This window comes from Salvia splendens, chromosome 13 (assembly GCF_004379255.2).
Source record: "Salvia splendens isolate huo1 chromosome 13, SspV2, whole genome shotgun sequence".
NCBI classification, from domain to species: Eukaryota; Viridiplantae; Streptophyta; class Magnoliopsida; order Lamiales; family Lamiaceae; genus Salvia; species Salvia splendens.
In genome coordinates, this window is record NC_056044.1 from 33,319,801 (window position 1) to 33,390,001 (window position 70,201).

General features: G+C 39.4%; 8 protein-coding genes and 2 long non-coding RNA genes across 13 annotated transcripts in view; 6 read left to right on the forward strand and 4 right to left on the reverse strand.

The window, feature by feature from the left end:
* The window catches only part of LOC121761705, a 2,056-nt gene extending 415 nt beyond the window's left edge, over positions 1-1,641 (forward strand). The window contains exons 2-3 of the long non-coding RNA XR_006042079.1: positions 913-976; positions 1,456-1,641. This is a non-coding gene — a long non-coding RNA (uncharacterized LOC121761705). The remainder of the gene's footprint in view (positions 1-912; positions 977-1,455) is intronic.
* Positions 1,642-7,944: 6,303 nt separating this feature from the next.
* LOC121761704 lies at positions 7,945-10,000 on the forward strand. Its single transcript, XR_006042078.1, has 3 exons — positions 7,945-8,125; positions 9,272-9,335; positions 9,815-10,000. It is a non-coding gene; the product is annotated as an uncharacterized LOC121761704 (long non-coding RNA).
* Positions 10,001-10,286: 286 nt separating this feature from the next.
* Positions 10,287-15,212, forward strand: LOC121760927 (receptor like protein 23-like). The gene is made up of 3 exons (XM_042156518.1): positions 10,287-10,996; positions 13,381-13,562; positions 13,987-15,212. Exons 1-3 carry the CDS (start codon positions 10,287-10,289, stop codon positions 15,210-15,212), a joined length of 2,118 nt encoding a protein of 705 aa, XP_042012452.1.
* Positions 15,213-15,240: 28 nt separating this feature from the next.
* LOC121760334 (receptor-like protein 52) lies at positions 15,241-19,211 on the reverse strand. Of its 2 annotated transcripts, none has more exons than XM_042156016.1 (7): positions 18,562-19,211; positions 18,107-18,178; positions 17,888-18,031; positions 17,669-17,812; positions 17,453-17,581; positions 17,184-17,324; positions 15,241-16,654 (listed from the first exon to the last, which is right to left on the reverse strand). In XM_042156016.1, exons 1-7 carry the CDS (start codon positions 19,190-19,192, stop codon positions 15,450-15,452), a joined length of 2,466 nt encoding a protein of 821 aa, XP_042011950.1. In that variant the 5' UTR covers positions 19,193-19,211; the 3' UTR covers positions 15,241-15,449. The 2 variants fall into 2 exon arrangements, with proteins under 2 accessions (XP_042011950.1, XP_042011949.1); XM_042156015.1 differs by having other exon boundaries at positions 17,453-17,596.
* Positions 19,212-19,821: 610 nt separating this feature from the next.
* LOC121760333 (LRR receptor-like serine/threonine-protein kinase FLS2) lies at positions 19,822-23,716 on the reverse strand. Its single transcript, XM_042156014.1, has 7 exons — positions 23,071-23,716; positions 22,833-22,976; positions 22,502-22,717; positions 21,941-22,084; positions 21,693-21,839; positions 21,473-21,616; positions 19,822-21,229 (listed from the first exon to the last, which is right to left on the reverse strand). The coding sequence occupies exons 1-7, from the start codon at positions 23,699-23,701 to the stop codon at positions 20,025-20,027; spliced, it is 2,631 nt and encodes an 876-aa protein (XP_042011948.1). The 5' UTR covers positions 23,702-23,716; the 3' UTR covers positions 19,822-20,024.
* Positions 23,717-30,058: 6,342 nt separating this feature from the next.
* LOC121760928 (putative receptor like protein 25) lies at positions 30,059-30,886 on the forward strand. The gene has a single exon (XM_042156519.1). It carries the CDS (start codon positions 30,059-30,061, stop codon positions 30,884-30,886), a length of 828 nt encoding a protein of 275 aa, XP_042012453.1.
* A 572-nt stretch (positions 30,887-31,458) lies between these two features.
* Positions 31,459-34,935, forward strand: LOC121760337 (receptor-like protein Cf-9 homolog). 3 transcript variants are annotated; one of them, XM_042156020.1, is made up of 3 exons: positions 31,459-31,618; positions 32,836-32,921; positions 33,532-34,935. In XM_042156020.1, exon 3 carries the CDS (start codon positions 33,840-33,842, stop codon positions 34,758-34,760), a length of 921 nt encoding a protein of 306 aa, XP_042011954.1. In that variant the 5' UTR covers positions 31,459-31,618; positions 32,836-32,921; positions 33,532-33,839; the 3' UTR covers positions 34,761-34,935. The 3 variants fall into 3 exon arrangements, with proteins under 3 accessions (XP_042011954.1, XP_042011955.1, XP_042011953.1); XM_042156021.1 differs by having other exon boundaries at positions 31,459-31,611; XM_042156019.1 differs by having other exon boundaries at positions 31,459-32,921.
* Positions 34,936-36,729: 1,794 nt separating this feature from the next.
* Positions 36,730-39,928, forward strand: LOC121760335 (receptor-like protein 12). Its single transcript, XM_042156017.1, has 3 exons — positions 36,730-37,391; positions 37,690-37,833; positions 38,493-39,928. Exons 1-3 carry the CDS (start codon positions 36,761-36,763, stop codon positions 39,770-39,772), a joined length of 2,055 nt encoding a protein of 684 aa, XP_042011951.1. The 5' UTR covers positions 36,730-36,760; the 3' UTR covers positions 39,773-39,928.
* A 397-nt stretch (positions 39,929-40,325) lies between these two features.
* Positions 40,326-42,969, reverse strand: LOC121760930 (receptor-like protein Cf-9 homolog). Its single transcript, XM_042156520.1, has 5 exons — positions 42,930-42,969; positions 42,783-42,854; positions 42,502-42,645; positions 40,727-41,436; positions 40,326-40,607 (listed from the first exon to the last, which is right to left on the reverse strand). Exons 1-5 carry the CDS (start codon positions 42,967-42,969, stop codon positions 40,326-40,328), a joined length of 1,248 nt encoding a protein of 415 aa, XP_042012454.1.
* A 2,121-nt stretch (positions 42,970-45,090) lies between these two features.
* LOC121760153 (receptor-like protein 52) lies at positions 45,091-48,877 on the reverse strand. The gene is made up of 6 exons (XM_042155773.1): positions 48,118-48,877; positions 47,743-47,958; positions 47,183-47,326; positions 46,949-47,095; positions 46,729-46,872; positions 45,091-46,485 (listed from the first exon to the last, which is right to left on the reverse strand). Exons 1-6 carry the CDS (start codon positions 48,773-48,775, stop codon positions 45,284-45,286), a joined length of 2,511 nt encoding a protein of 836 aa, XP_042011707.1. The 5' UTR covers positions 48,776-48,877; the 3' UTR covers positions 45,091-45,283.
* Positions 48,878-70,201: the final 21,324 nt, after the last annotated feature.

Here is a 70,201-nt window from a genome sequence, read left to right on the forward strand (position 1 = left end):
TTTGGATGTCGTATGAATTTATTATGATTTTTGCAAGTAAACTGCGCAGTTTCGCGAGTTGTATGTTTTTGGGAGATGTTTTCATGTGCAATTGGCGTGATTCTGAGTGCTATGTTTTTGTGATGAATGTGGGTGTGTTTGACCAAGAGATGGCTCGGGAAAATCAGTGTTTGGTTCGAGGGTTTTGCGTGGGTTGGCCGAGAGTTTTAGGGGCCGGCCTAGGGCAGTGTTGTGGGGGGGTTTTGAAGGGATGATCCCAGGTGTCTGGGTGTGTTTTGGGACGGAGAATGTGTGGTGTGAATGTTGTATAGGGTTTGAGAATCGGAAGTTGGAGGAAAGTGAGTGTGCACGGGACGAGCCAGGCGGCCGAGGTGCCGAGCCAGCGGCCGAGGTGCCGAGCAGGCGGCCGAGGTGCCGAGCAGGCGGCCGAGATGCCGAGCCAGCGGCCGAGGGGCCGAGCAGGCGGCCGAGGTGCCGAGCCAGCGGCCGAGGTGCCGAGCAGGCGGCCGAGGTGCCGAGCAGGCGGCCGAGGTACCGAGCCAGCGGCCGAGGTGCCGAACAGGTGGCCGAGGTGCCGAGCCAGCGGCCGAGACACCGAGCCATGTCGAGACGCCGATCCTTTTTCCGAGTTTTTCCGAACCTTTTCCGAGCCAAGTGAGCCGTTTGCACAGTAAGGGTATGCCAGGACTTGGAGTGCTGTGTTCGTGTGTCGTGTGCGCGTGTTGGGTACGTCGTTTGCGTGCGGGGTGTGTTTCGAACGTGTGACTTTGTGTGTTTGTTTTGTAACATGTTGTTAAGTGTATGTACGTGTAACGTGCTAGATGTTGAAGTCGTCCACGTAGGAATCATGCATTGTCGTTTAAAGTCTCGTCTCTTCTGACTCTAATCATGATACAATTTATCTTTCAAAAGGGTGATCGTTTACGAGGAAAGTGTGGTTGAAGAAGGGAATTATTTTAAAAGCTAAGCAATCGAGGTGGGCTTTTCTACCCTACTTTTACGTGGGTTGTTTTTAATACGGACTCTGTTCCGGAATTGTTTATGGAGGTGAACTGTTTGTCTTGCCAAATGTTTTGATTTGAAACCTATCTGAAGTGGTTTACCACATATGTTTAATCGAATTCGGGTCTGTTGGGCTGCGAACCCTCAGGCTAGTGTACACGAGACTGGGTGCCATCTGAGAGCAAGTTGGCCGGTCTAGATGACCTGGGGTGTGGCCACGCCCCTTGTCACCGTTTGGATCAGATAGTGTATGATTGAGGGAATAAGGGTGGCAATATCGGAAAATGACTGCGCAGTCGAATTTATGAAATATATTTTGGTGTACTTGGGTTATTTTCATTACACTCAAAACCCCAATGTTACACTGTTATGGCATGACAAACTATGATTTTGGCGTGTGTCCACTGAGTGCAATAAGTACTCAGCCCTGCATGTTGTTTTCTTAATGTGCAGGTTGAGCGGCGATGGGGAGGACGGATGTTGAGCAGTTAAAGTCAAAATGCGTTTCACTTTGTTTTGGATAATGTCGTGTCGTCATACCCGGCATTATCTGTCTCTTGATCTTTTTCCGCTGCTTGTAATCCGAAACAATGTTTTCATTTAAACTCTGGTTACTTAAACTTTTGAAATGTCGCTACAGTACCTTGTTTTAAAATGAATTTCCTTTTATTAAATGTCGTTGGGTCAAATATTCTTGTTTTTCCCCTTTCTTCCCCGCTTCTTTACTCCTCCCCTAGTCGCGGTCCACCGTACTTCCTATCCTTAGGAAATGCGGGCGTGACAGAGTGGTATCAGAGCCTAGGTTTTCTCTTTCTGCTCTGGACCCAAAAAATTCTTTTTCTGACTGGAGTAAGTTTTCAAAAGTGTCATTGGCTCAACATCCGACTCATCGCACTCAACCTGAAATGAGGTAATGAAAATTTCGAAATTTTGGAAAGTATATGGAAGTGGAGGAAATTGTGATTTTGGTGTTGAAAATGATTTTTATGTAAAGTTTAAGTAAATGTTGAGACATGTGGAAGGGTACAAAGTGATGGGGAAAAGTTGGAAATTATTTGAGTTATGAACTGTTATGGTGTTATGAACTGTTGATGTATGATGAACTTATATGAAAGCATGTGGCTGATGTGTGATGATATGATGACGTGAATGTTGATGTGAGCTTTTATGTGAGTATGTGTTGGCCTTTTGAATGTTTGAACTTAGACGTGATAGAATTTCACTAGTGCTTCTTAGACCTATGATAGATAAGAGCTTTTGGCCTTTGAACACCAGCGGGTTTGGGTTAGAACAGCGATACGTGCATACACACTCTCTCTCTCTTCTTCGGTTATGTACTCTGTTTTTATACGCGAGGCGGTTGTTTCTGTTTTTCTATAGATGGCGCGTATGTTCCGAACCCCGCGACGGAGTGATCGCGATAGACTTAGGGCACAGTGGGTGCTCAGAGATTATAGAGTGTACCGGAAGAAGGATCACGTACCGTTGATCGAGTTCGTGGCACACTTCGACACCCTCTGGAGGGCAGCTCAGGAGTTCGGAGTGACAGAGCATGACGGCATTGAGAAGCTAATAGATTTGCTTCCCGATAGCTGGAAGGAGTGGGCCGAAAGAACGGCGAGGAGGTACACGTGGCATGAGCCCGCTACCGATGACATGGTGGGTGACATGGCTGGCTTTCGGAAAGCCGTGTATTGTGCACTGGTGGACTCTCGAGAGGAGCAGCCCCCACAGGAGGTGGAAGAGAGGGTCGTGTATCAGGACAATTATGTGAGCATGTACGAGGGTGAACAAGGGTATGAAGATGATTATGAGGAGGCTCTGCCAGGGAACTCCGAGGAGGACGACGACGAAGACCCGGAGGAAGGGCCTATGGATGAGGATGATAGAGTCGTAGTCTAGAATTAGAATAGTTCGTTGTCTTTTCAGTTTTGCTTTCAGTACGATCTACTCTTGGGAACAATGTTGGCCTTCTTTCTTTTAATGAGAATTTGATTTTGATTTATATCCTATGTGTTGCATCTTATACTACATGAAGATTTTGTGAGGAAAAATTTTGAGAAAGTGGTAATTTTTGGATGAGAATGGTAGTAACACTTTTTGGATATTGAATCAGAATGCCGCCAAGACGTGCACGCCAACCACGACAAGGACCCAACGTGGAGGCACCACCACCTCCACCACCACCACCTCCACCACCACCACCTCCACCCCCGCCTCAACAAGAAAGATTCATAGTTACGTTCTCAAGGCAGAATCCCCCAAAATTTGACGGACAAGGAGACCCATCCAAAGCGGAAGAGTGGATACGCGGCCTCGAGCGTATCTTCAGGGTCATGGAGTGCACAGATAGGGAGCGCATTGCTGGCGCTACCTTTCAACTGTCAGGTGCTGCCGATTACTGGTGGGAGACTCGGCAGAGAACTATGAATCCTGCACGCCTAGAAGCGCTAACATGGGAGGAGTTTAAAGTGGAAATCGACAACAAGTATGTCCCAAAGACGTACAGACGGGCCAAGGTGGTAGAATTCCACACGCTAAGCCAAGGTCGAATGACTGTAACCGAGTATGACCGAGCCCTCGCGCAGATGGCACGATATGCGCCCGAGTTGATGGACACCGATGAGAAATGGGCGGTGAAGTTCCGGGCCGGGCTCAGAGATGAGATAAAGGCCGCGTTGGCCTGTCGAGGAGAACTCTCCTACTCGGAGATCTTGACTTGTGCACTGGACGTGGAAGATGCACTCCCTAAACCAAGAGTTGTGGCGACAACAAACGCGACACCTCTACAAGCTCAGTCAGGTCATCAAGAGAAGAGGAGGTGGGATGGTGATCAAACTCAGTATGGTGGCAAGAGGCCACAACACATGAGGAACCCACCCTACAATGGCGGGAGACAGAATACTTTCCAACCGAGGGCAAACTTTCCGCCGAGGAACCCTCAATGTGGAAGGTGCTTCAAGTACCACGCCGGGGAGTGTCGAGACCCTAGGTGCTTCAACTGTGGTGGAAGTGGCCATTACTTCCGAAGCTGCCCAAATAAGAACATGGGAACGGGAACGAGACAGAACCAGCTAGGTTTCCGTCCACAATCCCAGGCACTACCTGCACCTCCACCGCAACAACGCCGCCAAGGATTACCATCGCAAGCAAGGGCCTACGCCTTGAAGGGGAAACAGCCGGCAAACGGGAAAGAAACCTTTGAGCAAGGAAACTTGGCAGGTATGGGCACACTTCTCAATATGCCTATAGTTGTCTTGTTTGATACGGGTGCGTCGCATTCCTTTATATCAACGTCTTGTGTGGATACTTTGGAATTACCTACTGTTAAGACCGAACCCACTATGAGTGTGACCTCACCGGTAGGCGGGACTATAGATATATCCCGATCTTGTGCATGTGTGAACTTTGGAATAGGTGAACTCAGTTTAGTGGCTTATAATTTGCAAGTAATGACGATGGGTAGCGTAGACATAATCTTGGGTATGGATTGGTTAGCGGAGAACCACGTTACCCTTCATTGTAGAGAAAGGGAAATCTCGTTTGAAACCCCCGGAAAAGAGCCGATGAAGTTTCACGGAGTCCCAATGAGCCGACGCAAGTCCATTATCTCTGCGCTGCAAGCCACTACAATGATGAGGAAGGGATGTCCAGCGTACCTTGTTTATTTGAATGGGGAGGAGAAGAAAGACAGGAAGATAGAAGATGTGGCGATAGTGAGTGAATATCCCGATGTCTTCCCCGATGCATTGCCGGGACCCCCACCCGACAGGCAGGTAGAATTCACGATCGATCTGGAGCCCGGATCGGCACCAATATCCAAGGCACCTTATAGAATGGCGCCAAAAGAGTTGGAGGAGCTTAAGGTGCAACTGCAAGAGCTACTGGAATTGGGATTTATTAGACCTAGCGTGTCGCCATGGGGAGCACCAGTGTTGTTTGTAAAGAAGAAGGATGGAACGATGAGGATGTGCATCGACTATCGGGAGCTAAACAAACTAACGCTAAAGAACAAGTATCCACTACCAAGGATAGACGACTTGTTTGACCAACTTCGAGGGGCAGGAGTCTTCTCTAAGATGGATTTGAGGTCTGGGTACCATCAGTTGAGGGTTCGGCGAGAAGATGTACCCAAGACGGCGTTCCGAACAAGATATGGTCATTATGAGTTCGTTGTAATGCCTTTTGGACTGACGAACGCCCCGGCAGTGTTCATGGACCTTATGAACCGCGTGTTCCATCCATTTCTGGATCGGTTTGTCCTGGTTTTCATCGATGACGTGCTCGTTTACTCAAAGAACGAAGAGGAGCACAAAGAGCACTTGAGAACCGTCTTAGCAACTCTAAGGGACGAGAAACTATATGCCAAGTTCAGTAAATGCGAGTTTTGGCTCAAGGAAGTGAACTTTCTTGGACATGTAGTAACCTCAGATGGAATTCGTGTAGACCCGGCCAAGGTGGAAGCAGTGCAGGAATGGAAGCCACCTTCTACACAAAATGAAATCCGAAGCTTTTTAGGACTGGCGGGCTATTATCGAAGATTCATCGAGGGATTCTCGAAGATAGCAAGGCCAATGACGCAACAACTGAGAAAGGGAGTCAAGATGATTTGGACGCCAGAATGTGAGGCGAGCTTTCAGTTGTTGAAGGAGAAATTGACCACCGCACCAATCCTAGCTGTGCCGGAGCCAGAGACTGACTATGCGGTATATACAGATGCGTCGAAGGTGGGACTGGGATGTGTGCTTATGCAGAAGGGGAAAGTGATTGCATATGCATCGAGACAATTGAAGCCCCATGAACTGAATTATCCGACGCATGACTTGGAACTGGCAGCTGTGGTGCATGCTTTGAAGATCTGGAGACACCATCTCTATGGAGTCCGTTGTGAGATATACACGGACCATAAGAGTCTAAAGTACTTCTTTGAGCAAAAGGAGCTGAATATGCGCCAACGTAGGTGGCTCGAGTTGGTGAAGGACTACGATTGTGGTATAAATTACCATCCGGGAAAAGCAAACGTAGTGGCCGATGCTCTTAGTAGGAAGTCTCAATCTCAGCTGGCCACCTTTCTTACTATCGAGGAGAGTATAATCCAAGAGTTCAGTAAGATGCGCTTGGAAGTGGTGAGAATGCCCGAGACTGTGGAAGGGATAGTAGCCACGTTGGTGATGGAACCCGACTTAAGAGCCAGAATTGTGGAAGCTCAATGGCGAGATACGCTACTAGAAAGGATTCGCTCAGAAGTGAGGACGGGTGAACCCGGAAGTTTCCGTGAGGCAGCGGATAACGGTCTCACCTACAAGGGAAGGTTGTGTGTGCCCAAGGATGAAGGCTTGAGGATGGAAATCATGAGAGAAGCACATGAAACCCCATACGCTGCTCATCCAGGGACCACCAAAATGTATCAAGACTTGAAAAGACAGTTTTGGTGGAACGGTATGAAAAAGCATGTTGCAGCTTTTGTGGAGAGATGCCTAGCGTGTCAACAAGTAAAGGCGCTACACCAACGGCCCTATGGGAAATTGCAACCCCTCGAGATTCCGGAATGGAAGTGGGAACATATTGCAATGGACTTTGTGATAGGACTGCCAAAATCCCAGCGAGGGAACACGGTGATTTGGGAGATTATACGCTTGCATGGAGTTCCAGCGACAATCACATCTGATCGTGATGCTAAATTCACTTCTAGATTTTGGACAAGCCTGCAACGCGAGTTGGGGACTAAGTTGAATTTCAGTACAGCTTTCCACCCTCAAACCGACGGGCAGTCGGAGAGAACGATACAAGCCTTGGAGGACATGCTACGAGCCGTGGTGCTTGATCGAGGCTGGGGTTGGGAAGAAGTGTTGCCATTGGTTGAATTCGCGTACAACAATAGTTACCAGGCGACTATCAAGATGGCCCCATATGAGGCCTTGTATGGAAAGAAGTGTAGATCGCCACTTTATTGGGATGAAGTGGGTGAGAGAAGAATTCTCGGACCAGACTCTGTAGAAGAGATGATAGAGATTGTCCGACAAATCCGTGGGAGGATCAAGGAGGCACAAGATCGACAGAAATCTTATGCGGATGTTCGAAGGACCGAGTTACAGTTCGAGGTCGGGGAAAAGGTCTTTCTGAAAGTTTCCCCTTCTAAGGGAATAACTCGTTTTGGAGTGAAGGGAAAGCTGAGACCCCGATTTATTGGTCCATACGAGATTTTGGATAGAGTCGGCGTGGTAGCATACAGGTTGGCTCTACCACCAAGCTTTGGAAATGTGCACAACGTCTTCCATGTGTCACAATTGAGGAAGTACGTGTTTGACCCCACACACATAGTTCACCAAGAAGAGATGATGGTCCTAAATCCCGATCTAAGCTATGAGGAGAAGCCCGAGGCCATTTTGGATCGAAGAGTGCAAGAATTGAGGAATAAGTCAATTGCTTCGGTGAAAGTACGGTGGAGGAATCATGGAACCGAAGAGGCAACATGGGAATCAGAAGATAAGATGAGAGAGAAGTTTCCAGAGCTGTTTGAGTAATCTAACAAATTTCGAGACGAAATTTTGTTAAGGTGGGAGGAATGTAATACCCGAAATTTGTGGAATTTTATTCTTTTAATTAAGGATGAAATTTTTATGTTTTTGTGTTTAAAATATGGTGTGGAAAATATTATTTGTGTTTATTTGATTGTTGTGGATGTGGTATTTTCTACCTAGGCAAATTAAAATGGAATTAAGTAATTAAGCTATGAATAAAAACTCCTAATTAACAAATTAAATCCCTCCCTCCCCAATTCTCTCTTCTTTTTCGAAAAAAAAACCTCCCCCATCACCCCATGATTCTCTCAACCGCCCCCACTCCCTCATAACCGATTTCCCTCCCCCTCTTTTCCATTCGTTCTCTCTTCTCGGTCTCTCTCTCTCTCTCTCTCTCTCTCTCTCTCTCTCTCTCGCTCTCTAGCTCTCATCTCTCTCGAAGTGTGCTCTCACGGTAAGCTCTCGCCCCTCTCTCTCTCGGTTTACCTTTCCCCATTCATCCCCTTCTCATCATCATCTTGGCTTCTTCAAGGTGTTACGCTCGTACGTTGTAAATCGGTGTAGGGAAAGCTTCGAATTTACGTTTGAACTATCCAAGAAAGGTAACCAAACCCTAACCCTTGTTTAATTCGAAAACTCATGCATATAGGACGTTTTGGATGGTTTAGATGCTGAATAGGGTTTGTGGCTTTGTGATATGGTTGAGCATGTTTTTGGTAGTAACTGGCAGTGGGTTCCGACCCCTTTTTATCTAAGCAAACGATCTCCGTTGGGTACGAATTTTGAACTGTATAAAGGTTAATGTGGCTTCTGTGTGGTGTGTAATTTTCAGCCTCTTTGGATGTCGTATGAATTTATTATGATTTTTGCAAGTAAACTGCGCAGTTTCGCGAGTTGTATGTTTTTGGGAGATGTTTTCATGTGCAATTGGCGTGATTCTGAGTGCTATGTTTTTGTGATGAATGTGGGTGTGTTTGACCAAGAGATGGCTCGGGAAAATCAGTGTTTGGTTCGAGGGTTTTGCGTGGGTTGGCCGAGAGTTTTAGGGGCCGGCCTAGGGCAGTGTTGTGGGGGGGTTTTGAAGGGATGATCCCAGGTGTCTGGGTGTGTTTTGGGACGGAGAATGTGTGGTGTGAATGTTGTATAGGGTTTGAGAATCGGAAGTTGGAGGAAAGTGAGTGTGCACGGGACGAGCCAGGCGGCCGAGGTGCCGAGCCAGCGGCCGAGGTGCCGAGCAGGCGGCCGAGGTGCCGAGCAGGCGGCCGAGATGCCGAGCCAGCGGCCGAGGGGCCGAGCAGGCGGCCGAGGTGCCGAGCCAGCGGCCGAGGTGCCGAGCAGGCGGCCGAGGTGCCGAGCAGGCGGCCGAGGTGCCGAGCCAGCGGCCGAGGTGCCGAACAGGTGGCCGAGGTGCCGAGCCAGCGGCCGAGACACCGAGCCATGTCGAGACGCCGATCCTTTTTCCGAGTTTTTCCGAACCTTTTCCGAGCCAAGTGAGCCGTTTGCACAGTAAGGGTATGCCAGGACTTGGAGTGCTGTGTTCGTGTGTCGTGTGCGCGTGTTGGGTACGTCGTTTGCGTGCGGGGTGTGTTTCGAACGTGTGACTTTGTGTGTTTGTTTTGTAACATGTTGTTAAGTGTATGTACGTGTAACGTGCTAGATGTTGAAGTCGTCCACGTAGGAATCATGCATTGTCGTTTAAAGTCTCGTCTCTTCTGACTCTAATCATGATACAATTTATCTTTCAAAAGGGTGATCGTTTACGAGGAAAGTGTGGTTGAAGAAGGGAATTATTTTAAAAGCTAAGCAATCGAGGTGGGCTTTTCTACCCTACTTTTACGTGGGTTGTTTTTAATACGGACTCTGTTCCGGAATTGTTTATGGAGGTGAACTGTTTGTCTTGCCAAATGTTTTGATTTGAAACCTATCTGAAGTGGTTTACCACATATGTTTAATCGAATTCGGGTCTGTTGGGCTGCGAACCCTCAGGCTAGTGTACACGAGACTGGGTGCCATCTGAGAGCAAGTTGGCCGGTCTAGATGACCTGGGGTGTGGCCACGCCCCTTGTCACCGTTTGGATCAGATAGTGTATGATTGAGGGAATAAGGGTGGCAATATCGGAAAATGACTGCGCAGTCGAATTTATGAAATATATTTTGGTGTACTTGGGTTATTTTCATTACACTCAAAACCCCAATGTTACACTGTTATGGCATGACAAACTATGATTTTGGCGTGTGTCCACTGAGTGCAATAAGTACTCAGCCCTGCATGTTGTTTTCTTAATGTGCAGGTTGAGCGGCGATGGGGAGGACGGATGTTGAGCAGTTAAAGTCAAAATGCGTTTCACTTTGTTTTGGATAATGTCGTGTCGTCATACCCGGCATTATCTGTCTCTTGATCTTTTTCCGCTGCTTGTAATCCGAAACAATGTTTTCATTTAAACTCTGGTTACTTAAACTTTTGAAATGTCGCTACAGTACCTTGTTTTAAAATGAATTTCCTTTTATTAAATGTCGTTGGGTCAAATATTCTTGTTTTTCCCCTTTCTTCCCCGCTTCTTTACTCCTCCCCTAGTCGCGGTCCACCGTACTTCCTATCCTTAGGAAATGCGGGCGTGACAACCCCAAACCTTAGTCAACTGTCAGGGTCTGCAAGGCATTGACATTGGTAATAATGAAATACGAGGCGCGTTTCCCTTTTGGACGGAAACGCTCCCTCAACTTCGCATACTCGTCTTGAGGTCAAATAGGTTGGATGGTACAATGTTGGTGGCTTCAAACATTGAGCACCCATTTCCAAAGTTGCAAGTATTGGATGTATCAAACAATGCATTTGTTGGCTCGCTACCAGATAGATATTTCAAGAACTTTCGATCTATGATAAATGCCAAGGAAAGCCAGACCGATTATGGAATGTTTTTAGGATTTCTAGAGATGACAATCACAGTGAAAGGATTGGATCAGTTAATGAGGCGACCGCTGGACACCTTTACAATTATCGACTTATCCTCCAACAGGTTCTCTGGGCGCATTCCACCTTCAATAGGCAACCTTAAGTCTCTTAGATACTTGAATCTGTCCGACAATACCATCGGAGGACATATACCATCATCTCTTGGAGGTATGAGTATCCTCGAGTCGTTGGACTTGTCTTCAAACAAACTGGATGGGCAAATTTCAGGGGAACTGGTAAGGTTGACGTTTCTTGCAAAGTTAAACCTTTCGATGAATAATCTTGAGGGACAAATACCACAGTCTGCTCAACTTTCCACCTTAGGGAATGAATCATATGCGGGAAATGCAGGCCTGTGTGGATTTCCATTGACGAGAAAATGTGAGAGGAGCGATGGAAAACCATCACCGCAAGTGGAAGCAGATAGGGAGATTGAGTGGGATTATGTGTTTGCTGCGGCTGGATATGTTTTGAGCTTAGTAATCTTTTCCTTGCTGCTTTTACTTTGCAAGAGTTTCAGGTATAAATACTATGAGAAAGTTGACGATGTTTTCGAGAAGATCTTTGAGTGTTGCCAGCGCCGGAAGAAAAGAGATAGACGATGAAGAGCTGAGAGGAATCAGGCTAGAAGACAGTAGAGAGGATGAGGCAATTTAGCTTGTTAGGAGACAAAAACAAAGAAGAATGTGTTACTACTAGTTTTATTATTGATGATTATAAGGTTAGCCTGTATTAATGCTATTATTCTGCAATTTAAGCATAAAAATAGAATTATTATTATTAGTGCTAGTATTTGTAATTACAATCACTATTACCATATAAAATATTTTTCTAAAGTATCACATCCAAAACTAATTATCAATAGCAGTACCAAACATATACAATTGCACAAACAATACTATCATATGCAAGAGAATGTAAACACGTCTAAAGCACTTTACTCTCAACCAAAAATAAATTTCACTAGCCATCTTGGCCTTTCATAGCCAATAAAAACTCCAATTATTAACCCACATCCATACCCAACACAACTGGTTGCCAACCAAAAATCCGAAACCGACCCGAACACAATAATTTCGGTTCTCGATTTTCAAATAGTCGATAATTGTTTACCCACCCTTGGTTGCAGGTGTTAACCTTTAAATAAGGGATGGGGTAAAAATTGGTGTGGGCCCATGAATAGTTAAGAGATGAGACTGATAAGGGACAACCGATATGGCTGCCCTAAGAACGAGTAACGTTTGAAAGACTTGAAGTCATATGTGTTGAAATTAAGATAAAATGTTAGCAGTTTTAATTTTGAATATGTTAAATTCTAATCTTATGTCTCAGACTTTGGAGCAAAGTATGAAGAATCTTAGTACAGTCTTTAGTAATAATTAGGCAGTACTAAGATAGGCGGCATTTTAGAAGTCAAGAGAGGCGGCATGTAAATGTCAAGTGTTTGACAAAATAGTTATGTTTATTAAATTTATGGGCCATACTAAAATGCAAATAGCATTAATTCAAAAAATGCAAACAACGCTAATTTATGGGCCATACTAAAATGCAAATAGCATTAATTCAAAAAATGCAAACAACGTAAATTTATGGGCCATACTAAAATGCAAACAGTGTTAGTTCTAGAAAACGTGGTTAAGTTGAAAATTATAAAATTTACATGACTTAATTTTTTTATGGGAATTATGACATGATACAGTGGCTTAAATTAACTACATAAGCCTTTGTGTTCTATTTCTTCCCTTTCTATTAATTGTATAACATATAGATTGCATTTTTTATATATATAAACGCCATCCTGGCAAAGTCATAATACCAAAATCTGAAATGGGATATGCTCCACTTATCCATACGTACCAAAAGCCTTTAGGAATTAGGAATACTACTTTGTCAATATTTGTTGTCATTTTTTTTTCAAAGTTTATAAACCTTAGATATTTTAAAAATCTATGCTCAACTACTAAAGTTTTCTTCTCCATTTTCCTTAAATTAAAAAAAATAAAGAAAAGATCAAGTTTTCTTTATTAAAAGTAATAAGAAAAAAGTACTCCCTCTGAAGTGATATATATTTCTTTTTAGGCCGTTCCACTATAAGTGAGACATTTATTTTTTTGGCAAAAAAACATGTGCCCGAAACAAATGTCTGCCATGGGACGGAGGGAGTAGTAATTTATCCCAAATAGCTCATAGTTGGCCTCACTTGAATGTTTTCCCTATAACGAATCCAAGTTGAAATCTCCTTGTGTAAATAATCAATATTTGTGATTAATATCAACTACTGTCTAAATTGTCAACATTCAATATCGTTGATGTATTCAGCATGTAATGTAGTAGTCTAAATTTTTGACTTCCTATGATAATTTGTACCATAATGAAAAATCATCATTATATATAGTGGTAGCTCTCATGTTGTCCACCCACCAACACATTACTACTTTTAGTATCAAGTAGTATAATGGTTAGATATTCCCAACTCTACCTCCTTATTACTTCACTCTTACTTCTTCAATTGTTGATTGATTATGTCTCAGCCAAAACAGATATCAACATTGATCGTTCTTCACTTACTGTCTTCAAATCTCGAATCTTTTTAGATTCCCATAATGTATTGACCAAAAATTGGAGCAGTGAGAGCAGTATTTGTAGTTGGGTCGGAGTTACTTGTGATTCTCGCAATCACAGGGTGACTCATTTGAATATATCATCCATGGGTCTTGTCGGAACCATTCCACCAGAAATCGGAAATCTTTCCTTTCTCGTCTCTTTAGATGTGAGCGAGAACCTTTTTTATGGTCCAATTCCCACATCTATTTTTAACATGTCAAATTTAGTAGTTTTGAGTTTGAGGAATAATAGTTTGTCTAGTAGTCTACCTCTTGATATGTGTATGCACAATCAATATAGACTAAAAAGAATTCGTATTTCTTACAACCACTTGTATGGGGAGATACCATCGAGTTTGGAGCGATGTTCGAATCTTGAGTATTTTTCTGTGCATAGCAACAACTTCAGTGGACATGTGCCAACACAAATTGGAAACTTTCCATTGCTTCAACAATTATTCTTGAGTGCCAACAATTTCAGTGGTAAGATCTTAATAATTTCCCTACCTTGTTGACTTTGGTTGGTCTTTTGGGCTTTGGAAAGTTTGAAATATATACCATTTAGGATTGACATTGTTCCTTTTTAATTTATTTAATAATTTTCTAAATTTAGGATATAATCCATTCGGCATTTTTTTAAAAACTGGATCTACTAATCTAATGGTTAAAAATTGGTATGTTGCCATTAGCTATTTTCTAGTTATTAATTGATTATGATTTATGACCCATTATATATATGGACTATCGTCAATTGGTTGGACTGTCTACGGCCGAGATTTAATTAAAGTAAAAATGGCTATTATTTGCATATTTTTTTTATATTGCAACGTTCGTTTCCTTTACTGCTGGAAACTGAAACTCGACACGAATAAAAATAATAAATTTAATTTTAAAATTTATTTCACAGGTTCTATTCCGCTATCCATTTGCCACTTGAGATCCCTCGACGTCCTCTTTTTTTCAAAAAATAATTTGGAAGGAACAATTCCAGATTGTCTGGGAAACTTGAGCAGATCTTTGTCTATCCTCAATTTGAATGAAAATAAACTTACCGGCGTTATCCCATCAACATTCACAAAGGGTTGCAATCTTCAGACAATCAATCTAAATGGAAACAAACTGAAAGGAACCCTACCCCAGACCCTAGCCAATTGCCAGGGTCTGTTTGGCATCGATGTTGGTGATAATGAAATACGCGGTGCATTTCCCTTTTGGATGGAAAAACTCCCTCACCTTCGCATCCTTGTCTTGAGGTCAAATAAGTTCAATGGTACGATGCTCGTGGATTCAAATTCAAACAATGAGCAGCCGTTTCCACATTTGCAAGTCTTGGATGTATCAAACAATGCCTTTGTCGGTTCCCTACCTGATAGATATATAAATAAGTTTCTAGGTATGATAGATGTAGAGGAAAACCAAACGGATGATGAAGAAAATTTGTTTATAACATTAATAGATGTGAGGCTCACATTGAAAGGATTGGATCAGTCATTGAGGCGACTGCTAAATACCCTCACAAGCCTTGACTTTTCCTCCAATAGATTCTCTGGGAACATTCCACTTTCTTTAGGAAATCTTAACTCTCTTAGATACTTGAATCTGTCTTACAATACCCTCACAGGACATATACCGTCATCTCTAGGACGTATGAGTATTCTTGAGTCGTTGGACTTGTCTTCTAACAAATTGGATGGAGAAATTCCAGATGAATTGTCAAGGTTGACATTTCTTGGAAAGTTAAACCTTTCGATGAATAATCTCGAGGGGCAAATACCAGAGTCTACTCAACTTTCCACGTTTGGGAATGAATCATATGAGGGAAATACAGGATTGTGTGGATTTCCATTGACGAAAGAATGTGAGGGGGGCGATGGAAAACCATCACCGCCGTTTGTGGAAGTGGAATCGGATAGGGAGATTAAGTGGGATTATGTGTTTGCTGCGGCTGGATATATTATGAGCTTAGGAATCTTTTCCTGGCTGATTTTATTTTGCCCAAGTTTCAGGTATAAATACTTTGAGAAAGTTGACGATGTTTTCGAGAAGATCTTCGAGTGTTATCAGCGCCGTAAGAAAAGAGAGAGACGAAGAAGAGCTTTGAGGAATCAAGCTAAAAGACAGCAGAGAGGATAAGGCTATTTAGGTTGTTAGCAGACAAAAATAAAGAAGAATGTGCAATTTAAGCATAATAATAGAATTATTGTTGTTAGTACTAGTATTTGTAATTACAATCACTATTACCAAATACAATATTTTTCTAAAGTATCTCATCCAAAACTAATTATCAATAGCAGTACCAAACACATATAATTGCACAAACAAAACTATCATATGCAAGAGAATGTAAACACATGTAAAGCATTTACTCTCTCAACCAAAAATAAATTTCACTAACCATCTTGGCCTTTCATAGCAAATAATTTCATAGCCCATAAAAACTCCAATTATGAACCCACATCCATACCCCAACACAACTGGTTGCCACCCAAATCCATTCACAAAACCAGACCCCTCATCGTCTTCTTGCGGCAACGATGGTTTTCCATCGCTCCTCTCACATTTTCTTGTCAATGGAAACCCGCACAATCCTGCATTTCCCACATATGATTCATTCCCAAATGTGGAAAGTTGATTAGATTGTGGTATTTTTCCATCGAGATTATTCATCGAAAGGTTTAACTTCGCAAGAAATGTCAACCTTGCCAATGCACCAGGAATTTCTCCATCCAGTTTGTTTGAAGACAAGTCCAACGACTCGAGCAAACTCATATCTCCCAGAGATGGCTGTATATGTCCTGTCAAGGCATTGTGAGACAAATTCAAGTATCTGAGAGATTTAAGATTCCCAATAGAAGGTGGAATGCTCCCAGAGAATCTATTGGAGGATAAATCGATAATTGTAAATGTTGTTAGCAGTCGCTCCAATAACTGATCCAATCCTTTCAACGTGAGAATCAACGATATGGATTCTACAAACAAATTGTCTTCATCAACAGTATAGTTTTCCTTTGCATCTATCATACCACGAAAGTTCTTGAAATATCTATCAGGTAGAGAGCCAACAAACGCGTTCTCTGATACATCCAAGACTTGCAACTTTGGAAACGGATTCTCATTGTTTGAAGCTTCCAACATCTCACCATCGAACTTGTTTAACCTCAAGATGAGGATGCGAAGTAGAGGGAGTGTTTCCATCCAAAAGGGAAACACATCTCGTATTTCATTATCACCAATGTTGATGGCCTGGAGATCCTGGCAGTTGACTAGTGTTCGAGGTAGTGTTCCTTCGAATTTGTTTCCATCCAGATTGATTGACTGAAGACTGCAACCCTTTGTGAATGTTGATGGGATGAGGCCACTGAGTTTATTTTCATTCAAATGGAGGATTACTAGAGATGTGCTCAAGTTTCCCATACAATCTGGAATTGATCCTTCCAAATTATTGTCTGATAAATAAAGTACTTGAAGGGATCTCAAGTTGCAAATGGATGATGGAATCTCTCCACTTAAGTTGTTGGAACCTAGTGCCAAATCAACCAAACCTGATTGATGCCAAAAGGTGGATGGAATAGGACCTGAAAGTTTTTTTTTAGTGTGTCAAGTTCAAATTCATTAAAACAACGGATGATCTAGCGTTGTCATAAAATAATGCATTATAATACTCTCCCCGTCTCCCAACAAGGTGATCCCTTTCTTGGAAGGATTGAGATTTTATATTGTGTTGTTTTGTATGATTGATTTATTTTGATGTGATTGATTTCTTTTTACCGTTGTTACGAGAAATGATAATAAATAGTTAAAGTAAATAGAAAGTATAGTAAAAGAGAGGATAGCGTAGAAGATGACTTCATTTACATTATTCTCTCTCTTACTTTACTTTCTCTCCACTTTAACTATTTATTAACAATTTTTCAAAATACATGCTGAAAAGCAGTCAATCATTTAAGCTGGGACGAAGGAAGTATTATCATGAAAGATAAGTATTATCAGTAAAGATGCATAAGTGAACATGAATTATACATCAAGTTTATTTTTCGCCCGCCCCATTTTGTTTCGACTAAATTTCTTATGTTAATGCAAGAGCAAAATGAGAGAAAGTCATACCGCTTAAACTGTTGTACTCAAGCGATATCTCTTGAATGGTTGTGTTACCAATTTCTCTCGGTATTGATCCACCAAGTAAGTTCATATCAATGTACAATTTCAGTACATTATTGAGAAGAAATATTTCTTTCGGAATATCACCTGTTAGATCATTAATTATCCAGACATATATGTAGTTATTGATCAAGTTATTACTATAGCATTTATAGTAAGTACAAAAAAGAGATAATATTCACAAGTACCCTATTTCTAAGATAATAAGATCTTACCACTTAACATGTTGTAACTAAGATCCAACGATTGAAGCATTGTCAAGTTCCCGATTTCTCTTGGCACGTAGCCACTAAAGTTGTTCAATCTTCCGTCCAAAGTTTGTAAATTAGTTAGAGCACCCATCTCTTTTGGAATATTGCCTGTGAGTAAATTGCATTAAATCAATCAAGCCAAAAAAAATGTTAGGGAATGTAGAGCATGTAAGATCTTACCGCTTAACTTGTTCGTACTAAGGTACAACCATTGAAGCATTGTCAAGTTCCCAATTTCTCTCGGCATGTGGCCACTAAAGTCGTTGGAACTCATATCTAAAGCTTGTAAATTAGTAAGAGCACCGATCTCTTTTGGAATATTGCCTGCGTTAAAATTGCATCGAATCAATCAAGGCAAAAAAAATGTAAGGAATGTAAGAGCATGAAATAAGATCTTACCACTTAACTTGTTGGTACCAAGGCCCAACAATTGAAGCATTGCCAAGTTTCCAATTTCTTTTGGTAGGTTGCCACTTAAGTTGTTCACACTTATGTCCAAAGATTGTAATCTAATGAGAGCACCAATCTCTTTTGGAATATTACCTATGAGTAAATTACATCAAATTAATATACCCAAAACAAATGTAGGGAATTTAAGAGCATGTCATAAGATCTTACCACTTATCTTGTTGTTAGTAAAGTCCAACTGTTGAAGCATTACCAAGTTTCCAATTTCTCTTGGAATATTACCTGTGGGTAAATTGCATTAAACCAACATCCAGTTACACGTGAGTTCTATAGTACATTTCTTATCTACTCATATTAAGAGTTGCTCCCTCAGTCTGGCAATATGTGTCTCATTTTCATTTGGCACGAGTTATAAGAAATATAGAATATGTATATATAAGTAAGTCAGTGGAATATGGATTTCACCATTATATATAATACTGTATTAATTTTGTGAGTGAAATGAGTTAGAAAATGTGATTCTCCCTTACTAGGCATGGTAAAAAGTAAATGGGTCATGTCATAACGTACATATGGAAATTGAAAATTAAATAGAACATGGCCTTATAATGAACATTTGTGCACCAATCAAACCCAAAAGAGTAGGGAAATAATTAAGATCTTACCACTTAAATTGTTGGCACCCAAGTATAATTCTTGAAGCAATGTCAAGTTTCCAATTTGTGTTGGCACATGTCCACTAAAACTGTTGTTGTACAAAGAAAGATACTCAAGCTTTGAACACTGCCCCAAACTCGATGGTATATCCCCGTACAACTCGTTGTAAGAAATACGAAGTCTCTTAAGCCTATGGAGATTGTGTTTGCACATATCAACCGGTAAACTACTAGACAAACTATTATTCCTCAAATCCAAGACTTCTAAAGTTGACATGTTGAAAATAGATGTGGGAATAGGACCATGAAAAGAGTTCTCGCTCACATCTAAAGAAACGAGAAAAGAAAGATTTCCGATTTCTTGTGGAATGGTTCCGACAAGACCCATAGACGATATATTCAACTGAGTCACCCTGTTATAGCGAGAATCACAAGTAACTCCAATCCAACTACAAGCACTGCTTTCACTACTCCAATTTTTGGTCAATATATTATGGGGATCTAAAGATATTCGAGATTTGAAGGCAAAAAGAGAAGAGCGATCAGTGTTGATATCTAAGTTGGCTGAGCTATAATGAATCGGCCATTGAAGAAGTAAGAGAGATGTTATAAGGAGGTAGAGATGGGAAGATCTATCCATTAGACTTGATTTTAGAAGGTGTAATGTGTGGTAGTAGACAAGATGTGAACTACCACCACTCTATATAAATGCTGAATACATAGTTTTTGAATTTCTTTCCCAACTAATTAATGAGGATAAAGAAAAGTCAAGTCCATCAAAAAAATCTTATAATACCATAAACAAAATTATTTATTAAAATTATCCATAGTGCTTACTATTGAAACAAGATGATGATTGATCACCTGCCTAGATAGGCTCAGAATTTAATGGTGAAAACTGCATTAATTTCTATAGCACAAAGTAGGTGTGGAAATTGTTTGTAGAAAAAATTAGATGGCCATGTCTTACTAGTGTGGCAAGGCTCAGTTATGTCTGTTTTTAAATACAGCGAAGACTTGGTCTTTTCTTATTTAATTTTATTTAAGGATAAAAGAGAAGAAAACTCTAGCAGATATTTAGCTGGGCTTTTTGAAAATTTAATTAAGAGTTTATAAACTTTTGAAAAAAAAATTTAACAAAATGAATTTTCAAACAATTTATAAGTGACAATAATCAATTTAGAAATAATTCCATTATATTATATTATAATAGTGTATATTACGCTGTTACATGAAAAATATCAACTTTTACAACAAATACTCAAACTATTAATATTGTACCAAAAAAGTTATCATTAATAGAATTATAGTATATACACAATATAAGCATAGGGATATTAACAATAAGAACATTGTTCTTATTTACAATTACAACCAACACATACACATGCACTAACATCACCTAATCACATGCTCGTTAAATACAAGAGAATGAAAAAACATCTAAATTAAGCACCTCACTCCCTCTATTATTAAAGGACTTTCACCAACCATTTTGGCTTTTCATAGTGAATAATTCCATAGCCCATAAGCACTCCAACAATGAACCCACATCCATACCCCAACACAACTGGTTGCCACCCAAATCCATTCACAAAACCAGACTCATCGTCATCTTCTTGCGGCAACGATGGTTTTCCATCGCTCTGATCACATTTTTTCGTCAATGGAAATCCACACAATCCTGCATTTCCCACATATGTTTCGTTGCCAAATGTGGAAAGTTGAGTAGATTGTGGTATTTGTCCCTTGAGATTATTCATCGAAAGGTTTAACTTCGCAAGAAATGTCAGCTTTGCCAATTCACCCGGAATTTGTCCCTCCAATTTGTTCGAAGACAAGTCCAACGACTCAAGCAAACTCATACCTCCAAGAGACGGCGGTATATGCCCATCAATTATATTGTGAGACAAATTCAAGTATCTAAGAGAGTTAAGATTCCCTACCGAAGGTGGAATACTCCCAGAGAATCTGTTGGAGGATAAGTCGATAGTTGTGAAGGTTGTCAACAATCGCTGCAATAACTGATCCAATCCTTTTATTGTGAGTGTCATCTCTAAAAAATATAGAAACAAATTTGCTCCATCGTCGGTCTGGTTTTCCTTCGCATCTATCATACCTTGAAAGCTCTTGAAATATCTATCGGGTAGAGATCCAACAAACGCATTCTCTGATACATCCAAGACTTGCAACTTGGGAAACGGCTTCTCAGTGTTCGAGTTTGTGGCCACCAACATCGTTCCACTGAAGTTATTTGACCTCAAGAGAAGGATGCGAAGGTGAGGGAGTCTTTCCATCCAGAAGGGAAACGTGCCTCGCATTTCGTTATCACTAATGTCGATGCCCCGCAGATCCTGGCAGTTGATTAGGGTTTGGGGAAGTGTTCCTTCCAATTTGTTTCCCTTCAGATTGATTGACTGAAGACTACAACCCTTTGCGAATGTTGACGGGATGAGGCCATTAAGTTTATTCGCATTCAAATGGAAGATTACCAAGGATGAGCCCAAGTTTCCCAGACAATCTGGAAGTGCACCTTCCAAATTATTGTCTGAGAAATAGAGAATTCTGAGGGATCTCAAGTTGCAAATGGATGGTGGAAACTCTCCACTTAAGTTGTTGGAACGTAGTGCAAAATTAACCAAACCTGATTGATTCACAAAGGTGGATGGTATTGGACCTGAAAGGGTGAAAATGTAAAATACATGTTCAATATTGTAATATAATGAAGCTATTTTATAGTATAGGCATTATGACATATACTAGTAAAGAGAAAACTGTGTGTGTTTAAGTTGACCTAGTGGTAGAGTGGTTCATGTTCGAAGCGAACGTCTCACATTTGAGTCATGTGATCTATAAATTTCTTTTTATTTGCCAATAAGAAAAGAAAAAATTGCACACAAAATGAGATAGAAAATCATACCACTTAAGTTATTGAAGTGAAGCCACAAATCTTGAATGCTTGTGTTGTTGCCAATTTCTCTCGGCAATGATCCACTAAGTTGATTGCTTCCGATGTTCAATTGCAATAAATTATTGAGAAGGAAAATTTCTTTTGGAATTTCACCTGTGAGATTAGAACTCATCCACTTATAAGTTTGATGCTATAGAAAATAAAATGCATAATAAAGAAAATATCATACCACTCAATTTATTATCGTTAAGCAATAAGTAGGAAAGGGATGTCAAGTTTCCAATTTCCTTTGGCAATGATCCATTGATATGATAATTGTACTCCAACTGCAGCTCCCATAAATTAACAAGACGACCAATCTCTTTTGGTATAGGACCTGCAACAATTTTACTTCTTGAAAGTTCAGTGAATTTTGAACGAGTTTTAGAAGCGATAAATACAAACGATAAAGGAAGAGAGGAAGGATTGGAACCGTACCACTTAAAGCATTGTTGTGAAGGTATATACCAAACATGGCTGTCAAGTTCCCAATTTCTCTTGGCACTGAACCACTAATTATGTTGCAACACATGCTCAATCGCTCGAAATTAGCTAGTCGACCGATCTCTTTTGGAATTTCACCTGTTATGTTATCATGAATGCATTCACTTAGCTTCATTTAATCCTCAACAAGGATATATTCTATAAGTAGGGTATATAATTTGCATTCCAAGTTTATCTAATTAACTAACTCTATTAAGAAAATCTTGTGGACCGGGTCGATCCATCCCACGATATGGGCTTATCTAGGATCGGTCCATCGGTGAAATCTACCAATCTAGCCCAAGATCATCAGTTGTAGCAAACTCAGACCTTTTTCTTAACCCATGGGCCCTAAATTGTTAGAAATCGGCCCAAATAAGATACAACTAAGGCCCAATCCAACGTACCCTGCTTCACACATGGGCTTGGTCTTTGATTGGGCTGGGATGACCCACTTGACAAGTATATCAACTATTAAAACATAAAAATAAAATAAAAAGTATGTGGAATTTGTACCAATTAGATTATTTCCTTCAAGGCCTATTCTGCGAAGGGATGTCATGTTTCCAATATCTCTTGATAGCGATCCATTCAAATCATTCGATGCAAAGTCAAAATACTCCAAGGAAGTCATGCTGTAAATAGTTGCAGGTATAGGGCCTGAAAACTCATTCAAACTCATTCCCAAACCTTGTAAGTTTGTAAGATAACCAATCTCTTTTGGAATATTACCTGCATTATACGACTATAAATATAATTTGAAAAAGAAAAAAAAATTAGGAGTAGAATATAAATAGACTAGCTAAATGTTTAATTAGTAAACTAAGAATTTAAGATAAAATCTTACCGCTCAACTTGTTGGTACTAAGGTCCAACAATTGAAGCAATGTCAAGTTGGCAATTTCCCTTGGCACGTGTCCGATAAAGTTGTTGATGCTCAGATCCAAACCTTCTAAATTAGTAAGACCACCGATCTCTTTTGGAATATTACCTGCGAGTAAATTACACCAAATAAATGCCCAATTATAAATGAGTTTAAACATATGTAATACGGAAATCTTGATATCATGGAGATAAGATCTTACCACTTAAATTGTTGGAACTCAAATATAACTCTTGAAGCAATGTCAAGTTCCCAATATGAGTTGGCACAAGTCCACTGAAATTGTTACTGGACAAAGAAACATACTCAAGCTGTGAACAACGCTCCAAACTTGATGGTATTTCCCCAAACAACTTGTTGTAAGAAATATGAAGTCGCTTGAGCCTATGAAGATTGTGTTTGCACATATCAATTGGTAGGCTACTTGACAAACTATTATTCCTCAATTTCAAAACTTCTAAACTTGACATGTTGAAAATAGATGAAGGAATAGGACCATGAAAAGAGTTCTCGCTCAAATCTAAAGAAACGAGAAAAGAAAGATTTCCGATTTCAGGTGGGATGGTTCCTACGAGACCCATGGACGATATATTCAACTGTGTCACCCTGTGATAGCGAGAATCACATGTAACTCCGATCCAACTACAAATACTGCTCTCACTGCTCCAATTTTGGGACAATATATTATGGGGATCAGAAGATATTCGAGATTTGAAGGCAATAAGTGAAGAATGATCAGGGTTGATATCTGATTTGGCTGAGCTATAATCAATCAACCATCGAAGAAGTAAGAGTGATGTTATAAGAAGGTAGAGATGGGAAGATCTATCCATTAGGCTTGATTTCAGAAGTAGTAATGTGTAGTGGTAGACAAGATTTGAGCTACCAATATATATACCTCAAACGTGTGTGTGTGTGTGTGTGGGGGGTTTCTTTGAGGGGAGAAGCGTTTGCCAAATAGGGGAGTGACAAAATTGAAATAAATGGTACATTGGCAAATAGGGGTTGAAGAAAAAGTCGTCTCAAAAAATTATTTGTGGGTTTGAATCGGTTCATGAATGATGGCAGGTTTCTTACTAGGAATAAAATAAAATTTGTGATGATTTTTTTATATGTATTGTGAAGCAATATGTTCACACGTGGCAACTTCCCATGATCACTCATTACTGAGCTTGACGAAGATTTCGTCAGTCAAGTCAAAGGGCAAGCTGGTCCTTTTTCATATGAATCTCCTAATAAATTTGTGCTGATAACTACCACAATTTTTTTATTTATTGAAGAGAATTATCTTCTCTTCCCTATATATATAGGGTTGATTAAAATACAACATTATTATTAAGAGCAAATAGTTCATATTCATCAAATTCAGTGTATATTACTGGAGTATTGATTATATTTCTATCCTTGTCTACTTTAATTTTCAAGAATGGTTCCATGATATTGTGATTTGTTTATAGGGAAACACATTATAATTTATATGATGTCGTAATCCCTATGCCATTTTTTTCTAAATTATATTTATTTGTATTTTTTTAAATAACTCTACATGTCGTACCTGACGAAGATAAAGCCTCCACTGGAAGAGTTGAGACAATGGAAAGTTGCATCTGCCAAATATAAATTTTAAATTACTATAATTTCTTCATAACAAAGAAAAGTTGATTTGGAGGTCCAATCAAGAGAAAAATAGGAGTATTTTTTATGGTAGTGATTGAAAACAAATTTATCATAGTACTTAATTAGTCCTAATGATGACGACCTAGCAAGATGAGGTCAAGAATTTTATTGGCCAAAACAACATTAATTTCTCTTGCCCAAAGTAGGTGAGGATATTGTGGAATCGTTTGAGTAAACACATAAACGGCCATGGCTTACATGTGGGATAGGGACTATATAGTGATATATGAATATATTTGACTAAGACAGAAAGCTCAATAATGTCTTATTAAGTGCAATGAAGGCTTAGCCGTTGTAATGAGTATATCCCATTTTTACGTTAAAACTCTGATTTTTGTTTTACCTCGATTTTGTAATGATCATATCATATTTATATATTCATGGATAATCCTCTCTATTATGGGATTTTTAATGGGATAGATAACTTAATTCTACATGATATTAGACCAGTTCAATCTTTTTGTCCATCTATTGTAGCGCATGTGAAAGTTTGACGTTGACACTGACGCAAGCGTGCAGGTGACTCAACTTATTTTAACACAAGTGATACCCGCAAGTGTACGGGGCTAGTGTAGCAATTAGTAAGCAAGAGTATCGTATCCCACAGAGACAATTTTATATCAACTTAACTACCACGAACAAAAATCAACTACTATCTAGACAATCAAGAAAAGTTTGGTTTGTTCTAACAACTAATAAAAGCATATAGTAAGCAAGTAACAATTAAGAACAAGGAAACACGGTGTGAAAATGATGTGGAAAGATAAAATAGAGAAAATTGCAGAACTCGAAGATCCGATGCATAATTCCAAGCTCATATCCAATCGATTTGTCTTACCTTTTTAGTGTCTCTAGAGTTACTAAGCCGACCACAATTATAGATTAAAGCCCTCCCGAGGTGAGAAACCTGTAGATTAGGGGCTAGGATCGAAGTCCCCTTCTAATCCTAAACTCCTAACTCCCAAAAGCTCGATTAGGTCAATGACCTCACTCAAAACCTCAACTCTCCCGGGTTCTATTGTATTAAGGTGTGCATTATTCTTATTTCCAGATTAATTATTTCATCTCCCGATTAATCTAATTAATCCTACACAAGCAATTGGTGATCAAGCAATTGAAAGGAATAAACCCAAGAATAATCAAATAACTACAAGAGCAAGGCAAGAACAAAATCAGTGCATCATCACCAAGAATTCTACAAGAGATGTTTAGCTACTCATGTTATTCATAAAAAACCATGTTTAAAACAAAAGATTCTACGAAATACATGAAGAAAAGATTAAGATACTCCTGTAAGAATGAATTTACGGAATGGCAACTTCAATCTTCCGATTGGAAGTCTTCAATCTTCAATTCTCTCTCTGAAAGTGTTCTTCGGGGTGTGTGTGAGTGTTGGAGGCGGTAGGTGTAGAATGGATCGCGTAGACTGCAACCCTAGCTCTTTTCTTCTTTTAATCCCCATCAAAAAATCGCATTTTTGGCATAAAAATACGCCAAAACAACGTACCCGACCGGGTGGAATTATAAAGGGTAAAAATCACCCGGCCGGGTGATGATTTTCGACCAGTTTCTGACGAATTTGCGACACCCAGCCGGGTGGAATTATAGGGTAATAATTCACCAGGCCGCGTGAGATTTTTTTGGACAGCGCGGCTTTCGTAGATCGATAATATCTCTCTCATCCGAACTCCGATTGGGGCGTGTGAGGTACCCACGCGAAGCTCTTTCGATGATGAAGACAATGGTCATCTCAAAATAGGATTTGGACACCATATTGATAGGCAGATTAACGTTTGAAGCAGACCCATCCTCGTCTTGGCTCATTTTGACCCTTTTTACCTATTTTAACTTCAAACACTAGATAAACTCATCAAAACACATTTATAGTGAAATATGGACATAAACTCTAAGATAATGCAATGAAAGCACACAAAATATCATGTTTAATATCCAATAAAACAGTTAAAATCCGAGTTTATCAGCAGGGTGTGTAGAAAATCTTTTATTTTGTCCCACATCAATTTAAAAGTAATCATTTCTTATCTATATATTCTTGAATAACAATCTCTTTTACTATTCCTTTTAAGGCGTGGAGTGACACATATCCACAAGTTTGGTTGAACTTTTCAACATATTTAAGAGTTTATAAATTTTTCAGAAAATATTGACAAAATGAAAGTAAAAACAATTTACAGTATTCAATTCACAAAAAATCCATTTTATAGCATTATTTTCAATATATAATATTTTTACATATCATTTCAATAATTTATAGGATTATTTTATGATTTATACATTTAAAGCGTGCCTCTACTATTAATATGCTTCCCGATGGGCTAACATTGGGCTTTTATAATTAGCTTAGGTTGCAAAACCTGTAAATGGGCTAACGTTGGGCTTTTATAAATAAATTAGATGTTAATCGATTTCAACGGAAAAGCCCAGAAAATGTTCGGTGAAATGCCTTGTAAATCTGGGCTTCACTTAATTCATAAAACTAGAAGGCATATTGGAATCTCATAAAACAAGAAATTATATGCAATCAAATAATCACTTAACACTAAAGAGTAAACTATAAGAACAATAATATAGACACATACAATATAGTATAGAGATATACTCCCTACGTTCCATAGTAGTCAATGCGTTTCTTTTTGAAGATTTGACCAGCTCTTGTCACATCTCAGCCCTCCATGGAAGCTGTTAGCGTGCAACACAAGCACGCGCAAGCTCAACGGAAGCATGCATGGGAAAGTATCATCCAACTGGTTGCCTCCAACATTCATGAACTCCAACTGTGCACAATTTTCCAGAGACTGCGGAACTTCCCCGGTTAAATTGTTGCTGTTGAGATCCAGATATTGCAGGCCACAACCGACAGTGAAGTTTGGGACACGACCAGTGATGTTATTACTCCCTAAGTTGAGGGCAAGAAGATGTGACAGCGAGGTATATTGCCATTTAAGTTATTGACAGACAAGTCGCTTAGCTTGTTGTTGGATAAGTTCAAGACTGTTAACGAACTGCAATTCGCCAAGGAAAGTGGAACATCCCCAACTAAATTGTTGTCGCTCAAATATAATGACATTAGTTGGCAACTGGGAGAAATTTTATCTGGGATCGAACCACTGATGGATTGAGCATATCAGTGTTTTCAAACAGACAATGGGGAATGCTGCCGCTCAGGTGATTAACAGACAAGTCGATAACAAAAAGGGTTGCAACTGTGCAAAAGAAGATGTGGTCTGTCAGACGACCAAGTATTCTACGCAGAAGCCGGCAGGCCTGTTGCAGCCGCTACCGATTCCTACTCAGGTTTGGGAGGACGTTTCAATGGATTTTATCGTGGGTCTCCCACCTTCGCGGGGCTACACGGCTATAATGGTAGTGGTGGATAGATTGTCAAAGTATGCACATTTCGCTGCCTTGCCGACCCGTTTGATGCTATGCGAGTGGCACAGTTGTTCATGAACAATGTGGTACGTCACCACGGTTTTCCGAAAACTTTGGTGTCCGACCGCGATCCAGTGTTTCTGAATGCCATTTGGAAGGAAATCATGCGCCTTAGCGGGACGAAACTGAACTTCTCTACTACATATCATCCTCAGTCCGATGGCCAGACGGAGGTACGTAATCGGGGCCTCGAGCAGTATTTGAGGGCGTTCGTTGCCGACAGCCACTCCAAATGGGCGAATTTTTTGCCTTGGGCAGAGCTGGCCCTAAATTGCTTCCACCATGCGGGCCTCGGTATGTCGTCGTTCAAGGCGTTGTACGGGAGAGAGCCGCCTAGCTTGGTATTCGCGCCGCCATCCGCAACGACCCCACCTTCGGCGGCAGAATTGATCACGCAACGCGGGAAGTTGTTGGTAGAGCTGCGTCGTAACCTCGAGCGGGCACAGCAGCGAATGCGCGAGTCGGCGAATAAGCACCGTCGTGATTTGGAATTTGAGGTTGGCGATAAGGTGATGTTGAAACTGCAGCCTTATAGGCAACACTCGGTCGCGAGACCGCTTTCGGCAAAGCTAGCCCGCCGTTATTACGGCCCTTTTGAGGTAGTGAAGCGCGTGGGAATAGTGGCTTACAGACTCCGATTGCCTGAGGGGAGCAGAATTCATGATGTGTTTCATGTGGGGTTACTTAGAAGGTTTGTAGATGGGGGCGAGTCGATCGGCGAGCTTGAGCTGCCTTCGGAGTTCTTCAGAGATAGACTAATTGTGTACCCGGTTCGGATTTTGGATTCGCGGATGTTATGGCATGAGGACCAGCCGCAGGAACATGTGCTAGTTCGCTGGTCCGATGGGTTGGACTCGCCGACGTGGGAGCCATTGGAGTTGATTCGTCGTCGTTTTCCAAATGCGCTCCTTGAGGACAAGGATGTTGCTATGGAAGGGGGAGTTGATACGTACCCCGCTCAGCCCCAAGAAGCCCAGCCAGCGCAGCCCCAAGAAGCCCAGCCAGTTGATCAGCGAGAGGCAGGTGCGAGGGTCGGGAAAGGAGGACAAGAAGTGTTGGAGCAAGGATCGATCGCAACTGACAGGCCGAAGAGAGCGGCGAGACCTCCGGAGAGGTTCGGCGACTATGTCGCGAAGTAGGCGTCATCAGCAGAGTCTTTTATTGTTATTTGTTTTATTTCCTTTCTTATAGCATTGGATTATTGTTATTTTATTGCTTTATTTTACAATTGAGTCGAGCGCAATTATAAGCTCTGTTTCGGGTTTTTTTCGTTGATTCTTTTCCGAGATGATTAGGAGGTCGAATCAAGCCTAAGGTCCTTAGATTATAAATAGGGTTTTTCGTTCATATCATATAATAAGAAGATTATTACTTTGCCCTACTTTGCGTTACTTTCAACTCAAGAAACCAAGAATCCGCGCTGCCCGACGAGAGGCTCGCGCACAGTCGGATCTTGATCTCCGACGACCCTGTGTACGGGCGCCGGATTGTGTTTGAACGTGGTTAAGGGAGAAGGTCCTTACCAAAAAAAGCTCGCCAATTAATGACGGAAATATCTGTCACTAACCAGTGAAATTTCTTCATTTAACAGATTAGTGACAGATCAAGTTTGAGCAGATCCGCTATTAATAAACTTGTCAGTGAAAAGATTTAGTGATGGATTTTCCGTCACTAAAGTTACTATGACACAAATCATAGGCGAGTGCTTGGCTTTAGCGACAGAGTAATCTGTCACTAGTTAGTGACACATATTTTAGTCACTAATTCTGTCACTAGGTTTTGAGCTATTTGATGCCGTCACTAATTCAATCAATATTTTGCGCTTTTCTGTAGTGTTAATTTATTCAATTATTTTCCAAATTAAGAATATATTCTACTCGGTATCATTTTAAAAACCAGATCTACTAATATAATGGTTAAAATTTGATCTTTTGTTATTACCTATATCCTACTTATTAATTGATTATAACCCATTATATATATGGACTATCGTCTATTGGTGGGAGAACCTATGGCCGAGATTTAACTAAAGTAAAAATGGCTATTATTTCAATGGTACGATGTCCGTGGATTCAAATTCAAACACTGAGAAGCCGTTTCCAAATTTGCAAGTCTTGGATGTATCAAACAATGCCTTTGTTGGTTCTCTACCTGAAAGATATATAAATAAATTTCGAGGTATGATAGATGTAGAGAAAAACCTGACAGATGATGAAGAAAATTTGTTTCTAGCATTAATAGAACTTAGGATCACATTGAAAGGATTGGATCAGTCATTGAAGCGACTGCTAAATACCTTTACCGCCCTCGACTTATCCTCCAATAGATTCTCTGGGAGCATTCCACCTTCTATAGGGAATCTTAAGTCTCTTCGATACTTGAATTTGTCTCACAATACCCTCACAGGACATATACAACCATCTCTTGGAGGTATGAGTAACCTCGAGTCGTTGGACTTGTCTTCTAACAAATTGGTTGGAGAAATTCCAGATGAATTGTCAAGTTTGACATTTCTTGGAAAGTTAAACCTTTCAATGAATAATCTCGAGGGCCATATACCACAGTCTACTCAACTTTCCAAATCATATGTTGCAAATGCAGGATTGTGTGGATTTCCATTGACGAAAGGATGTGATCCGAGCAATGGAAAACCATCACCGCCGTATGTGGAAGTGGAATCGGATAGGGAGATTAAGTGGGATTATGTGTTTGCTGCGGCTGGATATGTTGTGAGCTTAGGAATCTTTTCCTGGCTGATTTTATTTAGCCCAAGTTTCAGGTATAAATACTTTGAGATACTTGACGATGTTTTCGAGAAGATCTTAGAGCGTTGTCAGCGCCGGAAGAAGAGAGATAGACGAAGAAGAGCTGTGAGGAATCAGGCTTGAAGACAGCAGAGAGGATGGGGCTATTAGCATGAATGTTTTTGTTTTATTTATCCAATATTTGTAAGGGTTGTTATTAGTCTTTTGTTTATCTTTGGTATGTCCCTTTATATTTGTGTTTCTACTTCTAGAATTGTAATGTACTAGTCATTCTGTATTTACATATTTACGATGCTATTAACATTTTCTTCCATCCTAAATACTTATGTGAGAATAAGCAAATAAGTGAAGTTTTTTTAATATTGCAGTTTTTGCCAATAAATTCTTGAAAGTTTTTGAAATTTATCTTCATCCCAATTATTTCTGCCAATAATATATAGTGAGACTACTAGTGCTTTTCTCCTTTTGTATATAATTCGAAATGTGACAAATTTTATGTCTAAGTTAAATACTATCCACCAATTGCATGTGTTCATAAAGCGACAATCCAACAATAAATATCGACATGACTTGAGACCACTATTAGGTTAGCTCTTATCTTTTGGTGAGTTGTTTTGAACCATAAACACACCCTTCTTCTATTATAAATTTCATTTGGAAGATAATCGTTTATCACTTCAAATAATTTACTTATAAAATACTCCATAGTTACGAAATTATTTAAGCTATTCTTGAACCTCATGAACTCCGATTGGGGCAGAGGTTTTTTAGCGACGACAGTGATTTTTGGACTATGGCATTACCAGCGACGACGGCCATTTACGGTGACTCCAAGTATTTCATTATAAGTTACGGGTATTAAGCCTATTCAAATAAAAATTGTCTGTATTTTAGTTTTTAGAAGTTCACGTCTCCAACTATATCATATTTCAACGTTAAAAAAATTATTCATATTATTCTATTTACTATTTTTTTGAAATTGTTCGAATTTTTCTTTAGTCCTTACTAAAGAGTAAATGAAAGGTAATTGTTAGAGGTGTAAGAATTAGGAGAGGCTGATATTAGAGACACAAACGAAGAAAAATTGCTGAAAAGTCAAATTCAGGAATAGAAAGTAAATGAAAAAGATAAAAAAAATATATCTTACCTAACTCAACTTTAAATTTAGATTAACGTATAAATTAAATTATTGGTATGATTTTTTGTATGATATATTAGTTTTTAATATGTAAATACTTATTCAACTATTAGAAAATATGCTCAATAAAGTTCCCATCAACATTGTTTTCTGTAGAAAATATAAACTCATTTAAAACATGTATTAGGAGATTAATAGTATGAAAAAGAACATTAACAAATCAATCATTAATTACATGATATATAATCGTGGTGAATTGACGAAGCATATATTTTGCAAATAAAAAATGGTTGAAAATAGATAAATACACACACGTTTGAGGTATATATAAAGTGGTATCTCAAATCTTATGTAGCCACCACACATTACTACTTTGAAAATCAAGCCGAATGGATAAATCTTCCCAACTCTACCTGCTTCTAACATCACTCTTTCTTCTTCAATGGTTGATTGATTATAGCTCAGCCAACTCAGACATCAACACTGATCGTTCTTCACTTACTGCCTTCAAATCTCGAATCTCTTTAGATCCCCATAATATATTGACCAAAAATTGGAGCAGTGAGAGCAATATTTGTAGTTGGGTTGGAGTTACTTGTGATTCTCGCAATCATAAGGTGACTCAGTTGAATATATCATCCATGGGTCTTGTCGGAACCATTCCTCCAGAAATCGGAAATCTTTCCTTTCTCGTCTCGTTAGATGTGAGCGAGAACTTTTTTTATGGTCCTATTCCCACATCCATTTTCAACATGTCAACTTTAGAAGTTTTGTGTTTGAGGAATAATAGTTTGTCTAGTAGTCTACCCCTTGATATGTGCATACACAATCAACATAGACTAAAAAGACTTCGTATTTCTTATAACAAGTTGTATGGGGAAATACCATCGACTTTGGAGAGATGTTTGAATCTTGAGTATATTTCTTTGCATAGCAACAACTTCCGTGGACACATGCCAACACAAATTGGAAACTTGCCATTGCTTCAACACTTATTCTTGAGTGCCAACAACTTCAGTGGTAAGATCTTAATAAATTCCCTACCTTGCTGGCTTTGATTAGTCTTTTGGGCTTTGGAAAGTTTAAAATATATACCCCTGTTCTATATTAATAGAGTCATTTTTCTATTTTGGTAAGTTCCAAGTTAATAGAGTCATTTCTAGTTTTAGCAAAAAGTAATTCTTCCATTTACTTATTATCTCTTACTTTTTTCACCATCCTTTTAACACACTATTTTTAAACTCCGTGTCGAAAAGAAATGTCTCTATTAAAGGAACGGAGGGGGTACCATTTAGGATTGACATCGTTCCTTTCTAATTTATTTAATAATTTTCAAAATTTAGAGTATATTTTCCACTTGACATTATTTTAGAAACTGGATCTACTAATCTAATGATTAAAAATTGATATTTTATTATTACCTATATCCTAGTGATTAATTGATTATAACTCATTATATTTATGAACTATTGTCAATTGGTTGGACAATCTATGGCCGAGATTTAATTAAAGTAAAAATAGCTATTATTTGCATATTTTTTATATTGCAACATCCGATTCCTTTACTGATGGAAATTAAAACTCAACACGAAGAAAAATAATAAAATTAATTTTTGAATTTATTTCGCAGGTTCTATTCCACAATCCATTTGCCACTTGAGATCCCTCCAAATCCTCTATTTATTAAAAAATAATTTGGAAGGAGCACTTCCAGCTTGTCTTGGAAACTTGAGCAGATCTTTGTCTATCCTCAATTTGAATGGCAATAAACTTACCGGCGTCATCCCATAAACTTTCACAAAGGGTTGCAGTCTTCAGGCAATCAATCTATATGGAAACAAGCTGAAAGGAACCCTACCTCGGACCCTAGCCAATTGCTGGGGTCTGTTGGGCATCGATGTTGGTGATAATGAAATACGCGATGCATTTCCCTTTTGGATGGAAAAACTCCCTCACCTTCGCATCCTTGTCTTGAGGTCAAATAAGTTCAATGGTAAGATGTTGGTGGATTCAAATTCAAACACTGAGCAGTTGTTTCCAAAGTTGCAAGTCTTGGATGTATCAAACAATGCCTTTGTCGGTTCTCTACCTGATAGATACATAAGTAAATTTCGAGGTATGGTAGATGCAGAGAAAAACCAGACGGATGATGAATCATATATGTTTCTAACATTAATAGAACTGAGGCTCACATTGAAAGGATTGGATCAGTCATTGAAGCGACTGCTAAATACCTTTACCACCCTCGACTTATCCTCCAATAGATTCTCTGGGAACATTCCACCTTCTATAGGGAATCTTAACTCTCTTAGATACTTGAATCTATCTTACAATACCCTCACAGGGCATATACCTTCATCTCTAGGGCGTATGAGTATCCTCGAGTCATTGGACTTGTCTTCAAACATACTGGATGGAGATATTCCAGATGAATTGTCAAGGTTGACATTTCTTGAAAAGTTAAATCTTTCGATGAATAATCTTGAGGGGAAAATACCACAGTCCACTCAACTTTCCACGTTTGGTAACGAATCATATGTTGGAAACGCAGGATTGTGTGGATTTCCATTGATGAAAGAATGTGATCCGACCGTTGGAATACCACCACCACCACCGTATGTGGAAGTGGAATCAGATAGGGAGATTAAGTGGGAGTATGTGTTTGCTGCTGCTGGATATGTTGTGAGCTTAGGAATCTTTTCCTGGTTGATTTTATTTAGCCCAAGTTTCAGGTACATATACTCTGAGAAAGTTGACGATGTTTTCGAGAAAATCATAGAGTGTTGTCAGCGCCGTAAGAAAAGAGAGAGACGAAGAAGAGCTTTGAGGAATCAGGCTAGAAGACAGCAGAGAGGATGAGGCTATTTAGCTTGTTAGCAGACAAAAATAAAGAAGAATGTGCTACTAATAGTATTAATGCTATTATTCTGCAACTTAAGCATAATAATAGAATTATTATTGTTAGTACTAGTATTTCTAATTACAATCACTATTATCCTATAAAATATATTTTTTTAAAGTATCTCATGCAAAACTAATTATCAATAGCAGTACCAAACACATACAATTGCACAAACAAAACAATTACATGCAAGAGAATGTAAGCACATCTTAAGCACTTCACTCTCAACCAAAAATAAATTTCACTAACCATCTTGGCCTTTCATAGCAAATAATTTCATAACCCATAAAAACTCCAATTATGAAAAACCTAACTCATCATCATCATCATCATCATCATCCGGCAACGATGGTTTTTTCATCGCTTTAAGAAAAACTAGCATATGAAACCAAAAAAAGCTTAGATAAAATAAAATAACACAACTGGTTTTTTTTTTTGAAAAGATATAATTGATGCTCTGACTAAGTCAAAATGTAGGACCACTTGTAAGCCACGGCGATTTAATTTCACCAAAATTTTATCATCAAATTTAATTTGATTCGTCAATCGATTACATTTTTTTCTAAATAAGTACCCGCATCCGTGATGATGATCCACTTTCCCTTTTGATTTGTCACAATCAAAATAACTAATTACTTAAAATAGAACAATTTATCTCAACTTTATTCATTTCTCTTACTTTACTCTCTTCACTCAACATACAAAATAAAATTGCATAAAATCTTGTGCCGTTAGGAAGTGTCATCTTCTGGCCGAAGGGAGTACCGTATTATTTTGTTCAATAGAAATTATTGCAGTTTCCGGCCAATAAGAAAATGACATCAAGTCAATTGAAGACCCCTCGAACCAGACCACTAAATTTGGACTATTAAAGAATGCCGTGTTTCAAGGGTGATATGATTCGAACCATAAACACATCTTTCTTCTATTATCCAAAATTGAATTTATTCTCAATAATGTATCGCGTAAATTAGGGGTACAAAATTTGATTGATATCTAAAACTGATGAATATAAACAAGTACATAATGCATACAAGTAATAAGTTCTATCACATTTTAATACATACTTATTAAATTACGAAACTATTCTTGAAAATAAAATTGAAAAGGATACTAAAATTGATCAATATACTAGTATAATAACTCTATGTTTTAAGAATTAACCAAAATAAAAACAACATATATTATAGAGTATTATTAAACAAACTTTAAAAAAATTAGAGCACATATAGATAGTAGATGCATAATCAATATCATGAGAATGTAAAAACCATTTTTAGTGCTTGCGAAAGCGAATAAATACAGTAGATTTATTATTTTATCGGCCTTGATGAATGAATGCATGTTGCTTTAAAAACCTGAGGGAGCAAAAAATAATTTTTCTAGTACACTTAATTTTCACTACGAATACAATTACTTTATACGTTACATACAAATATTGTCGAATTATATATTAGGAGATTAATGAAAAATGACATTGACTTGACTTATGAAGTCCTCGTCAAGCATCTGTAATAAGTACCTCTTCGTCCATGAAAGTTTATGTCCTACAAAATTTAGCCCATTTCACTTTTTACTATTTTTTATAATGGACCCAATATTCCTCCAACTCATTCATACTTACATTTTATTATAAAACTAATTTATAAAAGTAGAACTCACATTCCATTAATTTTTTCAATTAATTTTTTATTACATTTCTTAAAATATGTGCCTGCTTAAAATAGGACAATATTTAAGGATGGAGGAAGCAATGAATAAAGACAAAAGAGCTATCAAGCATTAATCACATGGACACACCATTTCTGGAAATATTTAATGGATATGCTATCGCTGGCACTAATAACAGCCTCAATTTTCTTAAGATAAGCGCCACACACACTTTTTAGGTATAGATAAATAGAGGTAGATCAAATCTGGAATACACCACATTTAAGCATTTTCAAAATAAAACCTAATGGATAGGTCTTCCCTTCTCTACTTCCTTGTTACATCACTCTTTCTTCTTCAATGCCTGATTGGTTATAGCTCAGCCAACTTAGATATCAATACTGATCGTTCTTCACTTATTTCTTTCAAATCTCGAATCTCTTTAGATCCCCATAACATATTGACCCGAAATTGGAGCAGTGAGAGCAATATTTGTAGTTGGATCGGAGTTACTTGTGATTCTCGTTATAACAGGGTGACTCTGTTGAATATATCATCCATGGGTCTTGTAGGAACCATTGCACCAGAAATCGGAAATCTTTCTTTTCTCGTTTCTTTAAATTTGAGCGAGAACTCATTTCATGGTCCTATTCCCTCATCTATTTTTAACATGTCATTTTTAGAAGTTTTGAATTTAAGGAATAACAGTCTGTCTTGTAGCCTACCGTTTGATATGTGCAAACACAATCTTCATAGATTGAACAAACTACATATATCTTACAACGTGTTGTATGGGGAAATACCATCGAGTTTGGAACATTGTTCCAAGCTCGATTATCTTTCTTTGCGCAGCAACAACTTCAGTGGACATTTGCCAGCACAAATTGGGAACTTGACATTGCTTAGAGTACTATACTTGGGTGTCAACAATTTAAGAGGTAAAATCTTAATATTATTCCTACTACTTTTTTTTTTTGCTTTGATTGGTCTACACATGTTCATTTTAAGGCCATATATATTCTATTTAATTCTTGAATACTTCTTTAATCTCTATGCTTTACATTTGAGAATATATTTACTCTTATTTATATGCTTTGCATTTGGATTATTATTTATGCATGCATCTTCTTCATTTAGTTGATGTTGTAAGATGTGAGTTCTACACGTACTAACATAGAAAATTGCATACTAACGCAAAAATACACTTTGATTCTATGCAATTTTACAAATTGGCAGGTAATATTCCAAAAGAGATCGGTTATCTTACTAACTTACTACGCTTGAGCGTGAGGGTCAACGAGTTCTCAGGATCATTACCGAAGGAAATTTGGAACATGACATCTCTTACCAACTTATTGCTTAGCAATAATGAATTAAGTGGTATGATATTTTCTCTTTCATTACTAATTAACCACAAGGTCTTGATTTCTATATGTAGATCCATAATTTTGCTTCCCCATTTTAGCATGCTTTATCCTCTATTATAGCATTGTGTCAAATGTCCTACCACACATACAGATGATAACTGTCATGTGTCATTTTTGATTTAATAAAGATTTGTAGAGTTTTGACATATAGTGACACGTGTTGATCATCTGCAAATAAAAAATAAGAGGTGTTATACAATCTTAAGAGATGACTTTCATTGGATTTGGCGACACTAATACATTTTGTGAACGTGTATGTTCAATTTCCGCCTAACTATACACTTCTTGTCTGTCTGACACTAAATGTCTCAGTTCTTATTTTAAGCCATTGAGTGACTCATTTTACATTTTTACTATTTTTAATAAGTGAATCTCGCATTTTATTATAAAACTAATCTATACAATAGTAAGACTGCACATTCCATTTATTTTTTTCATTCAATTTTTTTACAAAGTCAAACCATTTCTTAAAATCCAGTTAATCGGACATTAATTATTAAACAGAGAGACTATTACATAATGCATTATTTTCCGACAAGAATACATCATCCATTACCTTATTGAAGTTGATTCCATATCAACTGAAACTTGACACACAAAATAAACTTTCAGGTCCGATACCATCCCCCAACTTTGTTAATCAATCCGGGCTGCATGCCTTAGATCTCTATTCCAACAACTTAATTGGAGAGATTCCACCATCCATTTGCTACTTGAGATCCTTATTGATCCTCGATTTATCAAGGAATAATTTGGAAGGATCACTTCCAGATTGTCTGGGAAACTTGAGCATGTCCCTGAGGATGCTCCATGTGGATGAAAATAAACTTACCGGCGCCATCCCATCAACATTTACAAAGGGTTGCAAACTTGAGTTAATCCATCTGAATGGAAACAAATTGGAAGGAACACTTCCCCAAACCCTAATCAACTGCCAGGGTCTGGGAGCCATCGACATTGGTGATAATGAAATACGAGGCGCGTTTCCCTTTTGGATGGAAACACTCCCTCAACTTCGCATCCTCGTCTTGAGGTCAAATAAGTTCGATGGTACAATGGCAGTGGCTTCAAATAGTGAGCAGCCATTTCCGAAGTTGCAAGTCTTGGATGCATCGCATAATGCATTTGTCGGTTCTCTACCTGATATATATTTCAAGAACTTTCGAAGCATGATAAATGTCAAGGTAAAAAAGAACGATGATGGGGATATTTTGTTTCATGATATGATAGATTTGACGCTCACATTGAAAGGATTGGATCAGTTTTTGGATCGACTGTTGTCAACCTTTACAACTATCGACTTATCCTCCAACAAATTCTCTGGGAGCATTCCGATTTCTTTAGGGAATCTTAACTCTCTTATATTCTTGAATTTGTCTCACAATGCCCTCAAAGGACATATACCATCATCTCTTGGAGGTATGAAGTGTCTTGAGTCATTGGACTTGTCTTCAAACAAACTGGATGGAGAAATTCCAAGTGGATTGGCAAGGTTGACATTTCTTTCGAAGTTAAACCTTTCAATGAATAATCTTGAGGGGCAAATACCACAGTCTACTCAACTTTCCACATTTGGAAATGGATCGTATGTGGGAAATGCAGGCTTGTGTGGATTTCCATTGACGAAAAAATGTGAGAAGAGCGATGGTAAACCAACACCGCAGCAAGTGGAATCAGATAGGGAGATTGAGTGGGATTATGTGTTTGCTGCTGCTGGATATGTTGTGGGCATAGGGATCTTTTCTTGGCTGCTTTTATTTTGTCGAAGTTTCAGGTATAAATACTTCGAGAGAGTTGAGGATGTTTTTGAGAAGATCTTTGAGCGTTGCCAGCGCCGGAAGAAAAGAGAGAGACGAAGAAGAGCTGTGAGGAATCAGACTAGACAAAAATAAAAAAGAATGTGCTAGCAATATTTTATTATTAATGATTGTAAGGTTCCTTCTTAGTGTTTTGCAATATTTGGTATGTCCTTTTAGACTTTTGTGTCTACTTCTTAAGCAAAATGTTGCAATTATTCAGTAAGAAATTTGTAATAAAGACGGCCAAACAAGCTCAAAATTGTTCTACATATCCATCAATATTCCTTCTTAGTGTTTCTTATCCATGTTTGCTATCAACCCAAGTAGTAAACACTACCTTTTTGTCTTTGAGGTAAAATGTCTTGCCAATTTGGTAATTGAAATCAAATTTATTAAATACAGGCAAATATTAATATTGTACCAAAAATGTCATCAACTTCACATAATAATACCATTAAAATATTCCAAACTACAAAAGTTGTCATACATTATTATTAGTATTTGTAATTACAATCACTATTACCGTATAAAATACTTTTCTAAAGCCTCTCATCCAAAACTAATTACCGTACCAAACACATACAACTGCAGAAACAAAACTATCATATGCAAGAGAATGTAAACACATCTAAAGCACTCTTCACTCTCAACCAAAAATAAATTTCAATAACCATCTTGGCCTTTCATAGTGAATAATTCCACAGCCCATAAACACTCCAATTATGAACCCACATCCATACCCCAACACAACTGGTTGCCAACCAAATCCATTCACAAAACCAGACTCGCCATCATCTTCCTGCTGCAACGATGGTTTTTCATCGCTCCTATCACATTTTCTCGTCAATGGAAACCCACACAATCCTGCATTTCCCATATATGATTCGTTCCCAAATGTCGAAAGTTGATTAGATTGAGGTATTTGTCCCTGGAGATTATTCATCGAAAAGTTTAACTTCGAAAGAAATGTCAACCTTGCTAACGCACCAGGAATTTCTCCATCCATTTTGTTTGAAGACAAGTCCAACGACTCGAGCAAACTCATACCTCCAAGAGATGGTTGTATAAGTTGATAATCGTAAAAGTTGTTAGTAGTCGCTCCAATAACTGATCCAATCCTTTCAACGTGAGAATCAACGATATGGATTCTACAAACAAATTTTCTTCATCATCAGTATAGTTTTCCTTGGAATCTATCATTCCTCGAAAGTGCTTGAAATATCTATCAGGTAGAGAGCCAACAAACACATTATGTGATACATCCAAGACTTGCAACTTTGGAAATGGATTCTCCGTGTTTGAAGATCCCAATATCGCACCATCGAACTTGTTTAACCTCAAGATGTAGATGCGAAGTAGAGGGAGTGTTTCCATCCAAACGGGAAACACATCTCGTATTTCATTATCACCAATGTTGATGGCCTGGAGATCCTGGCAGTTGACTAGGGTTTGAGGTAGTGTTCCTTCCAATTTGTTTCCATCTAGATTGATTGACTGAAGACTACAACCCTTTGTGAATGTTGATGATGGGATGAGGCCACTAAGTTTATTTTCATTCAAAGGGAGGATTACTAGAGATGTGCTCAAATTTCCCATACAATCTGGAATTGATCCTTCCAAATTATTGTCTGATAAATAAAGTACTTGAAGGGATCTCAAGTTGCAAATGGATGGTGGAATCTCTCCACTTAAGTTGTTGGAACCTAGTGCCAAATCAACCAACCCTGATTGATGCCAAAAGGTGGATGGAATAGGACCTGAAAGTTTATTTTGATTGTGCCAAGTTCAAATTCATTAAAACTGCGGATGATCTATCGTTGTCACAACAAAGATTACTATATGTTACGTAAATTTGCAATTTTATCATACCACATTGTACGTAACACAGTTATACAATTTTATTTGCAATGGTATAATAATCCAAAATTACAACTATTTCTACATTTTTATCAACATGGTTAAAAATTTCACTTTTATTTTTGCTATATAGAAAGGGTTAGGATTGATCCTCTATGGGGGTGTTCGGTTTGCAAGATTGTATCCGGGATTAAATTTGTAGTGGGTTTGGTTCAATAGATTCAATCCCACAACTCAATCCTAGATGGATAATCATGGGATAATTAGTCATAGCTAACCCCCTATGACTAAAATAATCTCACAGCTCAATCCTAGATTATATCTTGGTACTATTTTATCTTGAAAACCAAACACCACCTATATAGATTGAATTATCATGAAAGATGCATACATCAACATAAATTATAATTAAACTTCATTCCTCGCCCCATTTTGCTTCTCATGTTAAATCAAGAGCAAAATGAGATAGAAAATCATACCGCTTAAACTGTTGTACTCAAGCGATACCTCTTGAATGGTTGTGTTACCAATTTCTCTCGGGATTGATCCACCAAGTAGGTTCATATCAATGTACAATTGCAGTAAATTATTGAGAAGAAATATTTCTTCCGGAATATCACAACGATCATTAATTATCCAGACATATATTTAGTTATTGATCAAGTTATTACTATAGCATCTATAGTAAGTACAAAAAAGAGATAATATTCACAAGTACCCTATTTCTAAGATAATAATATCTTACCACTTAACATGTTGTAACTAAGATCCAACGATTGAAGCATTGTCAACTTCCCGATTTCTCTTGGCATATAGCCACTAAAGTTGTTCAAACTTGCGTCCAATGTTTGTAAATTAGTCAAGGCACCGATCTCTCTTGGAATATGGCATGTGAGTAAATTGCATCGAATCAATCAAGCCAAAACAAAATGTACGAAATGTAAGAGCATGAGATAAGATCTTACCACTTAACTTGTTCGTACTAAGGTACAACGTTTGAAGCACTGTCAAGTTCCCAATTTCTCTTGGCATGTAGCCACTAAAGTCGTTGGAACTCATACCTAAAGCTTGTAAATTAGTAAGAGCACTGATCTCTTTTGGAATATTGCCTGCGTTAAAATTGCATCGAATCAATACAAAACGTAGGGAATGTAAGAGAATGATATAAGATCTTACCTTAACTTGTTGGTATCAAGGCCCAACAATTGAAGCATTGTCAAGTTTCTAATTTCTTTTGGCAGGTTGCCACTTAAGTTGTTCACACTCATGTCCAAAGATTGTAATTTAGTGAGAGCACCAATCTCATTTGGAATATTACCTGTGAGTAAATTGCAACAAGTCATTAAACCCAAAACAAATGTAGGGAATTTAAGAGCATGTCATAAGATCTTACCACTTATCTTGTTGTTAGTTAAGTCCAACTGTTGAAGCATTACTAAGTTTCCAATTTCTCTTGGAATATTACCTGCGGGTAAATTGCATTAAACCAACATCCAATTACATGAGTTTGCACTTATTTCTTATCCACTTCAAATATAGTTGCTCTCTCGGTCCGGCAACGTGTCCTATTTTGATTAAGGAGTTATAAAATTTAGAAGATGTGTATGTAAAAAGTTAATGAAATGTGAATATCACCATTATATATGAAATATTAATATTTTTATAATTAACTTTGAGTGAGTTAGAAAATGTGATATTCACTTACTAAGTATAGTAAAATATTAAATGGGTCATGTAATAACATACGAACAGAAATAGAAAAATGAGACATATATTATCTGACAGTTGGAGTACAAAGAAAGATACTCAAGCTTTGAACACTGCCCCAGACTCGATGGTATTTCCCCATACAACTCGTTGTGAGAAATACGAAGTTTCTTCAATCTATGCAAATTTTGTCTGCATACATCAAGAGGTAGACTACAAGACAAACTGTTACATTTTAATGAATCTGCATTCATTCCGCAAGGCCGATAAAATCATAAATCATCTGTATATATTCGCTTTTCGCAAGTACTGAAAATGGTTCTTACATTCTCAATATATTGATTATGCTTCTACTATCCATATGTATTTTATTTTTTAAGTTAGTTTAATAATATAATGTATTATGTCTTTATTTTTGTTCATTTTTAAAACATACTCCTATTATCATTACAAATTGATCAACTTTTTAGTATCTTTTCTATTTTAATTTTCAAGAATAGTTTAGTCATTTAATAATATCTATTTGTTTTTAGTAAACAAATTTAAGAATTGCCGCTGAAAATTTCCGTCGGTAAATGTGTTGTTTTTAGTAGTGATTAACTAGAATAACATATAATACTCCCTTCGTTCCATTTTATATGGCTAAGTTCAATTACAACTCTCGATAGATCTCACACAAACACAAGCCTCCCAAATCTATTACATGAATTAATGGAACACGATGTTAAAAGATAACAGTAGGGCAGCTCCATTGACCGACCTGTTAAAAAAGGATTCGTTCGAATGGTCGCAGACAGCGAACGAGGCGTTCGAAGCCCTTAAACGCGCTATGACTTCGGCCCCTGTGCTGAGTTTACCGGGTTTTGACAAAACATTCTTTGTAGAAACCGATGCGTCGGACGTCGGAATTGGGGCGGTCCTAATCCAGGACAACCACCCGTTGGCATTTTTCAGCCGCAAACTTGGTCCGCATCGACGGGTGGCATCTACATACCATAAAGAGTTATTCGTAATCGTGGAGATTACGAATAGTGCATATGGCCTGAGTTATTCCCCATACAACTCGTTGTAAGAAATACGAAGTCTCTTAAGCCTATGGAGATTATGTTTGCACATATCAACCGGTAGAGACTACTAGACAAACTATTATTCCTCAAATCCAAGACTTCTAAAGTTGACATGTTGAAAATAGATGTGGGAATAGGACCATGAAAGGAGTTCTTGCTCGCATCTAAGGAAACGAGAAAAGAAAGATTTCCGATTTCTGGTGGAAAGGTTCCGACAAGACCCATGGACGATATATTCAACTGAGTCACCCTGTTATAGCGAGAATCACAAGTAACTCTGATCCAACTACAAACACTGCTTTTACTGCTCCAATTTTTGGTCAATATATTATGGGGATCTAAAGATATTCGAGATTTGAAGGCAAAAAGTAGATAGGTTCAGAATTTAATGGTGAAAACTGCATTAATTTCTATAGCAAAAAGTAGGTGTGGGATATTGTGGAAATTTTTTGTAGAAAAAATTAGATGGCCATGTCTTACTAGTGTGGCAAGGCTCAGTTATGTCTGTTTTTAAATACAACGAAGACTTGGTCTTTTCTTATTTGATTTTATTTAAGGATAAAAGAGAAGAAAACTCTAGCAGATATTTAGCTGGGCTTTTTCATAATTTAATTAAGAGTTTATAAACTTTTGAAAAAAATTTAACAAAATGAATTTTCAAACAATTTATAAGTGACAATAATCAATTTAGATATAATTCCATTATATTATATTATAATAGTGTATATTACGCTGTTACATGAAAAATATCATCAACTTTTACAACAAATAATCAATCTATTAATATTGTACCAAAAAAGTTATCATTAATAGAATTTTAGAATATACACAATATTAGCATAGGGATATTACAAACAATATCACTTAATTATACAACAAACACATACACATGCACTAACATCACCTAATCACATGCTCATTAAATACAAGAGAATGAAAAACATCTAAATTAAGCACCTCACTCCCTCTATTATTAAAGGAATTTCACCAACCATTTTGGCTTTTCATAGTGAATAATTCCATAGCCCATAAGCACTCCAATAATGAACCCACATCCATACCCCAACACAACTGGTTGCCACCCAAATCCATTCACAAAACCAGACTCATCGTCATCTTCTTGCGGCAACGATGGTTTTCCATCGCTCTGATCACATTTTTTCGTCAATGGAAATCCACACAATCCTGCATTTCCCACATATGTTTCGTTGCCAAATGTGGAAAGTTGAGTAGATTGTGGTATTTGTCCCTTGAGATTATTCATCGAAAGGTTTAACTTCGCAAGAAATGTCAGCCTTGCCAATTCACCCGGAATTTGTCCCTCCAATTTGTTCGAAGACAAGTCCAACGACTCGAGCAAACTCATACCTCCAAAAGATGGCGGTATATGTCCTTCAATTGTATTGTGAGACAAATTCAAGTATCTAAGAGAGTTAAGATTCCCTACCGAAGGTGGAATACTCCCAGAGAATCTGTTAGAGGATAAGTCGATAGTTGTGAAGGTTGTCAACAATCGCTGCAATAACTGATCCAATCCTTTTATTGTGAGTGTCATCTCTAAAAAACGTAGAAACAAAGCTCCATCGTCGGTCTGGTTTTCCTTCGCATCTATCATACCTTGAAAGTTCTTGAAATATCTATCAGGTAGAGAACCAACGAACGCATTCTCTGATACATCCAAGACTTGCAACTTGGGAAACGGCTTCTCAGTGTTCGAGTTTGTGGCCACCAACATCGTTCCATTGAAGTTATTTGACCTCAAGAGAAGGATGCGAAGGTGAGGGAGTCTTTCCATCCAGAAGGGAAACATGCCTCGCATTTCGTTATCACTAATGTCGATGCCCCGCAGATCCTGGCAGTTGATTAGGGTTTGGGGAAGTGTTCCTTCCAATTTGTTTCCCTTCAGATTGATTGACTGAAGACTACAACCCTTTGCGAATGTTGACGGGATGAGGCCATTAAGTTTATTCGCATTCAAATGGAAGATTACCAAGGATGAGCCCAAGTTTCCCAGACAATCTGGAAGTGCACCTTCCAAATTATTGTCTGAGAAATAGAGAATTCTGAGGGATCTCAAGTTGCAAATGGATGGTGGAAACTCTCCACTTAAGTTGTTGGAACGTAGTGCAAAATTAACCAAACCTGATTGATTCACAAAGGTGGATGGTATTGGACCTGAAAGGGTGAAAATGTAAAATACATGTTCAATATTGTAATATAATGAAGCTATTTTATAGTATAGGCATTATGACATATACTAGTAAAGAGAAAACTGTGTGTGTTTAAGTTGACCTGGTGGTAGAGTGGTTCATGTTCGAAGCGAATGTCTCACATTTGAGTCATGTGATCTATAAATTTCTTTTTATTTGCCAATAAAAAAAGAAAAAATTGCGCACAAAATGAGATAGAAAATCATACCACTTAAGTTATTGAAGTGAAGCCACAAATCTTGAATGCTTGTGTTGTTGCCAATTTCTCTCGGCAATGATCCACTAAGTTGATTGCTTCCGATGTTCAATTGCAATAAATTATTGAGAAGGAAAATTTCTTTTGGAATTTCACCTGTGAGATTAGAACTCATCCACTTATAAGTTTGATGCTATAGAAAATAAAATGCATAATAAAGAAAATATCATACCACTCAATTTATTATCGTTAAGCAATAAGTAGGAAAGGGATGTCAAGTTTCCAATTTCCTTTGGCAATGATCCATTGATATGATAATTGTACTCCAACTGCAGCTCCCATAAATTAACAAGACGACCAATCTCTTTTGGTATAGGACCTACAGTGAATTTTGAACGATCCTTCACGAGTTTTAGAAGCGATAAATGCAAACGATAAAGGAAGAGAGGAAGGATTGGAACCGTACCACTTAAAGCATTGTTGTGAAGGTATATACCAAACATGGCTGTCAAGTTCCCAATTTCTCTTGGCACTGAACCACTAATTATGTTGCAACACATGCTCAATCGCTCGAAATTAGCAAGTCCACCGATCTCTTTTGGAATTTCACCTGTTATGTTATCATGAATGCATGCACTTAGCTTCATTTAATCCTCAACAAGGATATATTCTATAAGTAGGGTATATAATTTGCATTCCAAGTTTATCTAATTAACTAACTCTATTAAGCAAATCTTGTGGACCGGGTCGATCCATCCCACGATATGGGCTTATCTAGGATCGGTCCATCGGTGAAATCTACCAATCTAGCCCAAGATCATCAGTTGTAGCAAACTCAGACCTTTTTCTTAACCCATGGGCCCTAAATTGTTAGATATCGGCCCAAATAAGACACAACTAAGGCCCAATCCAACATACCCTGCTTCACACATGGGCTTGGGCTTTGATTGGGCTGGGGTGGCCCACTTGACAAGTATATCAACTACTAAAAATAAAAATAAAATAAAAAGTACGTGGAATTTGTACCGATTAGATTATTTCCTTCGAGGCCTATTCTGCGAAGGGATGTCATGTTTCCAATATCTCTTGATAGCGATCCATTCAAATCATTCGATGCAAAGTCAAAATACTCCAAGGAAGTCATGCTGTAAATAGTTGCAGGTATAGGGCCTGAAAACTCATTGAAACTCATGCCCAAACCTTGTAAGTTCTTAAGATAACCAATCTCTTTCGGAATATTACCTGCCAATTTGTAAAGTTGTAGGAAATTAAAATGCAATCATATATATAATTATACGACTATAAATATAATTTGAAAAAGAAAAAAAAATTAGGAGTAGAATATAAATAGACTAGCTAAATGTTTAATTAGTAAACTAAGAATTTAAGATAAAATCTTACCGCTCAACTTGTTGGTACTAAGGCCAAACACTTGAAGCAATGTCAAGTTCCCAATTTGAGTTGGCACAATTCCACTGAAATTGTTGCTTACCAAAGAAACAAACTCAAGTTGTGAACAGTGCTCCAAACTCGATGGTATTTCCCCAAACAACTTGTTGTAAGAAATACGAAGTCTCTTAAGCCTATGGAGATTGTGTTTGCACATATCAACCGGTAAACTACTAGACAAACTATTATTCCTCAAATCCAAGACTTCTAAAGTTGACATGTTGAAAATAGATGTGGGAATAGGACCATGAAAAGAGTTCTCGCTCACATCTAAAGAAACGAGAAAAGAAAGATTTCCGATTTCTTGTGGAATGGTTCCGACAAGACCCATAGACGATATATTCAACTGAGTCACCCTGTTATAGCGAGAATCACATGTAACTCCCATCCAACTACAGATATTGCTTTCGTTTCTCCAATTTTGGGATAATATATTATGGGGATCTGAAGATATTCGAGATTTGAAGGCAATAAGTGAAGAACGATCAGGGTTGATATCTGAATTGGCTGAGCTATAATCAATCAGCCATTGAAGAAGTAAGAGTGATGTTATAAGGAGGTAGAGATGGAAATATCTATCCATTATAGGCTTGAATTTTAAAGTAGTCATGTGTAGTGGGTAGACAAGATACAAATATATATACCTCAAACATGTATATGTGTGTGTGTGTGTGTTTTCTGTGGAGGGGAGAGGGATTGGGGGCAGATAGGGAAGTGACAAAAGTGAAATAAATGCTATTTACATACTAAGTTTTAAGAGGAGTACATTTTAAGGGTTGAAGAAAAAGTCTTCTGAAAAATGCTTGTAGGTTTGAATCGGTGAATTGCGATACTCGTTCACATACTAATGCAAAAAGTCATGAATTATTGTAAAATGAATGATAACTAAAGGAATAAAGGAAAATTGGTGATGGTTTCTTTTTTGCACTAGTGAAACAATATGCACATACATGCCTACTATAAAATACAGTAGAAGGTAATTTTGTCCAGGATGGGACATTCAAAAGAAAAATAACCTTATCTATAAAGTTTTAATAATAATATATGAGAGAATGCATATGAAGTCTAAATGTTTACACTAAAAGAAATTTTGTGTAATTTTGTCCAAGATTATTAACTTATATTTTCAACTAAAAGAAATTATTAACTTTAAATGTCCAAGATTATTAACTTATATTTCTTGAATGTCCAAGTTAATAATTTTGTGTAATTTTGTGGAAGATTATTATCTTATATTCGATTATTAACTTATATTTTCGAGTATTAACTTATATGTAACTTATATTTCTTTTTGTCCAAGAAATTTCTTTTAGGTAATTTTGTCCAAGATTGGTTTTTGTGTGCGTATATTGGTCTAGTGATAAAAGAGTATGCATATGAAGTCTAAATGTTTCATGTTCGACTCGATTGAAAAAGAAGGGAAAAACCAGAACTTGTGCTTTCGATTATTAACTTATATTTTCAACTAAAAGAAATTATTAACTTTAAATGATATTCTAATGGCTACGCTTTAGAATTAAAATTTCATAATAAAATTGCAAAATATTAAAAAAGTGAATTTATTTCCAGATTAACCTAGAATTACCTCCATTGTCAGGTGATTAATGATTGATATGCTCATATATGTATCTGAACCTTTCTACATGACTTATTATTCACACTTGACGAAGACTTCCTAAATCAAGTCAATGGCGTCAATGGGCAAGGTGATACTTTTTCATATTAATCTACTAATAAAATATAGGTTTAATTCTTATAATTACCTTAACTTTTTTTTGTCTAATGAGCTTGACGAAGACTTTGTAACTCAAGTCAATAGGCAAGGTGGACACTTTTCTTATTATGCTCCTAATAAAATTTGGCCTGATAATTACCATAATTTTGTTATTTATTGAATAGAATCACTATTTATGTAGGATTGATTAAAATAAAAACCTTATTTTGAGAATATTTACGGTGACAGTATAAAGTGACTGCTTTTCGCGGTGAAATTAACTGCACTGAAAAATAAAATTCAAACTATTTGAATTTTCAAGAATGGTTCAATTAATAATCCAATTTCTATTAGGATTTACTATATTGGATGTAGTTTCAAATCCTTTTGCATACGAAATAATATAAATCTGTGCTAAACCTTATTCATTTGGAAACTCATTAGTCATGTCGTAATCCTAACATGCTATTTTTTCTTAATTAAATTACTTTTTATATTTTTTAAATAACTATAGTTCTACAAAAATGGACGTAACTAACGAAGATAAAACCTCCACTAGAAGAATTATTAAATGATAGAAAGGTGAGAAGTGGGGCCAAGAGAATGACAATGGAAAGTTGACATCTACCAATATTAATTATGTACTAGTATTACTATAATTTCTTCATAAACAAAGAAAAAGTTGATTTGGAGGTCTAACTAAAAGAAAAGTATGGTGCTTATTTTTATGGTTGGGAGAATTGTGATGAAAACAAATTTTCCATAGTGTTAATTAATGATGCTAAATGATGTCAAGAATTCTATTGGCCAAAACTGCATTAATTTCTTTTCCACAAAGTAGGTGTGGAGTAAAATAAATGGGCATGGCTTACATGTGGGGCAGGGTTTATATAGAGAGGTATGAATGTATTTGACTTAGGCAAGGGCTCAAGTGTGCCTATTAAATACTACAAAGAAGATTTAGTCTTTTTTTTTTATTTGACCATAGGTGTTCCAAGTTGTCTTTAGTGGAATCAGATTAATCTTGTTTAATCGGGTTTGTGAATTGAGGCCGAAAGTCTCCTAGTGGATAGCGGGATTTGAAGTTATGACAGTAAAATCACCACAGCTCTGAACTGCCAACTGCGCTACAACCGTTGGTAGATTTAGTCTTCTACTAGTTGTTCATTTATTTAAGATGAGAAAGAAATGAAATTTTCTATTGAAAATTTTAATCCTTGTCTAGCATCGATTTGAAGATAGATCATATCTCATCTAGGATAACCCTCTTTCTTATTAGGCTTTTAAGGATGGGTGACTTATTTCTACATAATATCAGAGCATATCAAATCAATGTGGACCACTTTATCCATTCTTGGTTGCATGTGTGAGAGTTCGATGTTCAATGTTCATTCCAGCACATACATGCGGAACATGCATAAGACTCCACATTCTTGTCTCATCAACTTGAAAATGATCATTTGTCATCTATGCATTCTTAGATAGCCCTCTCTCTACGAGCGCTTTTAATGGGTTGAGTGGTACATATCTACAAGTTTAGTTGAACTTTTCAAAATATTTTAGAGTTTTTCAATTTTTCATATTAGAATTGACAAAATAAAATTACAAATATTTAATAGCTTCAATATTCGACTTACAAAAAATTCCATCATGTAGATTATTTTCAATATATTAATTGCATACAATTTCAATAATTTATAGGGTTATTATATGATTTATATATTCTCAAGTCATTAAAGCGTGCATCTAATATTGGGCTTTTATAATTAATTTTGGTTGCAATACCTATAAATCGATTTCAAGGGAAAAGCCCTGAATGGCTGGTAAGTGTTATCACTGTTATAATTACGAAATATAAGCGTATTAGTAATAACAACATCATTCTTATTTATAATTACAACAACATCACCGTATAAAATATTTTCTAAAGTTTCTCATGCACAACTGTAACAAACACATACACATGCACAAACAAAACGAACATCAACTAAAGCACTTTACTCACTATTGGTTTAACCAAAAATGTTTTTTGCCAACCATCTTGGCTTTTCATAGTGAATAATTTCATAGCCCATAAAAACTCCATTTATTATGAACCCACATCCATACCCCAACACAACTGGTTGCCACCCAAATCCATTCACAAAACCAGACTCACTGTACATGTTTATAATACTTTTGTAAATATAATATAGTGGGTAGGATTATAGGAAAAATTGTTTGAGGTCTATTCATGAGAAAATTGTACTAGTACTACTTTTCTTGTGATGGGAAGAAGAATTGTAATGGAAATAAAATTTCCAAAGTTGATGATGACGAAAAACAGCATTATTTCTCCTGCGAAAAGTATGAGCCAATTCAATTGTGGCAGATATTTGATGATAAAATTATGTATCAAAAAATAGTACTACTAGTATTCATGAGAAAAGTAGTTGTTGAATATTAAATGTTGTGGAAATGTTGATCGTGTGGGTGAGCCAATCATGATTCATCAATATTAAGCGCTTTACTCAATCAGTTCATGATTTTTTTTTTAAATTAAGTTCATATATTTATATCATATATATGAAGGAGGAAATTACAAATCAACTCCTATAACAAGGAGGAAAGACAAATTACGCTACCCAGGGTTCGAACTCGAGACCTCCAGGATGGACGCGGTATCCAGCACCCTTTACCGCTAGGCCAAGGGGCTTGGATCAGTTCATGATTAAGTGTACCAAGTTTCCGTTTTTGCCGATCCCGATCCACATTTAAGTGTATCATTTACTTTTTACTCCTAATTTTGGTAATGAACTTTACATTCCTCTTATAACTCAATCTACTCCCATTTTATTTTAAAACTAATTATACAAAAATAGTATCAATACTATACTAATTTTTTCTATCCACTTTTCATTATATTTCTTAAAAATCATGTCAAGTCAACTTAGGATAATTAATCATGGACAAGGGAGTAATATGAACCGAGATGTGGAAAACAGATATAAGCATTGTGCCAGATAAGTTCTTAAGATTTAAGTATTTACCAAGTACTCCCTCTTTCCGTGAATAGGAGTTCAATTGTTTTGGGCACGAATTTTAAGAAATGTTAAAAAAAAAGTGGATGGAAGAAAGTTAGTGGAATATGACTCTCACTTATTTATATTAGTCATTGTGAATAGAATGAGTTAGTGGAATGTTAGCCTTTTTTCACGTGAAAACATTTGCATTACACGTCCGAAATATTTTCATTTGAACGTCTTCATACATCGATCAATATATTTTGTTTAGAACAATAGTTTAATTCATCTATTTATCCTTTGTATAAAGTGTATATTCCAAAATGGAAATGCAATATTAAATTTGCAAAATATTCATTAAAAGAATTAATTTATTTACATTTTAACCGTGAAATCAAATTCATGACCATTGTCATGTGATTAATGATTGATAGCTCCATTTGTATGTAATATATACGTGTCATATATTTTGCCATTCTAGCTACATGATCACCCATTACTGAGCTTGACGAAGACTTTGTAAGTCAAGTCAATAGGCAAGGTGGGCACTTTTCTTATTAAGCTCTGATGGGGTACGTACTAAACAAGTCCAATAGCAGCGACGGCCCATCAACCCAAAGCCCAAGGAAGAGTATCAGTTCGGCCCTAGCCTACAGCTCGGTAAAAGCCGACCAATCAGTTCGGCATTACCAAAGAGTTCGGCCCCAGCCTACGGCTCGGTAAAAGCCGACCAATCAAGCTCTACTCTCAGATCGGCAAAAGCTGCTCGGCAATAGTTCAGTAGTTCGGTCTCAGTATTCGACCGAACTGGGAGATAGTGGACCCATGCAGAACCTCCACGACCTCCACTACACGATCTATTTAGTGGTGGACCCATGCAGGATCTCATGACCTCCACGACATCCACGACATACTTAGTGGTGATGTAAGCCACGACCTAGTTAGTGGTGATGTAAGCCACGACCTAGTTATTGGTGATACAAGCCACGATCTTAGTTCAATGTATAAATAGAACTTAGATCAGAAGGAAAAAAGGGAGGTCTCTAGACACAAAATATCATATAGCAAGTCTGTATTGTAAGCTGTAGAAAACAGATCAAGCAATACAACTCTGCCCTCTTTTCTTCCCGTGGACGTAGATTTACCTCAGTAAATCGAACCACGTAAATCTCTGTGTTGTGATCTGTATTTTCCTGCATTCATCACCATCAAAAATTCGCCCAACCATCACTGGCGCCGTCTGTGGGAAACATAGAGAACCAAATTTGTGATAAAGCGAATTTTTGACCCTTTTTCCACCCCAAAAAAAATGCATACCAGATCACATACTACCCGTAATACCGTTCGTGAAAACCATGAGGAAGCTAGTCCAGCCCGCAGGTCCGGAAAACAGCCTCGGGAGACATCTACTTCCAGTTTTCACGATGAAGGAACAAGCCGCTCAAAAGGTCCACACACCGAGTCTTCCCAGCAGCCTGATTTGAATGAGGCTGTCAAGCTGTTCTTGGCTGAGAAGCAGGATGAGTTCTTAGCCTTCCTGCAAAAGAGCCAAGAGCCGAAGACGAAAACGGTGGATTCTCCCTCCTCATCCAGACATGAAAGTCACTACCGCAGTAGTGCCGTGTCTTCCAGGAAAAAGAATCCTCAACCCCGACATGTTCCTGTTCCTCCTCGGTACCGGAATCACAGGAGAACTCCATCTCCTCCATACCGAAGAGATGTCGGGTTCGCCATGTACGGAGCATTGAAGACTCCGTTCTCGGACGATATCACCCGAACTCCCTTGCCACAGAACTACCGAACTCCGTCGATGACTTATGACGGGTTAGTGGATCCTCATGATTTCTTGGGACGCTATCAGTATAACATGGCGAACCAGGGTCTCAATGAGGTCCATATGTGCAAGCTGTTTCCCGAGTTGCTTATTGGGAACGCAAGAAGATGGTTCGATAGCCTCCCCCAAGGCAGCATTAGATCTTACCGAGATCTAATGGATGCTTTCCACAGGAGGTTCTTTCTGAAAGCGGAAGCCCGAATCACTTCGGCTCAGCTGCTTTCTATACGTCAAGGTCGCGACGAAAAGATCAGCGACTTTATGACGAGATTCCACCAGGAATGCCTACAAGTAGATGATCTCAATGATCTACTTGTCATTTCGGCATTCCAAAATGGAATCCTGCCCGGAGCTCTCTACAGAAAGCTCGTTGAATGCAGTCCGCAAACAGCTCAAGAGATGTGGGACATTGCGGACCAGTTCTCCCGTGCCGATGAGGCAGACCGTCGCAAACGGTCTTTAGACAGCTCATCCCGAGGAGACAGGAGGAAGCCCGATCATAGCGATCAGGGACATCCTCGCCGAACTCCTTTTGGCGATCAGGGACATCCTCGCCGAACTCCTTTTGAAAGAATTCAAAGGACTCCGGTGCAAGACCGATTAGGGCCACGTCTCAATCCTGAGAAGCCGCCCGCTCAGTTCGTACCATTGAACAAGTCGAGAGCGGAAATTTTCGAATTGCATTCCGATATGTTCGAAAAACCAAAGCGGATGACGAAATCGGCCGCGCGTCGACCTCAGGATCAATATTGCTCCTTCCATCAAGACCACGGTCACGATACCGAGGAGTGCCGACATTTGGCTGCAGGTATTGACGCTCTTGTGAAAGCAGGAACGTTAAAAAAAACCAAAGCAAGCAGCCGAAAAAGAACAAAAAGCAGAGAGGTGCAAACTGCGCTCCTCAGGATCTGAAAAAGCAACAGGACCCCGAAGACGATGACGAGCTGCAATATGATGGAGTAATCCTGACTATTGATGCTCTCCCTGCCGGGAAGACTAAATCGTCCCTGAAGTCAGAGCGCAGAGGCTTCAATCGAGAGGAGCCAACGCATAAAAGGCTGAAGCAGGACGAAGTGATTACATTTTCAGATGCAGATCCCGTCCCGGCCATCTCTCCTCATCAAGACGCTATTGTCATCCAAGCCGGAGTGGCAAACAAACTGATCCACAGAGTGTTTGTGGATACCGGAGCGTCAGTCAGCATTCTTTTTAAAGAATGTTTCGATAAACTAGAAGTGGATCCAACTCGGCTCAGTCCGGCTCCACTTCCTCTGAAAAGTTTCGCCCAGGAGGACACCCGCCCTGAAGGTATTATCAGCCTTCCGATCACGGTGGGAAAAGCGCCTACAAGCTCCAGTACGATGATCGAGTTCTTTGTGGTAAAAGCCCGGTCCCCGTACAACATCATCTTGGGAAGAGACTGGCTCAACGCAGTTCGGGCCGTTTGCTCTACTTATCACCTCACCATCAAGATTCCCACTAAAGGTGGGATAGCGGTCATCCGAGGTGATCAAAAGAGAGCAAAAGAGTGTCTGCAGATTGCGCTTAAAAGTGCCGAGCAATCAGATCGGCATCATCAAGCATAGCAATCACAGCAGCCGGAGTCTGAGGCAAGCGAAATGACCGAAGTCACACCGGAATCGAACTCAATGACCGTTCAGTTATACGAAGATGATCCATCCAGAACGGTCAAGATCGGTTTCGCGGGAACGCCTCTACTCCGGGAAAAGACCATCCAGCTCCTCAAGGAGTACAAAGATGTCTTTGCATGGTCTCCGTTGGACATGACCGGAGTACCCCCTGAGGTAATCACTCATCGGTTAAATATTGATCCTTCAGTCCGGCCTATAAAACAGAAGCAAAGACTCTTTGCGGCAGAAAGAAATCAAGTCATCCATGACGAAGTCCGCCAATTATTGAAAGCGGATGTATTATTCGAGGTGAAATATCCTTCTTGGGTGGCCAATCCTGTGATGATCAAGAAAAAAGAAGGAGGATGGCGGATGTGCATAGATTTTACCGATCTAAACAAGCACTGTCCTAAAGATTGCTATCCCCTTCCGAACATAGATAAAAAAGTAGAAGCTTTGATCGGCTTCGAAATTTTCTGTTTTCTTGATTTATACAAAGGCTACCACCAAGTTTTAATGGATGAGAATGATGCTTCAAAAACGGCTTTCATTACTGACTTCGGCATCTTTGCTTATAAAAAGATGCCATTCGGTTTAAAGAATGCCGGAGCCACATATCAAAGGATGGTAGATAAGCTTTTTCGGCATTTGATAGGAAAAGAGGTTGAAGTGTATGTCGACGACATAGTCGTCAAAAGCAGAAGCACTTCGGAGTACGAAGATAACCTCAAATCCACCCTCGACGTGCTCAAAAAAGCCAACCTCAAACTCAATCCCCAAAAATGTACCTTTTTGGTAGATTCGGGAAAGTTTCTGGGTTGTTGGGTTTCAAAGGACGGACTCAAGGCAAATCCCTCAAAAGTTCAAGTTGTTCAGAACATGGCGATGCCGAAGTCCATACATGATGTGCAAAGGCTAACTGGATGCCTAGCCGCACTGAATAGATTCCTTTCCCAAGCAGCCGAAAAGCAACTACCGTTCTTCAAAGTGTTGAAAAAGGCACCAAAGTTTGAGTGGGGAGCCGAACAGAAAAAGGCTTTTGACGAGCTCAAAAGTTATTTAGCCAAGCTTCCAATTCTCTCTGCTCCAACAGATGCCGAAGTGATATTCTTATACTTAGCGGCATCAGATCAAACCATTAGCGCGGTGCTTGTACGAGAAGAAGGCCTAAAGCAGCTTCCCATCTACTTTACAAGCCGAGCATTAAGAGGTCCAGAAACAAGGTATCAACCTCTGGAAAAAATCGCTCTGGCGTTAGTAAATGCAGCAAGGAGACTACGGCCATACTTCTATGCTCACAAGGTATGCGTCTTAACCGATCTGCCACTTCGGCAAGTTTTGACCAAGCCAGAAGCATCAGGCAGAATCGCCAAATGGGCCATAGAGTTGGGAGAACACTCAATAGAATATCTACCTCGGAAAGCCATCAAGGGACAAGCCTTGGCAGATTTTCTTGCAGAGGCAAAGTTCGATCAAGCAATCCCTGTTATTGCCGAACAGAAAAATCCTGCCAATGACGAACTAACACAGCCCCAGGAATCCGAAGTAGAACCGCCGGACTGCTGGAGTGGATTCGTAGATGGAGCTTCGAATAAGACGGGAAGTGGAGCTGGTATTCTACTTATCGCTCCCGACGGACACGAGGTAACTTATTCACTTCGGTTCTTATTCCCAACTACTAATAACGAAGCCGAATACGAAGCCCTCCTTGCCGGACTTCAATTAGCGCAAAGTCTATTTGTCAAATCTCTCAAAATCCATTGTGATTCACAAGTCATAGTGAATCACATGCTGGGTACAAGTGAAGCCCGAGATGAGAGGATGAAAAAATACTTGGACAAAGCGCAAAGCATTAGCCGAAGTTTCTCTTATTTTCGGATAATCCGCATTCCCAGAGCGGAAAACAGCCGAGCAGATACTTTAAGTAAGTTGGCCTCATATCCGAGCTCAAAGGTGGAGGAATTACTACACCGAAGCATTGATGAAGCTGAGGTATATTCAGTAACCAGCTCGCCGAACTGGATGACGCCGATCTTACAGTATCTAGATCAAGGACAACTGCCCGAGGATAAGAGAGAAGCTCGGAAAATCACATGCCGAGCACTTCGGTATGAACTTCATGCAGGAGTCCTATACAGAAAGTCCTACCTTCAACCGTTATTGCGATGTGTAGGACCAGAAGAGACGGACTACATCCTTAGAGAAGTCCATGAAGGATCTTGCGGTAGCCACATCGGAGCTAGAGCTTTAGCTAAAAAAGTTCTGAGATGGGGATATTATTGGCCAACTTTGGTACAAGACGCAGTGCAGCTCGTCAAGACATGCATGAAGTGCCAAATCCATGCAAATATCCCAAAGATGCCGCAGACCGATCTATATGCTATGCAAAGCCCTTGGCCTTTTATGCAATGGGGCATAGACATAGTGGGACCACTACCACAAGCTCCTCGGCAAATGAAATTCCTTATCGTTGCCGTGGATTACTTTACAAAGTGGGTAGAAGCTGAACCATTAGCTACGATAACGAGCTCGAAGGCATTGGATTTCGTCTGGAAGAACATAGTGTGCCGATTTGGCTTACCCCACATCCCCATTTCGGATAACGGGACTCAGTTCACCGACAAGACATTCAAGAATTGGTGCCAAGAGCTGAATATTCAACAGCGGTTCACTTCGGTCTCCCACCCACAAGCAAATGGACAAACGGAGGTAACAAACCGTATCTTGGTGAAAGGGTTAAAAGCTCGGTTAGAACAAGCCAAAGGACAATGGGTAGAAAATCTCCCTCAAGTCCTATGGTCCTACCGAACTACACCCAAAAAATCCAACGGTGAAACTCCGTACAGTCTGGTGTACGGCACTGAAGCCGTGATTCCGGTTGAGATCGGCGTACCCAGTCCCCGAACTCTAAATTTCTCTTCAGAAATGAATGATGATGGACTGAGAGCCGAACTAGATCTGGCCGAAGAAAGAAGAGAATTGGCCTGCATAAAAGCAGCCAAGTACAAGGAGCAAGTAGCCCGGTATTATAACCAAAGGGTGAAAAAGCTGCAATTTCAAGTGGGAGATCTCGTCTTGAGAAACAACGAAGTAAGCCGAGCAGAAAAGCTGGGCAAACTCGAACCCACATGGGAAGGTCCATATCGGGTGTCAGAAGTCCTCGGCAAAGGGTCTTACAAATTGACTCACGTGTGACTCAACTTATTTTAACACAAGTAATACCCGCAAGTGTACGGGGCTAGTGTAGCAATTAGTAAGCAAGAGTATCGTATCCCACAGAGACAATTTTCGTATCAACTTAACTACCACGAACAAAAATCAACTACTATCTAGACAATCAAGAGAAGATTGGTTTGTTCTAACAACTAATAAAAGCATATAATAAGCAAATAACAATTAAGAATAAGAAAACACGGTGCGATAATGATATGAAAGATAATATGGAGAAAATGTAGAACTCAAGGATCCGATGCACAATTCCAAGTTCTTATCCAATTGATTCGCCTTACCTTTTGGTGTCTCTAGAGTTACTAAGTCGACCACGATTGTAGATTAAACCCCCTCCCGAGGTGAGAAACCTGTAGATTAGATGCTAGGATTGAAGTCCCCTTCTAATCCTAAAACCTCTAACTCCCAATAGCTCGATTAGATCAATGACCTCACTCAAAACCTCAACTCTCCCGAGTTATATTGTATTAAGGTGTGAATTATTCTTATTTTCGGATTAATTATTTCATCTCCCGATTAATCTAATTAATCCTACACAATCAAGTGGTGATCAAGCAATTGAAAGGAATAAACTCAAGAACAATCAAATAACTACAAGAGCAAGGCAAGAACAAAATCAATCGGATAAAAACTATGAAATTAGTGCATCATCACCAAGAATTCTACAAGAAAAGTTTAGCTACTCATGTTCATAAAGGAAGCCATGTTCAACATAAAGTAATCCAACAAAAACATGAAATAAAGATACTAAGTACTCCTGTGAGATCGATCTATGGAGTGAAGCTTCAATCTTCCGATGTGGACTCTTCAATCTTCAATTCTCTCTCTCAAAGGTGTTCTTCAGGGTATGTGTGTGTGTAGGGGCGGTAGGTAGAATGTGTCTCGAACCCTAGGCATTTTTTCTATTTCATCCACTTCAAAAATCGCGTTTTCAGCTTTCAGACGCGTCAAGCTACAGTACCCGGCCGGGTTGAATTATTGTACTGGAAATTAACCCGGCCGGGTCTCCTTTTCAGACTCCTTGCTGGCCTCAGGCTCTACCCGGCCGGGTTTGATTATTGTGCTGGAAATTAACCCGGCCGGGTCTCTCTGTTCGTGCCTCTCCTGCCTTGAACGCTTTTTGCCCCATTTTCTCCTCTTTTCAGCTATCCTTCCTAGAACACTCAACAAAACACATAAAACTCGAGAAGATAGAATAATCGGTTAGATGAAGACAATTTCAAGTGATAGAATTGACATTTAGCACTTCAACATACCAATTACACCTATGAAAATATGAGTTTGTCAACTCCCCCAAACTTAAAACCTTATTTGTCCTCAAATAATCAAGAAGAATATCGCAAAAAGAATAAACTCATACAAGAGGTGAAATTTGGCTTTGCTTCAGATTCATCTTTAAAAACAACGGCATGGAATCCTGCAAGATCAATCAAACATTACCTTGAGCTACTGTCTCGTGTATCACTTGGTTTCAATGCCCTCGCAGGTTTATGAAGTGTAATATATATATATATATATATATATATATATATATATATATTTTTTATGTCTCACTCACTCTCAAGTGTATAGGAATTCAGTAATAATCTCTCAAATCAAAATACAAGCAGTGTTTACCATAGGCTTGCTCAAAATCAAGCATCTTCTCTACTAGATTGTGAATGTGAGTTTGAGATCAGAAAGGACTTTATTAAGGTTGTAACGTGGCTCTTTGGACGGTGGGGAATATTTTGGCTTAAGTGACTAAAAGAATAAGAAGCACGAGTACCCCACAACTTACTGTTACCCACAAACAACCAATTTCCAAAACGCATCTCGGAAAAGTACGACTAGTGTCAAACTTCTTCCTTCCATCCTGTCCTCATTTGTTTAGGAACCCAACCAATGACCCTCTAGACTTCGTCTAGCTTATACCTCCAGTTTTTTTTTTTTTTTTTTTTTTTTTTTTTTAGAACAACCTATTATCTCATTCAACACAAATAATTATGCCCTTTTCACAAGAAATCGCACTAATTTTCCTTCTACCTTATCTCTCCAACTCTTTTCACAAATTATAAATTAAAATTCGCCAAGAATGTATGGATATTCCCCCCCCCTTTTTTTTTTTTTTTTTTAGCTTCCAAAGAAAAAAGGTTTAAAAGGCTCAAGGTGGCTAGCTAGGGAGAAATATTTTGAATAAGGTCATAGATTTGGATATATAACGTGGCTTAAGAAGGATGGCCTAACGTCATCTCCTAAACTCACATTCACTATGTAGACTTAATATGATCGGGAGCAAGTTCTAGAAACAACAACAAGTATTTGACAATATCACACTGAAATAAAGGTTAGGCTCAAATCTCACTTGGTATCGGCATTGAACAAGCAAACAAGCAATTCACTCAAAAGCAAATCATAACCAATAACGCATATCCCCACCATTTTCACAAAGCATTTTCACAAGAAATCGTCATAAGCGCCCAAAATAAACACCTCATAGTATGAATAATTATGCGATCAGTACATGCCCATATTCAAGTCCCACAGGAGGGACGTACACAAACAAATAGGGAAACAACAAAAAAACAGACAGTTCACGAAACATCCACGGAGATAGCGGGGAAGGAAGGGAAGCACCACCAATCCACGTCAGACTCCCCCAAACTTATTCAATACGAAGGAATGAATAAGTTTGAAAAGAAGTGGATGGGGTGTGATACCTCTAATCGGAGGGTGGAGGAAATCTTGCGTAGTAAGCGCGATAGAAGGCTTGCTCCTCTGCCCACCTGGCGTCACCTTGAGCTTGTAGGTGGCCTATTTGCTCCCCAAAATGATCCAGTCTTGACTCCTGCTGAGTCCTCCAAATTTGGTTCTCCTCCCGCAACTGCTGCTGGTCGAGGCGTATGCCTTGAATTCCTTCAAGTATCTCGGCCAGTTGGTTGCCCGTAGATGGTCGGCCAACCGGACGTCTCCTCTTTGGCTGGCTGGACTCGGCTGCCTCCTCATCTTCTTCCGTGTTTGGATCATCATCCCGAATGGGTAGGGGCTCGTCGGGTATCTCTGGGTGTGGGAATTGGCGTGGGCCCACACGCATTGGCCGTTGACCTGTAAATCCTTCGCCTTGTGGGGGGTCACTTGCTATTCTCGCCATATGATCCTCGGAGTTCATCCTCCAGTTGGCCTGATAATTCCACCCCCCAACCGCGGTTAGCTGAGGGGAGGGGAATCTGAATAGCGTATTCGGGTCTATAACAAAATACCCGGCGCCCCTGCCGTCCACAGTGATCATGCCTGATTTCTTCAGAATGTCCCAATCGATTGACATGCTCCCCGAATCTGGGTGGCGCTCCTCTATGTCAACCCCAAAATGGAGGGCCAAGCGGGTGATCACACCTCCACAGCATAATTTGCCACTTTTCTTCTTCGCCTGTCTCTCCAAATGTTTGATCATATAGTATCCGGTATTGATCCGTCGATGGGCCAACATGCCCCATAGCATGAAGAGTATAACTTCGGAAATGCTTCCCAGTTCCTTATGTGCTAACGGGAAACAAACCAACGCCTTGGCCATGTACCTCAACACCGGGTTCCGAATGGAGTTGATTTTGGCACGGGATGGGGTAAAAGTAGGGCCTTGGCTAGACGTAGCCTCATCTAATGTAATGCGACCCCAGAAGTCGTGACTGTTATAATCCTGAGGCTCTTCAATATACCCTTCTTCATTGTCATCGAGTAGCTCAAAGATAGAGTTGAACTCCGCCAAAGTGAGAGTGTGGGCGACATTGTCCAAACGAAAAGTGATGGAGACCAATACTCTGTCGATGTAATTCACTTGGAGAGTGGATAGGAATTCCAAGGTTAGGGCCTTGTACGATCCATAGCGGTCTGCAAAGAGAAAGTTAAGGTGGCCCGCGTCCCTGAGCGTTTCCCAAGAGTCCTGAATGCCCATATCGGTGAGTAAGTCAACCACCGGGTACCGGGACGGCATACTATCCAAAGGTGCCAATGCTGCCCATCTGTTCTTCTCATCTCTGTTTCTTAAAGTCACATTCAAAGCCCGAGGGTTAGCAAAGTTGGCCATCTGAGATTGTACCTGGAATCAACCACAACAAGGAGCCAACTCCCCCAAACTTTAGTCCACAATTAACGATTTATAAACAAAGCTAGGTGAAATTAGGAAGATAGACTCAATCCCTACGATCAAAAGCTATGACATCAAGTTAGGGAGATAGACTCGATCCCTATACCTTTCATCAAACTCCCAACAAACCAATTTTCAATCTCAATTGCATTGAAATCTCAATCATATAGGGTTAACAATAAGATGAACTTTAGAAAGATAGACTCAATTTCTAAAACTCAAATAAAACAATTAACACGGGAGATAGACTCAATCCCTACGCCCAAGCTCACATAATCAAGTTATATCTCAAACCAAGCATATTGGCATATTTCAACAAATTATAGCTCAAGCAATTCAACAATTCACTATTGAACTATACCCATTCCTAATTGAAGGCTATACCCACAAGCAATTCAACAATTATAGGCATATTTCACACCTCAAGCACCCTACTTCTCAAATTCAACTCACATATTCCATAATCTTCAAACCCATCTCAATGTCTAGCCATTACTCCATGAACTAGGAGGGTGGACAAGAGAAAACATACCTTGAGTGTTGAGAAGGAGAAAATTGTAGAAATTCTTGTGTTCTTCGTGTTATTGACCAAAATCCACAAATTAAACGGTGAAACACTTTCAAATCACAAGTTTAAGGGTTGGGTGGAGGAAATTGTGGGTGGTATTGAGAGAGTAGTGAACAATTTTTAAGCAATTTGTGTGGTGAGAAAGGGGGGAGCCGTTGGGTTATGAAGAAGGAAGGGAAAAAGGAAAAAAAATTCGTACCTGATGTAGATCTAGGGTTCACGCAGACGGACCCGGCCGGGTCGGATTATTAAACTGAAATTTAACCCGGCCGGGTTGCACTTTGAGAAAACTTCCTGACGCGTCCCTCCTACCCGGCCGGGTTGAATTTTTGAACTGAATATTGACCCGGCCGGGTTGCAATTTTTGACCACTTCCTGACTTCGAATGGCTTGCAAACGGACCCGGCCGGGTCGAATTTTTGAACTAAATAATAACCCGGCCGGGTTTCACTTTCTGGGTGGTTTCTGCCGCCTAATGCATCTTTTCCTTTCCAAGCCTTGCACCAAACTCAAAAACCACAAATCCCAATTCCAAAATTCCAAGAGGGAGCCACTAGAGTGAGAATTAGAAAGATATAACACTAGATGGAGGAAACAAACTCACCAAAGAGAAAGGAATAAAAAGAAACAAACCAAAAACAAAAAAACCACAACCACACACAAAAGCAATAAAAAAAACCTATTAGGGGTTGCCTCCCCTATAGCGCAACTTTTTAACGTCGCATGCTCGACGTTTTGCAAGCTCATTGGGCGTGTTCCAAGGTAAGCACGAACACCTCCTCCTTTTGCTCATAACTATGGAACTTCTTCAGGTTTTGGCCATTGGCCGTGAAAACTCTTCCATCATCTCCTTGAAGCTCTATGGCTCCATTCTTCATCATCGTTTTCACCTTGAACGGTCCGGACCACTTGGACTTGAGTTTTCCGGGAAAGAGCTTCATTCGTGCATTGAAGAGTAGCACGGAATCCCCCGGGAAGAACTCCCTCTTCTCGATCATCTTGTCATGATAGTTTTTGAGACGCTCCTTATAGATGGAAGAGTTCTCAAATGCCTCATTTCTAAACTCGTCGAGAAGGTTAAGGTGGAGTTGTCTCTCCTTCCCCGCCTTGTAGTAGTCGGCATTGAATTGCTTCACCGCCCAATAAGACTTATGTTCTAGCTCCACGGGAAGATGGCAAGATTTGCCAAACACCAATTGATATGGTGACATGCCAATCGGCGTCTTGTACGCCGTTCTATATGCCCAAAGAGCATCATCGAGCTTCATAGACCAATCTTTCCTATTAGCATTCACCGTCTTCTCAAGTATCCCCTTTATCTCTCTATTAGCTAGCTCCGTTTGACCATTTGCTTGAGGATGATAGGGGGTAGTAACTCGATGCTTGACACCAAATTTTTGCAACACGAGCTCGAGCCACCTATTCTTGAAGTGGGTCCCCCCATCACTAATCAAAGCTCTTGGAGCCCCGAATCTTGTGAATATGTTCTTTTGCACAAAGCTAATCACGACCTTGGAGGAATTGGCGTGGGTGGGGATAGCCTCTACCCACCTTGAGACATAGTCAATCGCCAAGAGTATGTATTGATGCCCGGATGAAGGTGGAAAGGGACCCATAAAGTCGATCCCCCATACATCAAAAAGCTCCACCTCCACAATAGTAGTCATAGGCATCTCTTTCTTCTTTGACACTCCCCCGGTCCTTTGACATTCATTGCAATGAAGCACAAATGTTTGACAATCTCCATAGATACTTGGCCAATAAAGACCGCATTGAAGCACTTTCATCGCCGTTCGGTTGGCTCCAAAATGTCCTCCACTAGGACTAGAGTGGCATTTCCTCATCACAAGTTCCCATTCATCTTCGGGAATGCATCTTCTTATCACCATGTCGGCACACCGCCTAAACAAGAACGGCTCGTCCCAAAAGTAGAACTTGACGTCGTGGAAGAACTTCTTTTTTTGATATGCCTTGTACTCTTCGGGGATGACTCGCGCCACCAAAAAGTTCACAATATCGGCGTACCACGGAGATGAGCCTTGAGCAAAGAAAAGATGCTCATCGGGGAATTCTTCATTGATGGGCACCTTCATATTTTCACCTTCAAAACAGTGCTCCAATCTTGATAAGTGGTCAGCCACCACATTCTCGCATCCCTTCCGGTCCCGGATCTCTAAATCAAATTCTTGCAGTAGAAGGACCCATCTTATCAACCTTGGCTTGGCATCCACCTTGGCAAAGAGGTGGCGGATGGCGGCATGGTCTGTGAACACAATAGTCTTCGCCCCGATGAGGTAGGGACGGAACTTGTCGAACGAGTATACAACCGCCAACATCTCCTTTTCTGTAGTAGTATAATTTGCCTGTGCCGGATCTAGTGTTCGGCTTGCATAGTAGATCACCCTGAATACCTTGTCTCTTTTCTGCCCCAGAGCCGATCCCACGGCTATGTCACTTGCATCACACATTATCTCGAACGGCTGCGACCAATCCGGTGAGATGAGCACGGGCGCACTCACAAGCGCCTTCTTCAATGTCTCGAATGCCTGCACACATTCAAGAGAAAATTCAAACTTTGCATCCTTGGCAAGTAAATGACATAAAGGCCTTGCTATCTTAGAGAAATCCTTAATAAAACGCCTGTAAAACCCGGCGTGTCCAAGGAAACTCCTCACAGCCTTCTCATTGGATGGTGGTGGCAACTGCTCAATCGCCACGATCTTGGCCCTGTCCACCTCGAGTCCTCCTGCAGAGATCTTGTGCCCAAGCACAATACCGTCTCTCACCATAAAATGGCACTTCTCCCAGTTGAGCACCAAGTTTGTTTCTTCACACCTCTGCAAAACACGGGTTAGATTTTCTAAACAATGATCAAAGGAGCTACCATAGACGGAGAAGTCGTCCATAAATACTTCCATAATGTCTTCCACCATGTCGTGAAAGATGGACATCATACACCTCTGAAAGGTGGCTGGGGCATTGCAAAGGCCAAATGACATTCTCCTGAAAGCATAAACACCATAAGGACAAATAAAAGCAGATTTATACTGATCCTCTGGGGCAATCAAGATCTGATTATATCCGGAGTAGCCATCTAGAAAGCAATAATACTCATACCCTGCCAACCTATCTAACATCTGGTCAATGAATGGGAGGGGAAAATGGTCTTTCCTAGTCGCAGCATTGAGGGCTCTATAATCTATGCATACTCTCCACCCGGTCACCAACCTAGTGGCTATCATTTCATCATCTCCCCCTTTTACTACTGTCATTCCCCCCTTCTTAGCTACCACTTGGGTAGGACTTACCCAATCACTGTCCGATATTGCATAGACAATCCCGGCATCTAACCACTTCAACACCTCCTTTCTAACAACATCTTGCATTATGGGGTTAAGTCTCCTTTGGTTTTGAGCTTTGGGTTTAGACCCCTCTTCTAAGAGAATTCTATGCATACAAACAGTAGGACTTATCCCCTTAAGGTCCGAGATAGACCACCCAATTGCACCCCTATGCTTCCTAAGCACTCTCAGCAATTTATCAAGTTCATTAGTATTGAGTGAGGATGATACAATTACCGGATAAGTAGCATTCTCCCCGAGAAATGCATACTTAAGGTGTGAAGGCAACGGCTTCAGCTCTTCTTTCTTCTCTTCTTTCTTCTCCTCCTCATTCGGATCCCTTAATGGCTGGAATTTCTGTCGAAACTTTGGGACTTCCTCAGCCGAGTTAAGAGCCCCTACAAAATTCAATAAATCATCATTAGGCTCAATAACATCAGTATAATAAGGAGAAAAGATAGATTGCGATAGGCATCGCTCCAATTGATCTTGTGGGGAGATGGCTCGGGCCATCCCTCTCACACAGTCATCGACCACTTCAACCATGTTGCAGTGCTCCACTCTCCTTGTATCCTCGTCATCATGTCTTTGCATCGCATTGTAGATAGAGAATGTGACGCTTTCATCATTAAGTCGGAGTGTGAGCTCTCCCTTCTGCACATCAATCATTGCCTTCCCTGTAGCGAGGAAAGGTCTTCCCAGGATGAGAGGGACATGCCGGTCTTCCTCCATATCAAGCACCACGAAATCCACGGGAAATATGAAGTCATTGACTTTGACGAGTATATCTTCAACAATCCCCCTAGGATACGACACAGATCGGTCGGCCATCTGGAGTGTGATGGTAGTGGGCCTCAGTGTCCCAATCTTCAACTTCTGAAAGAATGAGAACGGCATAAGATTAATGCTCGCTCCCAAATCACATAGAGCCTTGCCCACTTGGCTATCCCCCACGATGCATGATATAGTGAAGCTTCCAGGGTCTTTCATCTTAGCGGGCAGCTTCTTCTGGATAATAGCACTGCAGCTCTCTGTCAGGTTGACGGTCTCGTGCTCCACCCACCGCCGCTTCTTGGAGATCACTTCCTTCAAAAATTTTGCGTAGCTAGGCATTTGCTGCAACGCCTCTACCAACGGAATGTTGATGTGCACCTTCCTGAATATGTCAAGAAACCTAGAGAAGTGATCATCTAGTTTCTTCTTCTGCACGCGCTGTGGGAAGGGAATCTTAACCTCAGCAGGGGGTGCAGGTATCACGGTACTCGCCTTAGGAGGCGGCACCTCTTCCACTGCTTCATCTTCTTCAACCACCTCTTCTACAACTGTCTCTTCTCTAGAGATCTCCTCCTTCTCTGTAGGCATGGCTGGGCCTTCATAGCTCTTTCCACTCCTAAGATTGATGGCCTTGCAATCCTTAAAGTCTTTAGGATTTACAACTGTTTGTGACGGAAATTGGCCCGGTTGATGCTGAATACCCACGGCCTGTGAAATCTGGCTCATCTGGTTATCGATGCTCTTCATGTGAATATTCAGGTCATTCACATTAGCTTCAACCTGCACTAGCCGTTTGTTGGAGTCCTTCATGCACTCTCCCGTTTGCTTCATAAAGGCCATTAGCACATCTTTCAGCTCATCCTTCTTCGGTTCTACGATTTGGCCGTTTGATACCTGGAATCCGGGTGGTGGTTGCAGGGCATTATTCGGGTTCCCGTAAGACAAGTTAGGATGCACCTTGTTCCCATAGTGGTTGTAATTGCCTCCTCCTTGGTTGGGGCGGTAATTGTTGAAATTTCTGTTGTTGCCACCTTGATGAACGTAGTTCACATCTTCGACTTGCATCTCAGTCCCAACTTGACTCGTTCCCATATACCCAAGCTTGTCAGTTATGAATTCCAGCTGCTTGGATATTGCATCCATCCTATCATTATCGGAGGTGGATGCCACCCTATAAGATTTGCCTCTGTCATTTCTCCATCCATCATCATTTGAAGCCACCCTCTCAATCACTTCAAGTGCTTCAGCTTCTCCCAATTTCAAGAGAGATCCTCCGGCGCTCATGTTTAGTTCACGCATTGCTTCCAGCGTGCCTCCCCTATAGAAGGTTAAGATCTGTTGTCCCGGAGTTAGCCCGTGATTGGGGCATCTTCTCATCAGCTGCTTGAACCTTTTCCAAGCCTCCATAATATTCTCCTGAGGGTGCATCTTGTATTGAATGACCTCAGCTTGGCGTTTGAGTGCTTCACTAGGTGGATAGTATTTCTCCAAGAACAGCTCCACCATTGCATCCCATGTGGGCACGGAGTTAGGACTCATGCTGTCATACCAGTCCCTTGCATCATCTTTCAGAGAGAATGGGAATAATCTGAGGCGGACTTGCTCATCTGTGACCCCGTTCGCCTTCACTGTATTGCTGATTTGTATAAACTTGGTGAGGTGCTTGTTGGCATCTTCTGAGCCTGTCCCACCAAATGCATTTGCTTCTGCCCTGTCTATCAACCCCGCCCTCAATTCAAAGCTGTTGGCTGCTATCCCCGCATTGTTGACTGGTGGATTAGCAACCTGTCTGTAGGCAAATTGATTTTGCACGGGCACTGGCCT

Coding starts and splice junctions, on each gene's coding strand:
- LOC121760927 (XM_042156518.1), top strand. CDS start 10,287: ATGTTGGTGGCTTCAAACATTGAGCACCCATTTCCAAAGTTGCAAGTA. Junction 10,997..13,380: donor TTACTTTGCAAGAGTTTCAG/GTATAAATACTA, acceptor CAATCAATATAG/ACTAAAAAGAATTCGTATTT. Junction 13,563..13,986: donor GAGTGCCAACAATTTCAGTG/GTAAGATCTTAA, acceptor TTTATTTCACAG/GTTCTATTCCGCTATCCATT.
- LOC121760334 (XM_042156015.1), bottom strand. CDS start 19,192: ATGGATAGATCTTCCCATCTCTACCTCCTTATAACATCTCTCTTACTT. Junction 18,179..18,561: donor GGGTGCCAACAATTTAAGTG/GTAAGATCTTAA, acceptor ATTTACCCACAG/GTAATATTCCAAGAGAAATT. Junction 17,597..17,668: donor TAGTACGAACAAGTTAAGCG/GTAAGATCTTAC, acceptor ATTTACTCACAG/GCAATATTCCAAAAGAGATG.
- LOC121760333 (XM_042156014.1), bottom strand. CDS start 23,701: ATGGATAGATCTTCCCATCTCTACCTTCTTATAACATCACTCTTACTT. Junction 22,085..22,501: donor TGAAGGAAATAATCTAATTG/GTACAAATTCCA, acceptor ATAACATAACAG/GTGAAATTCCAAAAGAGATC. Junction 21,230..21,472: donor TCACTTCAATAACTTAAGTG/GTATGATTTTCT, acceptor TCACCCTTTCAG/GTCCAATACCATCCACCTTT.
- LOC121760928 (XM_042156519.1), top strand. CDS start 30,059: ATGTCCGTGGATTCAAATTCAAACACTGAGAAGCCGTTTCCAAATTTG.
- LOC121760337 (XM_042156019.1), top strand. CDS start 33,840: ATGGAAAAACTCCCTCACCTTCGCATCCTTGTCTTGAGGTCAAATAAG.
- LOC121760335 (XM_042156017.1), top strand. CDS start 36,761: ATGGATAGGTCTTCCCTTCTCTACTTCCTTGTTACATCACTCTTTCTT. Junction 37,392..37,689: donor GGGTGTCAACAATTTAAGAG/GTAAAATCTTAA, acceptor ACAAATTGGCAG/GTAATATTCCAAAAGAGATC. Junction 37,834..38,492: donor TAGCAATAATGAATTAAGTG/GTATGATATTTT, acceptor ATAAACTTTCAG/GTCCGATACCATCCCCCAAC.
- LOC121760930 (XM_042156520.1), bottom strand. CDS start 42,969: ATGCTTCAACAGTTGGACTTAACTAACAACAAGATAAGTG. Junction 42,646..42,782: donor GAGTGTGAACAACTTAAGTG/GCAACCTGCCAA, acceptor ATTTTAACGCAG/GCAATATTCCAAAAGAGATC. Junction 41,437..42,501: donor TAGTACGAACAAGTTAAGTG/GTAAGATCTTAT, acceptor ATAAACTTTCAG/GTCCTATTCCATCCACCTTT.
- LOC121760153 (XM_042155773.1), bottom strand. CDS start 48,775: ATGACTACTTTAAAATTCAAGCCTATAATGGATAGATATTTCCATCTC. Junction 47,959..48,117: donor TAGTACCAACAAGTTGAGCG/GTAAGATTTTAT, acceptor ACAAATTGGCAG/GTAATATTCCGAAAGAGATT. Junction 46,873..46,948: donor TAACGATAATAAATTGAGTG/GTATGATATTTT, acceptor CTAATCTCACAG/GTGAAATTCCAAAAGAAATT.